Here is a 72,089-nt window from a genome sequence, read left to right on the forward strand (position 1 = left end):
CTCTTGCCCATACCCTCTACTGCCTCCAGCAGTCTCAGACAGCCTTTGGAGTGAGAACATCCTGCATTCCTACAGAATCGGTGGAACAAGGCTGGGGGAGACGTGGGATGAGTTCCTCAATGCGTGGGCCCCCTTCCTTTGGATTTCAAAGACTCACTTCAGTGAAGTTCTGTTAGAGTCAAAAGGTGACATCCTTCCGTGGACAGTTGGCCAAAGCTCAGAGTCCAGCCTTGGCACTGCACGGGCTTGGCCATTTTCTCTGATCTTGTCGTCAAGGCAACCCTAGATCTCTGTGGCTCTGTCGTTATTCTCCCGCCTGCTTCGTCGTCGTCCCACCTTTGCCAGAGAACATTTCAGAGTCGGCAGCTCTGTGTCCTACTTGCCAGTGATTGAAGCCGATGCTGACTTGAAATAAAACCAGTTCCCAGGACCTTCAAGGCCTCAAACAGATAGAGCTTTATTCTCTGGAGCTTTATTCTCTAAATACCTTGAGAGCAGAAGCTGTCTGTCCCACTCATAGCTGTACCCCAGAGCCATATGCGGGTGCCTGGAACAAAGCAGGTACTCAGAAAACATTGAATAAGTGAACGTTGAATAAATGACTAACTATGGAAAGGGAGTCCCTAAAGTAATCATCTGGAAAACGGGTAAAACTAGGGTAGAGTGATGGCTTAAGATTTGTAGTGGCGACCCAGAATAAAAGTATCAGTGTATGCACGTGCCCCTGAGCAAAGGCTCAACAAGCCTTGTGATGTGCTGGCCCATGTCCCTCCACTTCTCCTTTTCACAACGAGTGAGCTGGAGCTGTCGATGCAGATGGTTCCTGCCCACCCGGGGTTCTGGCCTGAAGAATCTCTCTCTCTCTCAATTGTAGCAAAATACATGTGATACAAAACTTACCATCTCAACCATTTTTAAATGTGCAGTTCAGTAGCGTTACATATATTCACATTGTTGTACAACCAATCTCAGAACTCTTTTCATCTCGTAAAACGGTCTCTTTAGCCTTGTGTTGTCCCATTTTCATCTACTATCTTGGATTTTAGCTACGAATACATAGACACTGGGTTTCGAACTCTTTATGGATTCTCAGTGCGGTACAGGACAGTATTGGTGCTCAATAAAGTGTTCACTGGGAGATCTATGTCTCTCTGATTTATTTTCTCTGTGTGCTTCAATCTCTTGGTTGAAGAGCCCCTTTGGCTTTATGAGGCACCTGGCAATGATAAATACTTCTTGACTGCCCTCTAGTGGGAAAGATGAAGAAGTGAAACTCAGAGCAATCTTCATCTTTTCCGCCGGAATAAAGTGGCCCTTTTTTCCCTAACTCACTGGATTCACACCATCTAAAATTGTGATCGATCCAAGGTTGACAGTTTATCCTCACCTTACAGATGACTTTGACCCATAGAACGGTGCTTCTCAAACTGACTGTAGTGAAGGACCAGTTTTAAAAACTTTTTTGAGGTAATACTGGTTTATAACACCGCATAAATTTCAGATGTACATCATTATATTTCACCTTCTGTATAGACTACACGGTGTTCCCTACCAAAAGTCTAATTGTCATCCCTCACCATACACTTGTGCCCCTTTACTCCTTTTGTCCTCCCCCCACCCTCCTTCCCCGCTGGTAACCACCAATCTGTTCTCCTTATCTATGTGTTTATCTTCCACATATGAGTGAAATCATATGGTATTTGTCTTTCTCTATATTACTCATCTCATTTAGCATAATACCCTCAAGGTCCATCCATGTTGTCACAAACGGCAAGATTTCATTTTTATGGCCTAATCGTATTCCATTGTATGCATATATACCACATCTTCTTTATTGATTCATTGGTTGATGGGCATTTAGGTGGTTTCCAAGTCTTGGCTATTGTGTACAATGCTGCAATGAACAGGGGTGCACACATCTTTTTGAATTAGTGTTTTCATGTCTTTGGATAAATACACAGAAGTGGAATAGCTGGATCACATAATAGTTCTATTTTTAATTTCTTGAGGAATCTCCATACTGTTTTCCATAGTGGCTGCACCAGTTTGCATTCCTACCAGCAGTGTATGAGGGTTCCCTTTTCTCCACATCCTTTCCAACACTTGTCATTTCTTATCTTTTAATAATAGCCATTCTGGGGCCGGCCCTGTGGCCCAGTGATTAAGTTCATGCACTCCGCTGCAGCGGCCCAGAGTTTCACCTGTTCAGATCCTGGGCGCGGACATGGTACTGCTGATCAGGCCACAGTGAGGCGGCGTCCCACATGCCACAACTAGAAGGACCTGCAACTAAGATATACAACTGTGTACCAGGGGGGATTTGGGGAGATAAAGCAGGAAAAAAAAAAAAGATTGGCAACAGTTGTTAGTTCAGGTGCCAATCTTTAAAAAGAAAACAGCCATTCTGACCAGCATAAGGTGATATCTCACTGTAGTTTTGATTTGCATTTCCCTAATAATTAGTGATGTTGAACATCTTTTCATGTGCCTGTTGGCCATCTGAATGTTTATTCAGATCCTCTGCCCATTTTTTAATTAGGTTGCTGTTTGTTGTTGTTGAGACGTATGAGTTCTTTATATATTTTGGATATTAACCCCTTATCAGATATATGATTTGCAAATTTGCAAATCTTCTCCCAATTGATAGGTTGTCTTTTCATTTTGTTGACCATTTCCTTTTGTGTGCAGAAGCTTTTTAGTTTGATGTAGTCCCATTGGTTTATTTTTTCTTTTGTTTCCCTTACCTGAGAAGACATATTCAAAAAGATATTGCTAAGACCAATGTCAAAGAGTGTACTGCCTGTTTTCTTCTGGGAATTTTATGGTTTCAGGTCTTACAGCCAAGTCTTTAATCCATTTTGAGTTAATTTTTATGTATGGTGTAAGATAGTGGAAGGACCAGTTTTTTAAATTTTTTAAATCTGTTGTGAACCAAGCTATTTGTAAAATACAATAAAAGTGAATTACTAGATAAATTACATTAAAAAACGAAGACATAAAAAATAAAGATCTAATTTGTATCAGATTCAACAGACAAAATTACATTTCAATAAATATAATCAGAACAAATATAACATAGGAAAAAATAATTGCAAAATCTGTCTGTGTTGTTCATTGAATGTGTGTACTACAGGTGATTAATACAGTGGGTTGCTATTATGCTAATAATTTTTTGTTGTTCTGCAATTGTAACTAAACAAAAAATATGAGTAAAATCTAGGATTTCCCTTCAAACTTCAAATGAACACCCTGTATATCAATATTAAGGGTTTTTTTTTAAATGGACAAATGCACATGCTTAAGGCTTGTTAGCCTATCTAATCCAGGCAGAACGGAACATAATGCTATTCACAAGGTACAAGGCCTGGTGAAACTGTTTCTACGTTTTGTTTTAACATGAGCTCTAGTGGAGAAAGGAGTCTCACAGAGGAGGTTAATGGAATGGAAGAAGAAATTTTAAAGCAATTTCAGGAAGCTCAGGATTTTCATATTTCACTTTTATCCAAAATTAAGCAAATGATTCTGATTTTCAAAATCCATCTTCAATTCTCCATCAATTGCCAGTTCCACCAATTTATCCTGTAAGGTTATATAGTTAAATTAAATTATCTTTCAATGAAAGTAATGGTTTATGGATCTGTGAATTTCCCATGCATGGACCATCTTTTGATGGAAACAAAATGTAAAAATTTTGGGGCTGGCACAGTGGTGTAGTGGTTAAGTTCCCACGCTGCACTTCAGCAGCCTTGGGTTTGCAAGTTTAGATCCGGGGCATGGACCTACACACTGCTCATCAAGCCATGCTGTGGCAGCATCCCACATACAAAATAGAGGAATACTGGCACAGAGGTTAGCTCAGTGACAGTCTTCCTCAAGTAAAAAGAGGAAGATTGGCAACAGATGTTAGTTCAAGCCCAATCTTCCTCACCAAAAAAAAAAAAAAAAAAAGAAGTAAAAATTCTGTCAAATCTGGAGGGCATTCTGCTTTAACATTTCACAGATGTGTGATATCAAGGTCATCAACTGCTTTATTGATAATTGTTCTTAAATTATGGAGCATCTTATAACAGTCTATGGAAAGTCTGTTCTTCCAAGCTTCCAACTTTTGTTTTTGCTCTTTGATCTTATCTGCCATTGAAAATTATATTGCATTCTTTCCTTGAATGCATAATTCACAATTTTTCACTATGTAACTAGACACTGTTTAGTTCAGCTAAAATATTTTCATTGCAACACTTGCTTGATGAAGGAAGCAGTGTGCTCATTGACATTCTCATGTAGGCTCTTTAATTTGGGTAATAACTTCAGAATGTTTTTCTGCCAATGCAGCTGCACCATTGGAGCACATTCCTACACCAAACTTAAACTCAAACCACATTCCTTAACAGTGTGACCCTTCATAGTTTCATATAGTTCAGAGCTCATTGTCTGTCATCAGTGAAGCTGAAAAAAACTTCTTCCTCATATCTCCACCAGGTTCACATTGCGCGTATACCAAATTAATTGTCATGTTAGCAGTATGCGTGCATTCAACAACTTGCAATGAAAAATTCTTTGCTAGCTGTATTTATTTTGTAAGTTAATCTGCCATGTCATTAGCTGGTTGCCGAATTTGTCCAACTATGAAAAATAACACTTGACCTGCCTTCTTTGCCACAGACTCACCCACAATTTCTGAGATTTTTGATACAGTCTTGCACTAATGTCTATTTTTTCTATTTTTGCATCTCAAAGTGCTACTTTATAAGACACAAATTACCAATGTTTATATGTGAAATATTGAACCTCTGCTTCTATCAATTCTTTAAATTCAATAGTCTTTCTTTCAAAGTTTTCTTTAGGATTTGTACTTCTTTTGTTTCTATGTAAATGCTACCTCAGTTTGATGACCTCATTTATTAGCTTTATTAGCTAGTATATCTCTGCAAATCACACACTACAGTTTGAGCACTACAATATCAATTATGGCTACAAGACCGAACTCAATACATGAGGAATCATACTTCCAAGTAAAACTGGTACTAATTCTTTTTGTTTTAATTTCTTCAGAATTATTTTCATAGTCACCATTTGTTTTATTATTGCTGCTGCTGTGTGTCAGGAAAAGTATGTCTTATCTTGATTAAAAGAAGTCAAGTGATGTTTATTTTGACACCTATAAATTACAGTTAAATATTATTATGAAAATTTGCTTCCCTAATTTAGCTAATATTTTTTACTTGTTTTTTTTTTTTTTCTGGGAAAGAGTCGCCCTGCGCTAAAACCTGTTGCCAATCTTCCTTTTCTTTTTCCTCCCCAAAGCCCCAGTACACAGTTGTATATTCTAGTTGTAAGTTCTTCTAGTTCTTCTATGTGAGCTGCCACCACAGCATGGCTACTGACAGACAGGTGGTGTGGTTCTGTGCCCAGGAAGCAAACCCACTCTGCCAAAGCGGAGCACGCCAAACTTTATCCACTAGTCCAACAGGGCTGGCTCTGGCTAATTTTTTTTTTTTTTTTGAGGAAGATTAGCCCTGAGCTAACATCTTCTGCCAATCCTCCTCTTTTTGCTGAGGAAGACTGGCCCTGAGCTAACGTCTGTGCCCATCTTCCTCTACTTCACACGTGGGATGCCTACCACAGCATGGCTTGCCAAGTTGTGCCATCTCCGTACCCATGATCCACACTGGTGAACCCCAGGCCGCCGAAGTGGAACGTGCACACTTAACTGCTGTGCCACCGGGCCAACCCCTCTGGCTAATATTTTTAAACTATAAACTTTAAACATAATTTTTTCAAAAGTGTTATATTTAATAAGTAAAAACAACAAATTATAAAAAGAAATAAATGCTTTTATTTTCTCAGATTTTTATATGCATTTGGTTTACAGCTGACCAACTAACCTTAAAATATCACACATGGCAACATGGCCCTACTATATACACAGCTCTCAATACATGTGACTCATAGACAGCACCTGGTATATCCCTTGATCAACAAGGCAAGTTCCCTGATTGTGGATTTGGATGTCAAATTGCTATAAAAGTTGCTAAACATCTGCTCTCAATTCTGCACTGCTCTCCTTGTGAAATGGAAACAAGCAGTTCGTGTGCTGCAGGGATCCATGGAGCTCACGCTGAGTCACACCCAGAAGAAGACCTAAGCGGCTTGCCCAAGGTCCACCAGTGAGTAAGCAGTAGGGCACCTTTCTCCTAGTCTAACGCCCTCTTCATTTTTTTCTCTAACTCAGTTTCTTCATTTATTAAGCAGGTTGTTGAGAGGAGTAAATGAGATTATCCATGAGTTATTTAGCACAGAGTCTGGCATAGGGCAGATGCTATGACTGTTATTATTAACTCACTGTGTAAGGGAGACTGGTACCTCACCAACTAGACTCCCAGCCTTCAGTATCTTCCTCAGGACAGAGTCATGCGGGGAGAGGTCAGTTAACTGGCACCATTCAATGAGCACAGACACCCACCAATGCTCTTGTCTCTCAGTCTTTTCCTCTTGCAGAAGGAGCTTCTATTTGAGATCTTTATCTACAGATCTCTGTTTACACAACTACGGGAATGGTGCTCCCACGAGCTGTGCAGTGACGTCTACACAGTTGTACGTGGTGACATTGTCTAGACCAGCCAGGGCCAAGCCTTGACACTGGTACACAGTCTCCTTCCAGATAGCAAACTCACCAGCTTTCCTCCTCTGGAAGTTATTATGGCGACTATAAAACCAGCTTAGATAATACAATGTAATCAGGATCCCAGTGACCATCCCTTAGCCCTGTAACAAATGAACTCAGGTGGTAACTGTGACTTCAGACATATCGCAGACAGCAGAGATTTTATGTCACGGCCCCCAACTCTTTAGCACAATACCTCCCTGTAGCTAACGTTCACCTGGATATCTGGGCCAGGGCTGTTGAGACCTGTCTAGTTTCCTTCCCTGGGATGCACAAATGCAGGGACGAAGGCAAATCCAGTGCTCTGGGCAACAAAGGGCAAAGTCAGCTGGGTATAAACTTCAAAGTGCTTGAGCATATCTTCCTTCCTTTTTTGCAGAAACATGATTATCACATTTTGTAGGTAACAATCCACAGATGCATACATAAGTCACTATACAATTCCAAGGGACTGCATAATGCACCTTGGAGTGGCCAACATTCAACCTTTAGGAGGGTGAAATCCAGGTGGTGAGGTAAGACGAAAGCATGTGGAAACATTCAAAGACATAGAAGACTAAAGAATAACAACAGAGGGGCCAACCCAGTGGTGCAGCAGTTAAGTTCGCACATTCTGCTTTGGTGGCCCAGAGTTCGCTGGTTCAGGTCCCAGGCATGGACCTATGCAAGCCATGCTGTGGCTGCTGTGGCAGGCATCCCGCATATAAAATAGAGGCAGATGGGCATGGATGTTAGCTCAGGGCCAGTCTTCCTCAGCAAAAAGAGGAGGATTGGCAGAAGATGTTAGCTGTTAGCTCAGGGCTAATCTTCCTCAAAAAAAAAAAAAAAGGAATAACAAAAGAAAGCCTATACACATGTGCTCAGTGCAGCAGGCTGTTGATGGCTCCGAGCATGTTGACAGACTCTCTCCCCAAGACAGCTGTCTGGTCTTCTGCCTCCATTCTTTCTCTGAGGCTGAGGAAGGCTATGCAGCCAAGTACAGGTCAATTCCCAAGCATGGGGGAGTTAAACCTCCAAGGGCAATTTTCAATGAATGAGACGGGAATTGGCAGATGAATGCCTCAGTCTCTCTGTCCTCTGGTGTGACAATCCTGAGGTATGTTTTACACATCTCCTCAGCAGTTTCCCAGTAGATTGATCCCCAGTGCCCACACAAGTAAAAATTTCAATATTCCAGGTTATTGACTTTTCTTCTCTTCCTATCTCTCTCTTCCCACTCCATCACTTCTGCTCCCTGGGATCGCTTCTTGCCTCCAAATCATTATCTCAGGCTCTGCTTGTGGAGGAAACTAAAATAAGGTCCCTGGGCAGCTGCCAAGTAAGCTAAACATTTCTTCTTCATCTTTTAGCTTAGGGAATGCTCTTTGATTATGAGGACACCTTTCAAACATCAAAAACTTTCATGGAGCCTGTCTTCACCTTCTAGCAGTTATCTTTTTGGTATTATTCTTTTTTTTTCCCTCCCCAAAGCCCCACTGCATAGCTGTATATTCTAGTTGTAAGTCCTTCTAGTTCTTCTTCTTTCTTTCTTTCTTTAAAGATTTTATTTTTCCTTTTTCTCTCCAAAGCCCCCTGGTGCACAGTTGTGTATTTGTAGTTGTGGGTCCTTCTAGTTGTGGCATGCAGGACGCTGCCTCAGCATAGCTTGATGAGCGGTGCCATGTCCGCACCCAGGATTCAAACCGGCGAAACCCTGGGCCACCAAAGAGGAGCACGTGAACTTAACCACTTGGCAACGGGGCCTGCCCCCTTCTAGTTCTTCTGTGTGAGCCGTTGCCATAGCACGGCTACTGACAGACAGGTGGTATGGTTCCACAACCAGGAACTGAACCTGGGCTGCCAAAGCAGTGTGAGCACCAAACTTTAACCACTAGGCCATCAGGGCTGGCTCAAGTATTCATTCTTCATTCATTCAACATGCACTATTCTAAACCCCAATAAAGTACAGAATGGCCAAAGCTACTATGACATCTATAACTCTTTTTGAAGAGATGTATGTACTTGTTTTATTACAATAGCATCTATTGAAAACAATGGTGTTTACAGAGAAAGAAATAAAGATAATTAAAAAAAAATCTTTTCTAAAGATTGGCACCTGAGCTAACATCTGTTGCCAATCTTTCTTTTTTTTCCCAAAGCCCCCCTAGTACATAGTTGTGTATTCTAGCTGTAGGTCCTCCTGGTTGTGCCACGTTGGACGCCACCTCGTATGGCTCAGTGAGTGGTATCATGTCCGTGCCCAGGATCTGAACTGGTGAAACCCTGGGCTGCCCAAGTGGAGCATGTGAACTTAACCACTGGGCCGGCCCCAAAAATAATTTTTAAATATATAAAAAGGTGCTAAACCTCACTCACAGAAATACAAATTAAATTAAAAGACATTAATATACTATCGTCTACATTTCAGATTTGCAAAGATCAAAAACACTGTGTTGGTGAGGATTTGGGGAATCAGTAATTTAAAAAATTACTATTGGTCTCCTATTATGAGTCTGTCCTGGGCACTGAGTAACTAGCAGTTAACAAAGTAAATAAGAGTTCTTTTTTTCCAGGAACATACATTCCATCGTGGGAGCAGGGGTATACAATAAATGAAAAGGAAACAGAGAGGAAAAGAGACAGAGAGAGAGGGAGAGAGAATGTCAGAGAGGGAGTGTGCTTTTAGAAAAACAAAGCAGTGTTATGGTGAGTGACCCGGAGGTAGTGTTCCTTTAGATAGGGGTCGAGAAGACCTTCCTGATAAATGACAATTGAGCAAAAGCCTAAATGAAGTGAGGGGTGAGCCTTGAGGGTATCTGGCAGAAGTGGTCTCCAGGCAGTGTGAAGTGGATCAGGTGAATCCTTTCACAAATATCAGTTATAAGAACTGGACTAAATGTTAGGCAATACTTTCTTAGATATGACACCAAAACCACTAGCAACCAAAGAAAAATAGATAAATCAGACGACATTAAAATTTAAAATTTGTGTACTTCAAAGGACATTATCCAGAAAGTGAAATTGGAATTAGAAAGAATCTTGGCCCTAAGGCTAAGGTCTTCAAATCTTGCCTATAGCAAAAGCTCTGGTTCTAGAAAAGGTGTGTGGGGAGTACATGAACCTCTTTCTTCCTAGCAAATAATTCACTTTTGCACTTTGTTGCTTTTTCCCCAAAAAAACCTCTTATACTAAATTTGGTGATTTTCTATTTAATACCTTTTAAATTGTAAAAGATCATTTTAAAATATCAATTAAATTGGAAAATTTATCATCATACCTTATTGTTAAAGAATATAATTTTGTGTTTAATTCTGCAGTGATACAGTTACTATAGAATGCAAAGTTGGGAATTTGGAACATGGCATATTTGGTTCCATGCCAAAATGTGAATTTCTCCACTAATCTAAATAGCTAAAGCTTTGTGTACAGATAACATAAACATGAGATTTCAGTAGCATATTTGCAATTATAATGTATTTTAATTACACACATCACCAATGTCTTTTATGAAATGGTTCTAGAAAGACCCAGATAATCTGTATACTATATAAATCTGCACATTGTCTAAATCTGGTTATGGATTAAAGATTCATAGTTGAAAATTTTTATTTTTTTTTCAGCTTTACTAAGATATATTTCACAGACAATAAAATTCACTCATTTAAAGTTCAGTGGTTTTTACTATGTTCAAAAAGTTGTACAATTATCATTATAATCTAATTTTAGACATGAGTGATATATATAAGCTGTTTGTTGTCTTTTCCCAGGGACTTGCTGGATGTGAGCTTGGTTATAAACTATGAACAAAAATAGCTAACATTATCTCTTGTATAAGTTGTTTTACATAAATCACCTCAATTTATTTGCACAGAAGTTTTAGTAGGTATCATTATAATCCCCATTTTATAGATGAAGAAATAGAGGTTCCAAGAGGTTCTCCTCCAGGTCATATAATCAGCAAATGATAGAGCTGGAATGTGATATGGGACTCACAAAGTCAAGCCCTCAGCCTACTCACGCATGACTCTTGGTCCAAGCAGAGCTCTGTCTGCATCTCTGCTGCCTGGAAGGGCAGAGAGTGGTCCCATTTTAATCATAGGAAAACTAAGGTCATTCAGTAAGATGGAATTGGCAGAAGATCCTGGGGTTTCCAACCCAATGTGGAATAATAAGCACCCTTGTTCCTTACTACACCATAGTGAGAAAAATGCAAGGGAGACCATACTCATGATAACACTTTGAAGTTGGTAAAGAGCTACACAAATATAAGGGATTATGATTGTTGTGTGTCTATGCTTTCGGAATTTAACAGAGTTCATTCTTCAAGAGATCTACGATTAGTGCCTCTTTTTGTTTTGTTTTCTTTTTTTCCACTTCAGTATGTCTGAGGATCATGTTGAATCAACCTAAGGTGGAGTTGAGGGAGAAAAAGTAAAAACACTGAAGGATGTGATGCTATGTGTTGTTAATGGGATGTTTTGATGTAAAAAAAAAAAAAAGCCTGCAGTTTTCATTTGCTTTCTTGTGAGCAAGTAGGCATTGTGTAGTTCTCTGCTTTACGGTGTTGATTTCATTTGGGAATGTCCCTTGGCCCCCGGATAGTGCAGGGGTTTGATGAACCTTTCCTTCCTGCAAAGGAGATCCACGTCATCTACTGTTAAATGCTTCCCAGATGAGAATGATGCTGCCATGGGGATGGGAGGTGGGTAGAATGGGGTCATGGGGAGCCTTTAAATACCAGTAGCTGGCATCAATGAGCCAGGCATTGTGGTAACTACTTTCCTTTCCTGGATTTTTCATTCATAAGTATTTATTGAGTACTTTCTAGGAACGAGTCACTAAAGAAACAGCAAGAACAAGATAAAGTCCCTTCTCTCTTGGATTTATATTGTAGTAGACAGACAATAAATACATAAATGTAAATAAGACAAGCATGTTAAATTCTCAAAATCACCTTTTTATATTTTAAGTTTTCACTGATCTCTATTTTTTCTGCCTGTGTAAATTATATAAACTAATTGCCTAAGATTCATTTAATATGGAAAAGTCTAAGGAAGTAAAAATCTCATTACTGTGAAGATCATCATAAACGTTTTGATGACCATCGTTTCATCTATATAGCTATGTAATTTAGGTAAATAGGATTATTTTACACATCCTGTTTTTAATTCTAACCATGAAGTAGTTTTATCACTCTCATTTTATAGATAAGGAAATGGACGCGTAAAACTTTAAATATTAATATATGCCCACAATCCCGCAGTTAGACACTATAGCGACACTAAGCCTGGAGAAATGTTTAAACAGATTTTCTTTTTAAGCCAAGGGCTGGACAGGATTTGACTGGGGCTTGATAAAGAACTCTGCCAGCCCCAAGGGGTGCTGACAGGGATGAAGTTAGGTTATTAAAAATAGTTCAATCTAGAAATAATTAGGGCTGGAATTGCCCATGGCAGCGGGAGGGGCAGCGAGGACCCACCGACTTGAGTGGCTATTGAGCAGCAGATAATTTTACAGCAGCCCAGGGATCCAATTTCTAACCAAGTAATTTTCCCCTAAAACTGATACGGATCAGATACATGTAGTGTTGCCACTAGAACCTAACGTCTTTTAGATTGTTTTTTTTTTTTAAAAAAAAAGCTTTTAATTTTAGTTAAATCTCTTTTTGTTGCAATTGTCCAAGTCTGCCTAGATTTATAGCAAATGGCAGAGCAGGAACAGCCCCCGGGGTATTATCCCGTAATTGAAACAAATTTTCGAGCCTTAAGTCCCTTAGGGGCTGTCCTGCGAATGGGCGGTCTGGAGCCAGTGGGGGTACGTTCTAAATTTATAAAAGCCCCTAGAGCGATAGAGAATAATGGAGCAGCAGGGATTCCGCACACTGAACGCCAGCCGTCACTAGCATTCCGCGGGGTCGGGACCAGGCGCCACCCGAGCGTGGGGGGGGGGGGGCAGGGGGGGAGGGCGGCGGCCCGCGTCTTTATATAGCCCGAGACCACGTGGGCAGCGGCCCGCCCCGCTACTGGCTCTCTGACTCTCACTCTCGGCTTTGGCGCCAACCTGTCCCCCCTTCTGGACGCAACCATTGGCTCCGCGCTCGGAGAGAATGCGGGCCAATCTCACAATCGAGGCCTTTCCGAGTGAAGCTTCTGAGGAAATCTCAGGAAAGATTCAACGACAAATTGCAGAATCAAATGAAATTCACCTAAGGACGCCGTAGAAGCTCCTTTTGCCAAAAAGAAAGAGCAGACCTGACCCTGACTCCCCCTACGCTCTGTGGGGGCCGCGAGGGTAGTTCCGTCCGAGCGCGGTCTCCGCCTCCACGGGCGCCGCCATTTTGTTTGGCTGGAGGGGAGCAAGCGGCCCTTGGGGGGAGGGGTCCCGTCGGCGCCTTACCTGGCCCTGCGGCCGCGCCAGTGCTTCTCGAGGGGGAGGCCTCCCCGGCTAGGGGCGCGGAGCCATGTACATAAAGCAGGTGAGGCCCCTGCGTCCCTCTCCCCTCACGGGCCCGTGAGGACCGCTCCTTGTGGCGGGGGGGGGGGGGGGGGCGGCGCGCCCCGCGGCTTCACCCCTCTGCACGCAGGGTGGACCGGGTTGGAGGCAGGGGGTAGGCCCCGCGAGCGCGGGGGCCGCTGAGACTTGGGGTGCTCCTCTGCAGCGCGGGCCTCCCCGCAGGGCGCGCGTCTGAGGGAGGCGGGAGTTCCGAGGGGTGCGGAGCGGCGCGCGGGGCGGGCCTTTCGGAGGGACCAGGCCTTCCCGGCTGGGCTGGGGGCGGGAGAGGCCGGGGGGCGGGCCGGCGAGAAGCTGGGTCCCTGCAGGGGTGGTCCTGCGGGGAGAGCCCCGCGGGGGTCTTTGGCGCGGGGTGTGCGCAGAGGTGGGCGCCCCGGGGGCCACAGGCTGGGGTGTCAGTCTAACCGGGGGCTGGCCGTGCCCTGCATTCCCGGGAGAAGGGCAGGGCATCCTCCTCTGCAGAGCGGGTAGCGCCTCCTGGTTCCGTTGTTGACTTCTGTCAAAATGGGCTTCCCGCGCCGGAGTCCGCGGCCAGGACGAGCTCGTTCCACCCTTTGGGGAAAGTGTCTCTGTTGGAGATGTTGGGCTCTCCTCCTTTCTTGGGACGTGTGCTCTTTGGGGCTGGGGGGTGTCCCCCTGAAAGGAGCACCCACCGCTCCTGGAGGCAGGAAAGCTGAGGCCAGCCTTTTACTCCAGCCCCGGGATGTTTCATGGTCCAGCCAGCCCTTACAGTGGACTGGGTTTTCCTAGTTCCTTAGCGGGTTACTGATTATAACTCGTAAAAAAACAGCACTGGCAGTGGTTACTGATGAAGGGACTGTTTTTAGGAGATTTTTAATCACCACTTTCCAAAATGAGTCTTTCTTATGTGAAATTGAGAAAGTTTTCTACCTTGGATTAACTGAGAAACCAAGAAAGGGAAGACGTGCAAAAGAAAGATGTTGGTTTAGACGTTTCTTTGTGTATGTGTTCTGAAAAATATCTTTTTGTTTATTAGGTTATTATCCAGGGTTTTCGAAGTTATAGAGATCAAACAATTGTAGATCCCTTCAGTTCAAAACATAATGTTATTGGTAAGTGTTCATGGTTTACTAGATCAGATTTATATCTATACAGCCATTTAAATTTTGTCTGTATCTAGGTTGAAGGAGACAAGAATTGTCTTATTGTTACATAAATTTATATGTTTTTTTCTAGATGGAATAACTTAATGTCTTGACTGCACTGAATGAATTGCTTATTTTATACATTCGGAATACTTGGATGAGACAATCATAAGTTACTCGTTTTTATTTGGATAGCCTTGTATGTGTGTGGTGTGTTTTAATAGCTTTAAGTTTATAATGAGTGACACTAAATTTAGCATTTGAGCTCTTCTGTTCTTGATAAGTCATTTCCTAGTTAAAATGCTCGCTCTTGCCTTATTTCAAAGATGACTAATCTTTACTCACAAATTAGATTGCTCTTAGATTTTTTTTTCCTGTCAGAATGTCTAAGGACAGACCTTGCAGCTTGGAGAGAAGAGCATAAACTTCGGAGCCTAATAGAGTAGAGTTCAAATACCAGTTTTGGCATATATTCTATTTTAAACTTTCCTCCCTGAGGGGCTTCAGTTTTCTCAGTTGTAAAGAGGAGATAATGACACCCATCCCATAGGGCTGTTGGGAAGATTAAATGAGAAAGCAAATGTGTGAGGATAAGGGGCTAATGGTTGATTACCCTACAATACAGTGTTTAGTCTGTTGGTTCTTCGGATGATAATCCATTTTGCTCACACAGCCAATGGAAGTGTTTGCTGACATTCTGCTGAATTTTTAGAGGATAGATGAAACCAGTGCTTCTAGACACCAGAAAAACATGGAATATATTATTGACATAGTTAGACTTCTGCTACACAGTGTCCTCCTTAACAGGTATATTGGTATATTAATCTGCTAGGTCTACTGTAACAAAATATCATAGACTGAGTGGCTTAAACAACAGGGTTATTTCTCAGTTCTAAAGCCCACAATCAGGATGTCCACATGGTCAGATTCTAGATTCCATCTCAATCATGCTTACATGGCCTTTGCTTTAGTGTCTCTTTATAGAGCACTAATTGTGAGGACCCCATTTTCTCCCCAAGGCCCCCATTTCCAAAAAGCATCACATTGGGCATTAGGACCTCAATATAAGAATTTGATAGGGACCCGATTTAGTCCATAGTATGGGATGAGGTCGGATTCCTACAGAAATCAGAAAAGGGTGAACACTGAATGCTGATGTTCCCAGACAACCTTGGAGAATCAGCCTGTATTTTGAAATATATAAAATACTGAATAATAAATAATTAATTTAAAAAATAGAGGGCGAGAAAAAAATCTGCCCTCAGGACATCACTTGCAACCTTCTAGTTTGGGAATAAAGAAAACATACTTTTTGCTCCTGCTGTACCGACTGAAGAATTGTTAATTGAATTGGTGTGCCGTAAAGGTTGCTTGATTGTACTGGGATATTACTTATGTTTTGTTTATAAGTGTCTTCTGATTTTCATCAATCAGAAAATCTTTAGAAACGGAGAAAAATGAATAATTACTAGATGTATATTATTTCTTACAAGTTAAAAGTAGATAAATAAGTCAATTGTATAATTTTATAAATGAGCTGTAAAATGATGACCATTATTACCTGGGATGATTGAATTATGTCTGTAGGGCTTCAAGTATTTTTGTTTTGGCTATTATCAGACAACCGTTTTACTATTTCGGTTGCAACATTAGGATTAATAGTCACAGTTACAAAGGAAATGGTGTTAGTGTTGTTTCTTTTGTTTATTTTAACTGAAAAACAAAACATAATATGGCTTTGTTGGTTTAATATATTTTAAAAACAGGTACTTTAATATTGTAAAAAAAGACCAAAAGTAGTATAGACTGCAATTGACCCTAAAAATATCCTGTGAAAGCAGACCACTTGGATTGTGTAATGATTTTTCCCTTAAAAAAACAAGATTTGAAGGCAAATATCTGTTGTGCTGATTGGACATTTGAATGATGTTTGAATGAACCAAGCATATACCTTTTTAAGGTTACCTTTTTTCTAGCTTTGTAACAAAAGAAATATATGTTACTTATAGAACTTTATGGAAAAGCTAAAAACTAATCCTTCTACCCAGAGATCGCTATTCTTAATGGTTTATGCTTGTATTAGCCCTGGTTTCCCAGAAAAACGAGCCTGAGGTCTGCCTAGCTGCTAAGGCTTTAATGGGAAGGTGCAGTCTGAGGATAAGAGTGAAGGGGGAGCTAGTCATAGCTTCATGAAGAAGACACAGCTGGTTTGCGGTCATGTTGGATAATTTCCAGACAGACTTGCGAACCCACCATCCCTTGGAAAGGTCAGGTGGGAGAGGAATGGAGAGGGTTTTGTCTGCTGGCTCCTGTCTCTCATTAGTCAGAATTTACCACATAGGGCATTAATTCCCCCATTCTTTTGGATTGTGTTACTCTGGGGACTAACCCCCCCGAAGAAGTTGGGGAACTATAGCCTCCTTGGTGTTTTCACAGAACTGACCTGAATGCACCCCCAGAGTAGGCTCAAACAACCTGAGATGTAGGGAGACTGAGCCTCTCTTACCAGGCAGTCAAGGCCTGGGTCAGGATAGGTGAATCTGGGGGCGCATATGAACTGTCTACCTCAGTACACCTCCAGTGTTTGTATACATCTATATAAGTATGTCTTTTTAAATAAAAATGGGTTTGTAGTGTAATCTGTTGGTAATTTGCTGGTTTTTTCTCCTTCAGAATAAACTTGAATCTTTATCAGTAAATATTCAACATCTTTAAAATTGCTCTATGCTCCACTTTATGGGTAGGAGTAATTCTTAAAGAGAAATGTAAAATTTTTCAGTTATGAATGGATTATGGTTTGAAGTATTTATGTAATTCTTTTGAGAAATTACCTTTTTAAACTTTTGTTTAGAGATAATTTCAAATTTACAGAAAAGTTGCTTGAATAAGAACAGTGCAGAGAATACTCATATATCCTATACCCGGATCTACCTATTATTAACATTTTCTCCATTTGCTTTATCATTTGCACTCACTCTCACAGGTTTTTTTTCTTGGAGTAAGTTATGTACATCAAGGTTCTTTACCTCTCACTTCAATGTGTACTTTCTAAGAGTAGGGATAGTCTTTTTCATAATCACAATACAGTTATCAACTTAAGTAAATATAATGATAATCTGCTGCTCATTTTCCAGTTATGTTGATTGACCCAGAAATGTTCTTTATAGCATTCTTTCCCCTTCCAGTACAGGATCTAATTTAGGATCAGGTACTGCATTTAGTTGTCATTTCTCTTTAGTCCCCTGAATCTGGATCATTTCCACAGCCTTCATCTTTTATATTGTTGTTTTTGAAAAATATTACATAAATGATGTCTTCTTCTCAGGGTGTTATATCTGGAGACACATGAGGTCCATCTCCCTCTTATTGATGATGTTACTGTTTTTGCTTACCTTGTGTTGATTATTCTGTATAATTATTTTTCTGGGAAATATTGTACAGGTTTAATCAGCAAATTCAATTTTTCACTTATTTTAGGAAAGTTGTCTTTTGTTATAATTTTGAAAATACTCTGTCTCATTTGTTTTTCCTTTTTTCTTCTTCTTCTCCCCAAAGTCCCCCAGTACATAGTTGTGTATTCTAGTTGTGAGTGTCTCTGGTTGTGCTATGTGGGATGCCACCTCAGCGTGGCCTGATGAGCGGTGCCATGTCCACACCCAGGATCAGGACCAGCGAAACCCTGGGCTGCCTAAGCAGAGCGTGAGAACTTAACCACTTGGCCACGGGGCTGGCCCCAGTTTTGTTTTCTTAATTCAGTGATACTAATTATGCATATATTGGAGATAATGATGTTACTTTTGAGCACCCAGTCAAGGTGGTGTCCAATTTTTCCACTGTGTTTAGTGTTTTTTTCTTTGCGACTAATAAATAATACGGGGATGGGGGACACTTCTGGATCATGAAAATATTGTGCTCCTTGTCAGAATTTCCCCCTAGAATTAGCATCCATTGATAATTCTTACCTTTATTCTGATGGTTGCAAAATGACGATTTTCCATTTCCAGCACTCCTTTCACATTAAGCATTTGGTATTCTACTGTAAGCAAGAGCCGTCCCTCCCTAGCTATTTCTTTATCTTCTTATTATCAGTGTGGACTTCTGAATTATTACCCCCCAGCACTCATTTAAGTTCACCTAATTATTTTGGTGCTCAAATTGTCCTAGATTTAGCCAATGGAAGCCTACTTCAAGCTGGCCTCTGTGTCTATTATATTCCATTTTTTAAAGGTACTTCATTACTTTCTGGCATAAGAAACTCTCTCTTTAGGATTTACTTTGCGTTGAAGGTGGTAACTCGGGCTAATATGTTCAGGATATTTTCGTCAAGATTGAGAGAAATTGGCATAGTTATTCATGACTCTGAATGATGAAAATTTTGCTAAATTGCTTATTTCTGAATTTAGTAGTAAAAACAAGTGCCTTATGGTTGTCTATACTTTTGTGATTCTTGAGAATACACATGATATATAGGGCTGATCGTAAGCAGTTTAACATACGAATAGGTTGAGAATTTAAAATGGTTGTTAAGTATTTAAACTTTTAGCAATATGTAAATCTTTAAATTGTTCAAAATACTTTTATATACAATTAAGATAGAATTGTATGTTCATTGTTTTATGATTATAAATTATGAAAGCCAGCTAGTATAATTATTCCTTTTAATTTTAAACTATTGGGAAAGAGCAAAAGAATCATCATGAAATAAATTTCTTTAAGAAAAAAAACTATCTGAAGTCTACCAAAATTGCACTCACTTGGTGATTAAGGCTGTTTATTGCTTTCCTTTGTTCACTGTTCTGTTGTATTTAATTTCAAATATTAAGGTACGTTAGAAAATTGGATTTATGCATTTTCAGATACTTTCAGTAAAGCTTTAATTTTATTGGTTTTTATACAGAATAACATGTACTTTTTGAAATTTTGTAGTGGGCCGAAATGGATCTGGAAAAAGTAACTTTTTTTATGGTAGGTATTGTTTTTTGAATTCTAAATATATTAAGACCCAGGTAGTTCATTTAAAAAGTTGATTTTTGGAGGTTATGTTTGCATGAAATTCAATAAATAATTCTTTATACAGGGGTGCAGTTTAGTGTAGAGGGTTTAGAATATAAGCATCTGAGTTCTGTATACCTAGTGATTAATTAGCTGTATGAGACTGGGCAAAACACTTAACCTCTCAAATTACTCTTTACTTCAAAAATGGAGATGGTTGCCCTGCCTGCCTTAGATGGATTGTGAGAAACAAATGAGACAATTTTATGGCAGTGCTTTTTAGACTTGAGTGAAGTATATAAATGTTGCAAATCCACATATATGTAAGTATATAAATGCAGAACAGTTAACATTGTTTTGGAAAATGGCTTATTCTGTTTCATCTTTAAGAAGATGTTTTCTAAACCAATTATATTTATAAAGGATAGAAGGCTATAAAAACTTTATAGGCTAAGCAAAGACTACTTTCAGCTTGAAGATAGTAAATAGAGCTTCGAAAATTCTCTCTAAAGATAAAATGCATTTTAGTAATACCTCTGTTAACAAATCCTTTGGAGAGAAAAAACTTTTTAACAGAATTGGATTGTACAAGGAGTAAGTTGAAAAAATTTTGAGCCTCTTGGTTAGTAGCACTTGAGGAAATGGAGGTTTTAGTAAGAGCAAAGTTCTCTATCCCTTCTGAGCTCACAAATCTAAAGGGTACTCTATATCCCGTCAGTGGTTGTAGTTTGGTGATGGTGAGAGAATAGGATGGGAGTGGAAGTGAGTATTTAATAATCTCCAGGGTGGTGAAGGCAGTTCGAATTCATCCCCCTGAAGGTGAGTATAAAAGACAACCAATCCCCACCTCCATTCTCAGTATATACATTCTTACATGCACACTCTTTTATTTTATTTATTGATTTTTTTAAAGGTAGAGGAGGGTGAATTGGGGTGGATTGCTCCTCTGTTTTTTTAGGTATGGTTTTGGTGAGTACGATTGGACCTGAACTAACATCTGTTGTCAATCTTCCTCTTTTTTTTTCCTTCCCAAAGCCTCAGTACGTAGTTGTATATCCTAGTTGTAAGTCCTTCCAGTTCTTCTATGTGGGATTCCGCCATACCATGGCTTGATGAGTGGTGTGTAGGTCCATGCCCAGGATCCGAACCGGTGAACCCCAGGCCACTGAAGTGGAGTGCACGAACTTAACCACTGTACCTCTGGGCTGGCCCCACACTCACTCTTTTTAGAATGTCAAAGGTCTCTTGGGTGGACGGGAGCAGGACAGCTGAGTAAAGAGTTCCATTTCTAGGGCAGGGTGGTCCAGTGAGGTGTTCTGTTTGGAAGTAGGAATGGCTTCTTGCAGAAGATAAGGACAGTGCAAGCAATGCAGTAGAAGATGGGAATATGAAACATTTCCTTGTATTTCCCACTTAGCTCTATTTCTTTCGATAAGTACTTTAATTTATGTCATTTATGTCCGGTGGGTAAATGCAAATGTAGTCTTAACCTCACTAGTCAGTGTATACTTTGCTCAAGAGGTAGACCTTAGTTCTGCTTGTCTCTTCCTGTACCTCAGTGTTTTTATTTTCTTACCTTAAGTCTTTCACTGAAAACTTCTTAATATTTTTTATTTTATATTATCATTTTCTAGCTAATTACTCTGATGTACAGGCAAATTTTCTGCATTCCTTTTGTCTATATGAAACAGGTAATCCACTTTATCTGCATTGTTCATTACCTGATACGCTGTATTCTATGAAGATAAAGAAAGTTATGAATAAGGCATAAATCCTTTTTTAGACTGGACTAACAGTTACGTTTTTCTATTTTTAGCAATTCAGTTTGTTCTCAGTGATGAGTTTAGTCATCTTCGTCCAGAACAGCGATTGGCTTTGTTGCATGTGAGTGAGACTGCTTTGAGACAATTTGCTATTATATATTTTTAAAAATACATTGTCAATCCTGGTAAACAGAATCATTTGTTCAAGTTTCAGATCCTTTGTGAACATGACAATCAGTCTCTTAAGCGAGTTTTTCTGCTGTGAAATTTAGCCTACTATATTTAATGCAGAATTAAAGGCCTAATTTTTACATAATGATAAGAAAATTGTAGGATTTGCCTAAAGATGGATATATCTTCCATATAAATTCTTAATTAAGGGTATGGTCTGATAAGGGTCTGGAAGCAAGTTTGTCGAGGAGAAATAAGAGTTTGAGATTGAGGGTTAGGAATTTTGAGACTCAGAACCACAAGTTAATTGGGAGCATTGAAAAGCAACCATTGCAAATTAACGACATACAAGTTGTTATTTTTAGCCATATTTGTACTTAAATGGTAACATTTTCTAATGAGAGGTGGTATATTTATAGTAATGAAAATTGTTAGAATTTTTCATTAGATAATTATGAATAATGAACCAAAGTAATTTTAAGATAAAAATTATAAAAGACAATTATAAAATGGTATAGTTTATCTTTCTGGTTTGAATATGCTTATAATTAATTTTAAGACCAGAAAGCAAGATTTTCAATGTATCTCAACAGTCTCATACTTAGGAAGTTTTTTTTTTAACCATTACCTTTTTTTCCATTCTTAATTTGGAATTTTTAGCCAAGTAATCAAGACTGATTCCCTACAGAAAAATCGCTTTTTAGGTTTCTGAGGTGGGCATTAAAAAAATAACCTCTTTAGGCATCATTTTTTGTTGTATTGAACCATTACATAATAACAGTTTCCAGAATCTGGAAATTATCTGGACTTGGTATGTAATTGGTTAGGTCATAAATTGGTCCACATATGACACATGTTAAATGTGTTTTCATAGCAGATTTAAAACTACACAGAATGTCTCAAATGTTAAAAAGAAAAAACCAGAGTTCCAGTAATTATAAGATGATTTGTTAAGGTTCCTTTCCAGCATTAAGATGAGTTTATAAGAGAAAAGCGTCAAAGTGTTTTAGGTATTAGTAAATAGGTAGAATTAGGTGGCTATGTTTCTTGTGCTCTAGTAAAGTGGTCTTCAGAGCAAGACTTGAGTATGTCTAACTCTGATGTCTCTTGCATAATTCTCATTTTTTAATTCAGAATCAAAAGCTGTTTGGTTAAGAAGTATTATCCTAATCCATGTCTTTGCTGTTTTGGCAAAAAAGATATGTATTAGTCTGATTAAAGTTTTTGTTTATTGAGTCAGGCTTCTTACCATGCCCTAAACTTTAACATTATTTAAAGAATATGAAAATAGCACTTAAATGACATTTATTTTTCTCATGTTTTAGGAGGGTACTGGTCCTCGTGTTATTTCTGCTTTTGTGGAGATTATTTTTGACAATTCGGACAACCGGTTGCCAGTGAGTAACTGCTTTTTCTTTTCCGTAATAATGTGGAGAATTTTATTGATGCAGCTGATTTTTTTCGTGCTTTGAAACATTTATTTATAGCTGTAGTTAAGCTTTTATAATTTAATTTGTGCTTAAAATAACTACAGTTTACATAGTAATTTTGTCTTAAAATTATAATGAACTTTCTGGTAAACAAATGGGGATGTGCAAGCTGTTATAAAAAAATGTCTTTGTCATAAGAATTGAGTATTCATAGCATATCATTCATAGCATAATGAGATAATTGAAATTTCAAAATAGTTGTTATGGTTAAGGACTCTAAAATGACCTCATTAAAAAGTTTTCCACTTTTACTATGAAATTAACTTTGGGCTTTTCCATTTTTTCTTAGATCGATAAAGAGGAAGTTTCACTTCGAAGAGTTATTGGTGCCAAAAAGGATCAGTATTTCTTAGACAAGAAAATGGTCACGTAAGCATTTTTCTTTACGTTTATAACTTCTTTACAAAAGGGTGAAAGTGTTCTTTTACTTGCCTCAAATGTGACGCATATTTGTCTCTTGTTCAACAAACCAGTACTTACATCATAAACATAAGAATCAGAAGATTCTCTGAGGCTGATACAACAGGTGGTTTAATGACTGTTCTGCACTCTCTCATGCTCCTTAACCCAGGAGTTAGTCTCTTCATTTTTTTGCTTATTTGTTGGATTGTTACTTACCTGAAAAAAAATTTTCCGTCTTTATTAACAGGAAAAATGATGTGATGAATCTCCTTGAAAGTGCTGGTTTTTCTCGAAGCAATCCTTATTATATTGTTAAACAAGGAAAGGTAAAAAAATTGTATGTCGCTTTTTTATAGAATTTGTTTTTTGAGTATATTCACTTGAATGATGAGTTTGATTTAATGATTCTAGTAGTTAAGTTGAAGCGAAAATGGACCTTTTTGCCTTGGTTTATTTTTTATGAAAGTTAGTGTTACCTTTTATATGGCCATCAAGTACAAAATAGAGCCGTCACATAATGGGATAGAGGTGTTTCCTCAGAGGTGTTTAAAATGGCTCTTGTTTTGTTGGTGACCTGTATCACTTACTAAGGTGCACTGTGCTGGAAGACATTTTTGGTTTGTGAAAGTTACAATGATCACATTTAAGAATAATAGAAATTCTATAAAAATCACATTTGAAAAAATTGCTTGTGAAAATTAATACTCTATAGTAGTCAGTATATCACAATTAAAATGCTAAAAAGGTTTTATTACCGGAAATCTACTATAATGCTATATGTTATTTTCCTTTTTAGAGATTATATTTTTTATAGTTTTTAGTAGCTTTATACTTTAGCTGATTATTGTACTGTTTCCTTATATACTTTAAACTAGGTCTGATGTAACTTTTTTTCTTACAGTGTACCCTGCAGTGTCCTAATAGTTTTCAGTAGTGTTTTTTTGGCCTGGGGGAAAATTCTTTAAAAATGTCACTTATTTTGTATTGGAGGCTTTTTTTAGATATGTGTTGTAAAGTGAGCACGCAGAAGAAGCCATTAGGAAGAGTATGGCATTTCACTATTAGGAAATGAGGTACCAGAAGAACAGTCTTTTGAAAAGACTGTCTTTATAAGAGGGAAATTACTTTAAAAGGGGACTGATTTGAAAAAGCGGTCATCTGGGTCTTCCCTCCATACATACAGTATAGGCCCCTTCATTTCAGTTTCTGCTCATATGTCATTTCATATAAGCCATTCATGACTGCCTCATCTAAAAGAGCATTGCCTTCACCCCAATCCTATATGCTTTATTTTTGTCTATTTTTAAAGCATGCTATTTTGTTTATACTTTTAACAGTATCATAGATTTTAAAAAAATGTAAGATGATAGTTTCCTTTTGTAAAACTACCTTGTTTTTTTAGAATGTACTTCATCTTTTATACCTTATCATATTACCTAAGAAAAAATGGTGGTGGGATATTCTTTCTTCATTTGTAATTTCGAGAATCTTATTCGTAAATTAGATTTATGAACCTATCAATTCTTTTTGGATTTTCGTTTGGTAAATTTCATTTAAGTAAAGGAGATAGCAGGTATCTAGGTATATATACTAACAAATTACAATAGCGAACTCATACTCTATGTAAAACTTAGCAGGTGAATACTCTTTCAAGGTAAAGTTCTTAAAGAGCAGTCTGTAACTGTGTAATAATTATTTTTCTAAAATTTTTAGATCAACCAGATGGCGACAGCACCAGATTCTCAGAGACTAAAGCTATTAAGAGAAGTGGCTGGTACTAGAGTATATGATGAACGAAAAGAAGAAAGCATCTCTTTAATGAAAGAAACAGGTAAAATAAATGTGAGATTCTACCTTAGTTCTTTTTGTTGTGAACTTTTTATTGTGTTAAGATAGTTGAAAGGAGTTGTATCTGTTCTCAGGTATATATTGTATGATAATTGCCTGTGTACTGAAAAGACAGAAAATTAGTTTGAGGCAGTTTAAGGTTTGAGATTTCCAATAATTTCTCTCTTTGAATAAAGAATTGCTACTGTGAGATAATAGTGCCTTTGTAGGTCGTCTGCTTTGTGCCTCTGACATCCTCATCATTGTTAGTGAGGATAACAAATTTGGATGCATTCCTCAAAAAAAAGGTACAGGAGTGTCAGTTGGCGTTAGATTTTAAGTTGTTCTGGAGCAAGTAAATGTAAAACTTTGAACTTAGAATATTCATTAGTACATTTATTATGGAAACCCTGCTTTGCGTTTCAAGTGCTTTGTCCTGTCATGACTTAGAGTCAGACAGTCCTGTGTTCAAAATCTGACTAATAATTAACTGACATTGTGACTTTAGACTTTTATCTCTCTAGCCCAAAGCTTCCCCATCAGTAAATTCCTATTTCATAGCTTGTGGTGGTGGATAGAGGAGGAGCAAAGTAGCGCCATGATTGGAATATAGTAGGTATTCAATATATGGCAGCTACGGATAATGCTATTATGAAAATTGAGAGTCAGTGACACTAATGATAGTAGGGTTTTTTTTTTTTTAGTTCTTTTTGTTGTTGTTGAGGAAGATTCACCCTGAGCTAACATCTGCTGCCAACCTTCCTCTTTTTGCTGAGGAATATTGGCCCTGAGCTAACATCCATGCACATCTTCCTCTACTTTGTATGTGGGATGCCTGCCACAGCATGGCTTGACAAGCAGTGCGTAGGTCCGCACCTGGAATCCAAACCAGTGAACTCTGGGCCACCAAAGCAGAACGTGCGAACTTAACTGCTGCGCCACTGGGCGGGCCCAATAATGCTATAGTTCTTAAGATTAAGTTTAACTCATGGTATATTTGAGAAATGATATTATTACATAAAAATTTTATTCAACTCCTTCACCCCTCCCATTTTTTTTCAAGAGGGCAAACGGGAAAAGATCAATGAGTTGTTAAAATACATTGAAGAGAGATTACATACCTTGGAGGAAGAAAAGGAAGAACTAGCTCAGTATCAGAAGTGGGATAAAATGAGACGAGCCCTGGAATATACCATTTACAATCAGGAACTTAACGAGACTCGTGCTAAACTTGATGAGGTAAAATATCTACCTTTGCCACTTAAATTCAGATTAATTTTATTTTTATTAATATGTTAAACTCATGTTATGCTTTCACTTTTCAATGACTTTTAAATAGAAACTTAAAAATTTTTAAACGTAATGAGTTTATTAGTCAGCAAATTTGTTCTTTCAGTTTACTCCAAGGAAAATGAGACTGATGTGGTCCTTGCTGTCATCATATCTGAAATATAATCAGGTGGTGGTGTCAGGCAGACCAGGATGAGGGGATGCCACCTTGAAAGCTTTTTTCCTTGGCTTTTTAAAATGTTATTTGTAATTAATATTGCTGATACTTTGTATAAAAATTTGTTTTAGGTATACTTAAAACTAAAGGAGTATTCTGTTTAAAGAAAACCAATAAAATTTTTAAGTGAATGATTACTTTTTATTTTGTCAGATATTAAAAAACTTTACTAATTATGAAATGTTAAACAAATACAGAATGAGTTAGAAATCATAGCTTGGTTTTTTTTCCCCCCAGCTTTCTGCTAAGCGAGAGACTAGTGGAGAAAAATCCAGACAATTAAGAGATGCCCAGCAGGATGCGAGAGATAAAATGGAGGTAAGATTATAAACTAGGCTTAGGATAACTCATATTTTTTGACCACAGTAAACTCTTTTGTACAGAATTACAGAATAGTAACTTCAAGCCAGTGTCACTGGAATTGAGTATTGGAAAGACAGTAGTACTGAAAGTGTAAATGAAAGAAAAGGAAGGGACAGAACTAGTGGTGTCACAATTCTGCTGTTATACTTTTAGTTGCCTGACTCATTTCTGTTGGATATGTTTTGAATAGGATATTGAGCGCCAAGTTAGAGAACTGAAAACAAAAATTTCAGCCATGAAAGAAGAAAAGGAGCAGCTCAGTGCTGAAAGACAAGAACAGATTAAGCAGAGGACTAAGTTGGAGCTTAAAGCCAAGGATTTACAAGATGAACTGGCAGGCAATAGTGAACAGAGGGTAAGTTAAATGTTGAAAATAAAAGACGTAAACATTGAGTTGAGTAGAAACTGCAGAAAATAGGCCTTTCTGTGACAGGGTGCATGCTTGAATTTTTGTAAAAGATTTGGCATGTTAAAATAATTTGTACTTGGGTGGCAACTCAGTAATATCTCTATTTCTTACGTTTAAAAATTAGTTGTGTATTGCAGGATCATTTCTTTCATGAATTTTTTTCATGAGGAAACATTTTATGCTGGACGTATAAATAAAGCAAAAATTTTTAAGTAGATTACATTTTTATTTATCTTGCTTTATTTACAGAAACGCTTATTGAAAGAAAGGCAGAAGCTGCTTGAAAAAATAGAGGAAAAGCAGAAAGAACTGGCAGAAACGGAACCTAAATTCAACAGTGTAAAAGAAAAAGAAGAGCGAGGAATTGCTAGGTCTGGGATTTTTTTCACCAACGCTTTTAACTTTCTATTTAATTCTTCTTTCGAACCTAAATAGTTATGGGTTAAGAAGGCACAGTAATTAAGAACAAAATTTAAATACCTATTTGAAAGTAATAGCCAATGTTAAACAACTACTGTTGGCCACGCATTATTGTCTACATGTTTTCTACTCATCAGCCATAGGATGTGCACGTTATACCCACTTTAAATACAACATACTTGAGGCTCTGAGAGGTTAAATAATTTGTTTGTGATAACATAGCTACATATTATTGGGCTTTTGAAAACCACGTTTGTTCTTTTACCCAAATGACATCTTACTGTATGTATCATTCTGCCACTTTCTTTTTTCTACTCAGTGCTATTTTAATATCTAGACATTTTCGTCTTTATCTGTAGATTGGATTTGCTGTTTGCTGAATTCACCATTTAGTGTGTTAGCATGTTTTTATGCCGCTTATGTTTGTTTTAATGAGTTGCCTGTTTATATACTTTGCCCCCCCCCCCCCCCTTTTTTTTTTTTTGTGGGGAAGATTTGCCATGAGCTAACATTGGTTGCCAATCTTCCTCTTTTTTTTTTTGCTTGAGGAGGATTAGCCCTGAGCTAACATCCATGCCAGTCTTCCTCCACTTTGTATGTGGGATGCCTCTACAGCATGGCTCATGAGTGGAGTAGGCCTGTACCCAGGATCTGAACCAGGCCACTGAAGCAGAATGTGCAGAACTTTAAGCACTCAGCCACGGGGCCAGCCCCTGCCCATTTTTTTTAAAATTTATTTTATTACTGTTTTATAGGGTTGTTTTATGTAACTTGGGCACTTGTATTTGTTCTACATGCTGTAAATGTTTTCTGCCTTTCTCTTTCTTGCCTTTTAACCTTTATAATGTCTTTTATTGTAAGGAGTTGAAAATGTTTATATAGTTAAATAAAGTTGGAACATTTTCGAAAATTTCTGAGATGGGGTACTAGAACTGTCTCTAGATTTACTGGCTAACTCAGACCTGGAGTGAAGACATTGTCTGCCTGAAATCCTTAGGGTATGGACTATTTTACCTGACTTTAACTGTGATTTCTAAGTTAAATTAATATTCTGCAGATCTAGTCCAGGGAGCTCTATATCAGTTGCTTTGTTTATTTAATTCTTTTTTTATGGAATTTAAAAAATAGCTATTGTTGGGCCGACCCAGTGGCTCAGCCATTAAGTGCGCATGTTCCGTTTTGGCAGCCCAGGGTTCGCAGGTTCGGATCCCGCGTGCAGACATGGCACCGCTTGACAAGCCATGCTGTGGCAGGTGTCCCATGTATAAAGTAGAGGAAGATGGGTACAGATGTTAGCTCAGGGCTAATCTTCCTCAAAAGGAAAAAAACATTAAAACAATAGCTATTGTCTCTGTGTACTCTTGACATAGTGATTGCAGTTAAACTTGATTATTTCCTGTTCTTTTCAATCCATTCTCTTCTGTCTTGTGTAGATTGGCTCAAGCTACCCAGGAAAGAACGGATCTTTATGCAAAGCAGGGGCGAGGAAGCCAGTTTACATCAAAAGAAGAAAGGGATAAGTGGATTAAAAAGGAACTCAAGTCTTTAGATCAGGCGATTAATGACAAGAAAAGACAAATTGCTGCTATACATAAAGATTTGGAGGACACTGAGGCAAATAAAGAGAAAAATCTGGAGCAGTATAATGTAAGAACTTTTATAGCTGCTTTCTGGAAATCTTTCAGAAGACATAAACGTACAATTTTTACCTATTTCTTTAAATTTTATTTTAAAAAATTTTACATGCTAATCTTATATACAAGTACTTATTTTGAAAAGACCGGCACAATTTAATATTATATATATGGTAGTTCTCTTTTTTAAAGAATGATTTTTTTCCATATCAGTGAGTGTCTATATAGATTGAGTATATTTTAAAATATATTTTTATGACTTGGTAGAATGTACCTGAACTACCCCTAATTTTAACATGATATATGAGTCTAAAACAACTTTATAGTAACTTATTTAAAAATTTTTCTATTTTATATTCTAGTGTAATTTTCTCAATTTAATAACTTACTGCAGCATTTTTTTTTTTTTTTTAAGATTTTATTATTTCCTTTTTCTCCCCAAAGCCCCCCGGTACGTAGTTGTATATTCTTCATTGTGGGTCCTTCTAGTTGTGGTATGTGGGACGCTGCCTCAGCGTGGTTTGATGAGCAGTGCCATGTCCGCGCCCAGGATTCGAACCAACAAAACACTGGGCCGCCTGCAGCGGAGCGCGCGAACTTAACCACTCAGCCACGGGCCAGCCCCTGCAGCATGTATTTTTTGTTGGTTGAAGTGGTGGTGATTTTATAACATTTTCTAAATGAATTAAACATTATTTACTATGCATGTTTAGCTAGCATTTCCTTAAAAATTGAAGTAGAAGATAAATCATCACTTCCAGAGTAAGAAAGATCTTACGTGTAAAATGAGAAACGGGGAGAAATGCTGTCTTAAGTGGTATGTGTGGCTGTATATAGGTGATTAGGGCATGAAAGAAGTGATGAGAAGGGAGTGTATAGGACAGTTGTAGAGTGAAGAAGGTATATATGTACATACACAGAGGAACCCTCTTACCCCTTGAGATCTGTACCAGTTGGTGGTTGGTTGATCAAAAAAAAATCACTAAAAGCATAAAATTTTTATGTACATATATGTATATATTTATATTTTTTTACATGTAATATTTGTGTTTACACACACGTAAGCATACAGATATTTGTATATATCTTAAATACAGTTACATGCCACATAACGATGTTTTGGTGACGATGGATTGCATATACGACTGTGGTCCCATAAGATGAGTACCGTATAGTGTAGGTGTGTAATAGGCTGTGCCATCTAGGTTTGTGTGAGTATGCACTATGATGTTCGCACAGTGGCAGAAGCACCTAGTGGCACATTTATCAGAACCTATCCCTGTTGTTAAGCAAAGCATGACTATATTGTATTTTAAACAGATAAATGTATATTCATGTGCCAGTCTTTTTTTTAAGACTTTATTTTTTAGATCAGTTTTAGGTCATAGCAAAATTGAGAGGAAGGTACGGAGATTTCCCATATACCCTCTACCCCCACACATGCATAGCTTCCCCCATTAGTAATGTCCCCCACCACAGTGTGTACTAATCTTTTGATGGAGAGCCCAAGATCTTTCTTTTGAATGTAAGTAGTGATTGGAGTTCTCGGGGGACTTTCTCATTAGCCACACATGTAAATACAGTTCTCCTTAAAGTTGGGTGAGAACAGAATTCAGGATTCAATCTAGGATCATGTATTACATTTAGTTGTCATGTTTCTGTTATTCCTTTATTGGACCAGTTCCTCAGTCTTTCCTTGATTTTTTGTGACTTGACATTTTGGATTACTATATTTTGTTATAAAGTACGTATATATTAATATATATATTTACATATTACATACTGTGTAATTATTTCTCCCTAGTCTTTTAGAGTTGATTTGCCCATTTATTTAATTCACTTTTTAGTGACTCACCTTTGAGTGGGTCCAAAACTAAATCATGTTTTTAAAAAAAACTCTTTCCTTTGTACTCATATTCTCAGTTTATTTAATATTTAATGTAAACACACACACACAACCAAAGCAAAAAACAGAAACATAGTGAGGAGCAAACACAACCAACTCTAACCATAAATGCAACTGGTAGGAAAAGTGACCAAGCGTAATAGACAGCAGCCTACTGGCGTTGAGAGTCCAGTGTACTTTGGGCTTTGGTCAGGATATTTTATGGAAGGAGTAGAAAACAGTAGTTGATCCAGTAGTCAGTTATTTGGATATTGGTTATTATAGTTTCAGCTTTGTGATTCTATAAAATTCTAGAGTATGTGTTACAGAAGGAAGGTTTAGATCATTAATGAACAAGTTATTTTCATTTTAGCAATATTTTCTAGAGTATTCATTTTATGGTTTATGTTTCCTGAAGATACGCTCTTTCATCTAAAGACAGTTTTTTAAAAATGAAGTTGAATTTTTTAATAGCTTCATTGAGGTATAATTTACATATAATAAATTGCACAAACTTAAATTGTATCAGTTTGATAACTTTTGACATATGTATACAACTTTGAAATCGTCACCATAATTAAGATAAGGAACCTATTTATCACCTCAAAATGTTTCCTATACTCCCTGGTAATTCCTGCTTCCCTCCCCCCATCCCCCTCTTCATCCCCTGGAAGCAACTGTTCTGTTTTCTGTCACTGAATTAGTTGGCATGAAATCAGTTTTAAATTTGAATTATTTGTATTTCCATAGAAACTGGATCAGGATCTTAATGAAGTCAAAGCTCGAGTAGAAGAACTGGACAGAAAATACTACGAAGTAAAAAATAAGAAAGATGAATTACAAAGTGAAAGAAAGTTAGTACAGACTAAAATATGCCTTAATTTTTTTGAGTAATGCTAGTTATTGGTTGGTAAATGGTCTTTAAGTTATAAATTAACTATTGAAGTTTGATTTCAGTATATTACTCTAAATTGTATACTGTTGTTGCATCTTCTTAATGCTTTAAAATTAAAGACAGTCTAATTTTTATTGATCAGTTACTTGTGGAGAGAGGAGAATGCAGAACAGCAAGCACTTGCTGCTAAAAGAGAAGATCTTGAAAAGAAACAGCAACTTCTTAGAGCAGCAACAGGAAAGGTGGGCAGGTTCTTTTCATTACCTCAGTTTACGTGAGTCAATTATTACACAAGTTTGTTAGTTTTCAAGCTGTAAGGCATTTGGTTCCAGGTTACACATAAGGAAGTAGGGTACAAATCACTTGTCCCATAAGTGTGAAGCAATGGGTATTGTCTGAGCAGCCTTCCTACTATCCATGCTATTAATGATAGCACTATTGAATTTTCTTTTGTGTTTTTTTTTTGGCCGAGGAAGATTAGCCCTGAACTAGCATCTCTGCCAGTCTTCCTCTACTTTATATGTGGGTTGCTGCCATAGCATGGCTGACGAGTGGTGTAGGTCCATGCCCAGGATCTGAACCCATGAACCTGGGCCACCAAAGCAAAGCACACCAAACTTAACCACTAGGCCACAGGGGTAGCCCCATGACTTTTAGATGAAGAGCCTGTTTTTAATGCTAGTGTCATACAATAGAGCCCACGATAGAAAGTGTTGCATGTAGTTGGCATATTTCAAGGGGGTGATGTGTTGTTGGGGAGGATGTTTAATCTCTGGTATATTTTTTAATGTATAGAGTAATGGGTTAATTTCTTACCAGCAGGAGTGCCATTAGCAATGTTATTTTAATACTTTTCACTTCTCACAATTTAACAGGCCATTTTAAATGGAATAGATAGCATAAACAAAGTGCTGGACCACTTTCGTCGTAAAGGAATAAATCAGCATGTTCAAAATGGCTATCATGGCATCGTGATGAATAACTTTGAATGTGAGCCTGCTTTTTACACATGTGTGGAAGTCACTGCTGGAAACAGGTGAGATTTTTTGCTTGATATTTTGAGTTTTTAAAGGAAAGGGAATAAGAATAACCTAAGAAACAGCTTTTTGTAGTTTTAGTACAATGTATTTCCCCTTACTTTCTTTTATCCCAGTTACATATTTCATTTTCTAATTAAAGATATAGATGCTAAGTATTTTTTCCTGATTGTGGAAGCTAAAACTTGACCCATTTGGGGCTTTCCTCTCTCTTCACCCATTGAATTTTCTAAGTAGTCCCCTGCCCCCAATACAGATTGGGTTGCTCAAAAAAAAAGTGAATTGTTTGCTTAGATGTTTAGGGCACTTTTAAGTCTAGTGATAAAAATGTCTTATTCTGTTTACATGTAGGTTATTTTATCATATTGTTGATTCAGATGAAGTCAGCACGAAGATTTTGATGGAGTTTAATAAAATGAATCTTCCTGGAGAGGTCACTTTTCTGCCTCTTAACAAGTTAGATGTCAGGGATACTGCCTATCCTGAAACCAATGTGAGTTGATGTGTGTTAAGGTCCACTTTTCTTTCAATAAGTTCCTTTTTCTCATGATTACCACATGATAGTAGTGCAGAGGCACTGTACTTTGGGATTCACTGGTCTGTGAGATAACGTGCATTTCTTCCTATAGAACTAGTGGTGCTGGGTAGGGATGGGAAGGGAGACGGGTCACAGCCAAGACATGAAACAAATTATTGCAAATGTGAAAAGTGTTCAAATACATAAGTGCAGGATACTTTGAGAGTGTATCCAAGGGTGACAAAATTAAGATTAGGTGGTTGGAGAAGAATTTCCTGAGGAAGTATTATTTGAAGTGAATATTTTTAAGTTTACTGAATATACCTTTTAATGGTTTATAAATTAAATAAAAATGTCTAGCAAGGTGATAGACTCTGAAAGCATAATGTTACCTTTGTTACTAACTGATACACTTTTAAATAGATTAAAAATACTCCTCAGACACCGTTCTTCAAAAAATGTGATTGCTCTTCGGTATTTGGCTTCAGAATGTTGATGGGTGGTAGCAACTATTTTACTATCCTCTGAGGTTAAAGTTGAAACCCCTATGAGAATGATCAACGATTTAAATGGAACAGTGAGAATCTTACAAACTCCTTTAAGGATACAGCTTTTTCTTCTTTTAAATCTATAAATTATCTTTGAAGTTTTGGGGAGGAAAAATTGAGTCACAAATATGGTATGTGAATGAAGCAAGACACAAAAGAATGCCTGAAGTGTGGTTCCCTTTACACTACATAGATAAAACTAAATTTAGGTGATAGAACTAGAGAGACGTGCAAAGAAGTGATTATCATAAAAGTTATAATACTTAGTGATCACCTCCAGCAGGTAACCACTGGAGGTGACCACCATGTGATTAGGGAAGGGGCACACTTACGGCTTCTGGATGTCAGCAGTGTTCCGTTTCTTGTCTTGCGTGGTTGGTTATATTGATGTTCTCTTTGTGATTATTTTAAGCCTAACATATTTATTGCATTTTTCTGTAGGTAGGATATATTTCCTAATTTAAAAATTCTAAAAATCCTGTTCTAACAGTTTAGAAGAGAGAAAAAGGAGAATAATAAATTTTATGTATGTATATAAAATGAAAACATTTATCTAGCCCTTGTATTTGACAGATGCTATCCTAAGTGTTTTGTATATATTAACGCGTCTATTTTTAATAGCTTTCCTGGGAAGATACTGTTGTTATTGCTGTTTTGTAGGTGATGTAACAGTTACGTAGAGAAGTTAAGCACCTTGTCCAGAGCGCACATCTGATGAGTGGCAGAACTAGGATTTGAACTTGAGCCATCTGGCTCTGGAGCCACTAAGCTGTTTATCTCACTGTGCTCTACTATTGAAAACCTACATAAGCACAATTTCCAGGATTTTTCAGTAGAATGTTTCTTCTGACTTAGTATAAAAACCAGTAGTTTTGAAATATAAAGGCTTTTGTGTTTATTCGTTTCATAGATATGTAATTCATAATTCTGCTCACGTTTTAATTAATTGTGTCATCTCTTTGCTTGCTGACAAAATATTCATTTTTAGGATGCTATTCCTATGATAAGTAAATTGAGGTACAATCCCAGATTTGACAAAGCTTTCAAACATGTGTTTGGAAAAACACTTATTTGTCGTAGCATGGAAGTTTCAACCCAGCTGGCCCGTGCTTTCACCATGGACTGCATTACCCTGGAAGGTTTGTAATAGTAATTCTTAGTTTGAACAAATAAGTTCAATTTTAGTTTTAAGAGTATTTGAAAATTAATGTCCAGTTATTTCTCACTTTTTAAATAGTTGATTTGTTCAATCAAAGTCCAAACAGGGTCCACACTATATTTAGTTGATGGCTCTTAAGTATAATCATTTGGTTTGTAGTAGGAGTTGTTAACCTTTTTTGCACTATGGATTCCTTTGGCTCTTACCCTTTTTCAAAATGTTTTAAATGCGTAAAATAGAATACTTTGGATCACAAAATAAACCAATTAGATTGGCATGGTAATCATAATATTTTTTTCAAATGTGACATAGTAATTATGGTATTCAAACACAAGATTTAGCAGTGGGTCTAATAAGTATCATAATTTTGAAGTACTGATGGATTTAAACAGTATTTTGAGATTTACAACAAGTGTAATCTGATAGAAAATAGCTCTTATTTCTCTTGGAAACAGTCACAAGTACTGATAGTACTACTGTGGTTCTTGTCTCATTCATTGTAGAAGAAATTGCTAAATGTCATTTTGAGATTAGTATAAAAACAGAGATGTAAATTTTTTCCCCAGCCAAGTCATGTATCTCCTATCTGTAGAATCCAGGGTAAGAACCTCTGGTGTATAGGTTTACCTTACCTGCCCTTATTTTTTGTTTTTTTCCTCTTATTTGTTGATGAAAGAAGGTAACCCACCCCCTAGCTTTAACTCTATACAGTTTTTTGGTTGTTTTGAACCATTTGAGAATAAGTTGTAAAAATCATGACACTTCATCTCTAAAAGTTAAACATTTCTCTCCTGAGAATAATGATATTCTGCTTTATAACTACAGGTATCATTGTTGTACCGAAGAAATTTAACCTTAACTCAATGATAATATCATCTAAAAAGTATCTACGTTCAAGTTTGTCTCAAAATATTTTTCTATCCTGGATCCAATCAAGGATGCATGCAATACCTTCTCTTTAGATTCTTTTAATATAGGACAGTTCCTTCCTTCCCTCCTACCCCCAGGAAATTGACTTTCTTGTAGAATGTCTCGTTTTCTGGATTTGTCTTATTGCTTCCTATCAGGTTCCCCAACAACTTTTTTTGTGTGTGTGAGGAAGATTGGCCCTGAGCTAACATCTATTGCCAATCTTCCTCTTTTTGCTTGAGAGAGATTGTCACTAAGCTAACATCCATGCCGATCTTCCTCTATTTTATGTGGGATGCTGTCACATTGTGGCTTGAGGAGCGGTGCTAGGTCCACACCCGGGATCCAAACTGGTGAACCCTGGGCTGCCGAAGTGGTGTGTGTGAACTTACCCACTACACCACTGGACCAGCCTGCCCAACAACTTTTTTACCAATGGTTTAGCATCCTTTGCTGACCCTTGCCTGACTCAGTTAATATACCAGCGGTTTCAAAATGGTTATTTTTAAATTCTGTCATTGCTTCTGTGTTTATTAGCTGTCACTCTTCTAGAACGAAGAGTACCCTACTTTATAATTTTTTTTTAAGTATCACTGATTCATGGATTCTTTTTTCTTTTTCAATGTGCTACCACATTGCCATTATTATTATTTTTGATGTTCAAATTTTGCCAAATAGGGCCAGTGGGCACTCCAGGCTAGGTCCTGTGTTCTGTTGACATGTCACCATTAGTCTTTAGCACTTCGTTTCTTTCTGGTAGATGTTCAGGCTCGCCTAGAAGGTACATTTATAAGATGCAGATTTTAATGTTGGAAAGCAGAAATTTTTCAGAGCAGCTTAAATTCTTTTCTTTTTAATTCACATTAAACAGGTAAAGCCTTTAGGTTAGTTGTTTGATTATAAATCAATTTATCATTAAATAAAGAAGTTATATAGAATTACTACCTTTTTTATGTTTTGTTTACAGGTGACCAAGTTAGTCATCGGGGTGCTCTCACTGGAGGTTATTATGACACAAGGAAGTCCAGACTTGAATTACAGAAAGATGTCAGAAAAGCAGAAGAAGAACTAGGTGAACTGGAAGCAAAGCTCAATGAAAACCTTCGCAGAAACATTGAAAATATCTTTATGTCTTATGCCAACGTGCAGAAACTTGGCTGGAATATATAATCATTTGCGTGTTAGGTGTGTTTTCTCATGTATACAATGGGGAAAAAATTCTATGTTTTTCTTTGATTTTTATTTAAACACAGGAACTTGTATTGTTTGTGTATTTAACTTCTGAAGATAGGGAAAAAACTAAGACTACTTTAACATTGATGCTTTGCTTAGCTGTTAAATAGCTAGTAGCCGTGAATCTACTTCTGAGAGAAAAGAACCCAAGGAACATTAAAATTTAAGGTTATGGAGGGAACTGAGGAAGATTGGTCAGAGAATTATAGAAGAAAAACTAGGAGAGTGTTTCAAGGAAGAAGCGTGGGAGGCATCAGTAATGCCACATACTGCATAGAAGTTAAATAGAAGGGCTGAAAAATGTCCATTAGACTTTACTATCTCGAGATCATTCAGTGCAGGTTTAGTATTAGCAGAGGAAGTGGTTCTCGAAATTCAAGTCTTGGTAACCAATGGTTCTCTCAGTTCTTTCACATATAACTGGTGTTCCGTGAAGAGTGGCTCATTCAGCTCACAGCTGAAACAACTGCATGTGCATTTTCTTAAAACAGCCATGGTACTTTGGTATAAGGCAGAAGTACTTTGTAAGTACTCTGCATTAGGCCACACAATATTAAAAATACAGGTACTTTTAGCATTGAGAATAATCATTTTTAATGCTTTATCAGGATTTTCTTAATTGAAACTGGCTTTTCTTTTTTAATGTGAGTTTATAGCTTCTGTGCCATTAGTGCAAGCAATAGCACACAGAAAAAGGCAGATAAACATCTTAGTTTTGACTTTGCAGGGGCCTGCATGGCACATGGAGAACTGCCCAGATTTGGCAAGATGTTAGTGCAAAGAAAGCATAGAGAAATACTAAGAAAAGGGAGGATATTGACAGCATACACCAACTACTTTCCTGTATTTGATAATCCAGCTAGATGGAATTATTCTTCCACATTGAGCAAGGCCTCCTCTTGATAACGTAACTCCTTTATATGGTGCTTTAAGCATAATAGATTACACAGTAAATATTTGTTGAATGAAAAGATTTTTAAAATACATAATACTGTTATATTTCATTTAGCTTTCTTTAGAGTTTCCCAAGAATTTCTTTTTGGTATAGCTATTAGTAAAATAGTATATATGTTATTTTGAGAGAGAGTGGTGGGAGTGAAATGTTTTAAGCTTCTTTCATGATTGAACACACTTAGTGTAGTATTTAATTCAGCATTGTTATGGTTCATAAATATGAGGTAATAACCTTTATTTAGGGGTGAAGAAAAGGAAGGGACTACAAAATGTTGTGTTTATAAGAACTGAAGAGAATTTAGAACATAGGATGTATTCACAACTTGCAGAGAATTTTCCTTAGCTTTGTATATGGATTAATAATGAAATTGATCAGTTGATGAACCAAATGCAGCAGATAGAGACCCAGCAAAGGAAATTTAAAGCGTCTCGAGATAGCATATTATCAGAAATGAAGATGCTAAAAGAGAAGAGACAGCAGTCAGAGAAAACATTCATGCCCAAGGTTCGTATGTATTCTTTTTGTTTTAATTACATAGAATCAGGATGGACCATATGTTTTATAGGTTACCCTTGGATTTCATATGTTCCATTTTTTATTTTATCTTTTTAAATTTTTAATTTTTTTAAGGTTTGCTTTTTGGTCAGGACAGTTGGCCCTGAGCTAACATCTGTTGCCAATCCTCTTTTTTTTCCTTCTCCCCAAAGCCCCGGTACATAGTTATACATCCTAATTGTAAGTCTCTCTAGTTCTTCTATGTGGAGTGCCACCACAGCATGGCTTGATGAGCAGTGCGTAGGTCCGCGCCCAGGATCCGAACCTGAGGCCACTGAAGTGGAGTGCACAAAACTTAACCACTAGGCCATGGGGTCAGCCCCTCCTATGTTCCATTTTTGTTTAGACCCATACTTTTGAATATCTACATCTGTCTATACCATGCTTATACCCATGGGCACCCAAAGACTCCTTTTGTAAGTTGCATTTAGACTTCCCAACTTCATTGAACAAATAGGTATTTTGAGCTGTGGCGTAATAGTACTGATGGCCAGTTATTAATTTGTCAGTAACCATTTTTGTCTGTAAAACACTTCATGGAGTTATTTGAATATTTGATTTAATTTTATCCAGATTGCATTAAAATGAGTAGAGCACAAACTCCTGATATTATAAGTGATAATACATATTGGTCTCATAAACTTGAAGTAGTGTTGACAAAACTGGTAATTTATTATATCAATAATATTAAAAAACAACAAAGTTTAAAAATCATCCACAGGGCTGGTCCCATGGCTAAGTGGCTAAGTTTGCACACTCTGCCTTGGTGGCCCAGGGTTTCGCCAGTTTGGATCCTGCACGCAGACATGGCACCACTCCTCAAGGCATGCTAAGGCAGTGTCCCACCTAGCACAACCAGAAGGACCTACAACTAGAATATACAACTATGTATTGGGGGGCTTTGGGGAGGAGGAGGAGGAGAAGGAAAAAAAAAAAGAAGGTTGGCAACAGATGTTAGCTCAGGTGCCAGTCTAAAAATAAAAATAAAAATCCGCAGTTATACCACTCTAATATTCTGGCAACTTTCTTATGAATGTGTTTGAAGATTTTTATGTAATTTGATCATGGATTATGACCTGTTCCCTACACACCCATAGTATTGCATCGTGAATATTTTTCTTGTTGCTACATAGTTCTAAGTATCAAATTTAATGGATACTTAATAGTTGAGTTGATATGATTAGTTTACTTTAATATCAAATATAGATTGTTTCCAGTCTTTCATTATAAGTAAGACAGTGACTAATACCTTTATTAATAAATGGGTAATTTTATATAGCAACGTAGCTTACAAAGTTTGGAGGCAAGTTTGCATGCTATGGAGTCCACCAGAGAATCATTGAAAGCAGAACTGGGAACTGATTTGCTTTCTCAACTTAGTCTGGAAGATCAGAAGAGAGTAGATGCGCTGAATGATGAAATTCGTCAACTTCAGCAGGCAAGTACAATTGACTGAAAAAAATTTTCGTTGATAATTGGCTATTGTGAAAAATGTCTTTTTTGCTATAAAGGAATGCAAAAGAAAGTATTGAAAAAACATAAAAATGAGACTTGGACTTCTAACATCCATAAGAGTAAATGAGGTTTTAATGTTTTTCTAAACCATTCTGGATATGTTAGTATTATACAAGAAATCTTCCTTTTCTTCCATGTTATTTAATGCATGTTTGTCATTAGTAAGATTGAGTTTGTTAGCTTTGCTGTATTTATTGACCAGACCACCTTTACGTATTTAATAATGCTTTAATTAAACATTTCAATAACATCTGATTTTGAATACAGAGATGTAAACAACCCACACGAAGTCCAAGAAATGAAAAGCAGGTAAAGAAAGATATTTTTGGCAGCATGCCTTATAAAAAGAAACAGGCACAAAAACTTGGCATTCTGAATAGTTAAGAGAGAAAATGAAGAAAATACAGGGCTTTTTGGAAGGATATAAAACTCCATCACTGTTTATTTGAGCACCGTGAAGAGGACAGCAGATTAACAGCATTCCTTTGTGTGAAATGTGCATGCATATGTAGACAAATAATTTCCTTTTCTTCTTCTAGGAAAACAGACAGTTGCTGAATGAAAGAATTAAATTAGAAGGTATTATTACTCGAGTAGAGACTTACCTGAATGAGAATTTGAGAAAACGCTTGGACCAAGTAGAGCAGGTATGTTCTTTTTTGAGGGTTCCTTGATGACCATAACCATTTGAAAGTGTTTATATACGGAGGCTCTGATCAAGAGCATAGACTTTGGGGGACAGAAAGACTTGTACTCTGACCACCTGCCCTGGTTTGGAGTTCTGGACTGCCACCTCATGTACAATCTTGGGCAAGTCATTTAATATTTCTAAGCCTCAGTTTCCTCCTGTATAAAATAAGCATAAAGTAATACCTGTTTTGTATGATTTTCTTGGCACATTCTAGGTACTTAGTAAACGTTAGTTATTAATATTTCCTCAACAGTAGATGCTGAGAAATTTCTGGTAATTGCATGATACTTTAAATATTTGCAATTATATGAAGTATATCTTTTGGTTTTCTTGAATGTTTATTCAGATATAACAGCTACAGAAACTGTTGGCAGTCATAACATTTTGAAACTAACAAAATTCGTATTTGTGGTTTAATGCTCATAAGTTCTTTTGTGTTGCAGGAACTTAATGAACTGAGAGAGACAGAAGGGGGTACTGTTCTCACAGCTACAACCTCAGAACTTGAAGCCATCAATAAAAGAGTAAAAGATACAATGGCACGATCAGAAGGTAAATTTTTGTGTAGTAATAATTTTTTTGGCGTTTTGTTCAATTTAGCTTATTCATTTTATAACATTGTTTACTACAAAATCAATATCCAAAAGCATGTACTAATGATTTTGTGTGTTTTTCATCATCATAAATAATTTATTGTGAATGGAGTTCAGTGGATTGATTATAAATATTAACCTTTGTTTTTTTGAAATGTTTTTGACAATTTTATGAGCGATCATAAATTTTTTTGTCAACAAAAGTATGAAATAGCTGAATCAAGTCTCTTGTCTAGTTGCTGAGAAGATTATTATTTTTTTATAAACATAAATGCTAAATAATAAACTATATACTTGAGTGACTCATGTGTACTCCTAATTTTGTCCTGAATTAAAATGTTTCATGAATTTTCACCATAAATTTAAACATTGGGAAAATCCAAAAATTATTTTGATAGATCTGACCATTAAAAAAAATCTTTGGTTAAATAACACTCTGGCTTTAAAATGGATATTGTGGCCTAATTTAGGTTCCCCCCCCCCCCCCCATTTTAGATTTGGACAATTCCATTGATAAAACAGAAGCTGGAATTAAGGAGCTTCAGAAGAGTATGGAGCGCTGGAAAAATATGGAAAAAGAACACATGGATGCTATAAATCATGATACGAAAGAGCTAGAAAAGATGACAAATCGACAAGGCATGCTACTGAAAAAGAAAGAAGAGTGTATGAAGAAAATTCGAGAACTTGGATCACTTCCCCAGGAAGCATTTGAAAAATACCAGACACTGAGTCTCAAGCAGGTAAATCTTGTTGGTTTTAAATTTGAAATCTCGTTGCAAATTTCCCTGTATGTGAATTTATTTATACATTTTTTTCTCTCTATAGTTGTTTCGAAAACTTGAACAGTGTAACACAGAGTTGAAGAAGTACAGCCATGTTAACAAAAAGGCTTTAGATCAGTTTGTAAATTTCTCTGAGCAGAAAGAGAAGTTAATAAAGCGACAAGAAGAATTGGATAGGGGTTACAAATCAATCATGGAACTGATGAATGTACTTGAACTTCGAAAATATGAAGCTATTCAGTTGACTTTCAAACAGGTATGTTTTATTTGTAGCTAATCCATAACAAGACAAAAGCGTCAACTATTATACAGTTTATTACTCAGTCTGCAAAGATTTTAAAGCTTTTTTTCCACTGATAGTTGGCTCTAATACATGTGAACAAATCCAGTATGTAGTTTGTTAACATAGTAACTAGAATGTTTTGCACAGCTCCTAAAAGTATCCAGTCTGATACTCTTGTTCTTACAAGATTAAAAAATACTTTGGATTGCTTTTAAATGTTTGTCATTGTGTTAAGGAATAATATGTATAATTTTACCTAATCAAAATTTATATTCCAGTTGATACGAACTTATTTATTTATTCATTCATTCATTTATTTCAAGGTATCCAAGAACTTCAGTGAAGTATTCCAGAAGTTGGTACCTGGTGGCAAAGCTACATTGGTGATGAAGAAGGGAGATGTGGAAGGCAGTCAGTCTCAGGATGAAGGAGAAGGGAGTGGTGAAAGTGAGAGGGGTTCTGGGTCACAAAGCAGTGTCCCATCAGTTGACCAGTTCACTGGAGTTGGAATTAGGGTAAAATACCTTTCATTCAATTTTCCCCAGAGTATTACCATAGTAGGATTTATAGAATATTTTGCGAATCTAAATTGGTACACTTTATGCAATTTAATTTTAAGAGGTGATGGTGACTCTACCCCTTTAGGATATAACTCATTAAATGTTTTCGTAGGTGTCATTTACAGGAAAACAAGGTGAAATGAGAGAAATGCAACAGCTTTCAGGTGGACAGAAATCTTTGGTAGCTCTTGCTCTGATTTTTGCCATTCAGAAATGTGACCCAGCTCCTTTTTACTTGTTTGATGAGATTGATCAGGCTCTGGATGCCCAGCACAGAAAGGCTGTGTCAGGTACAGTTTGGTTTCATACTTACCAATGAGAACTTAAAAAGGATAGCTTCCCTCTTTTATAGTGATTTCTTCTTGCCTGAGATACTTGGGGGGGACTAGACAGAATATGTATTCAGTAAATAAAATAATTTTTTAACCAAGTTTTAAAAATTTTAATATTAGACTACTTTTACAAAGTTTAGTTCTGTGAGAAATTAAAAACTCTTTGAATCAATTGAAGAATCCTACTCCAGTTAAACTTTTGTGCAAAGTTTCTCATTTTAAAACTTTTTCTCAGTGTTTGAGTAGCCTCTGTCATAAACAGTATTGATTCTATGTTTCTTTAGAACCTACATCTGATCTTTAGTAAGTTCAAAAGATCTTTGGGAGAGTGAGTAGCAGGGGAAGGTGGTTTTTGTTCTTTGTGAGAAAACTTATTTTGCTCTGACATTATTTCTAAGGCTGTATTAGAAGTTGCTGCTTCTTCATATTCTGTACCTTATGCTATTGGGGTTGCAGATGTATCCTTAATTTAATAAATCAAGTTGGTAATTTTTGCAGATGTATGCGTGAAAAATGAGTCATAGGCAGTTTTGAATTTTAGATAAAAGTTGCTTTTTAAATTTCCTTTTTCTGAGAAAAAGATTTTATTAAATTACTATTTCTTTTTACAGATATGATTATGGAACTTGCTGTACATGCTCAATTTATTACAACTACTTTTAGGCCTGAACTGCTTGAGTCAGCTGACAAATTTTATGGTGTAAAGTTCAGAAATAAGGTAATTTTATTTTTACATGAAATTGAAGTTCATAGAGTATTTCATTCATTGTATTTGTTGGATTATTGTTTTATGTTACGTAAGTCATGAAAGAAAACCTAGAAAGTTGTTGCTTATCTCATGATGATGTCTTTATAAAAGAAAACCTTTTCCTTCAAATGCCTATGAAGTTTAGCAGTTCTTTCCTAGAATTCATTGCATTGATTTTATTTAATTAATTAATTAATTTTTTTGAGGAAGATTAGCCCTGAGCTAACATCTGCTGCCAATCCTCCTCTTTTTGGCTGAGGAGGCTTGGCCCTGAGCTAACATCCGTGCCCATCTTCCTCTACTTTCTGTGTGGGATGCCTACCACAGCATGGCGTGCCAAGTGGTGCCATGTCTGCACCCGGGATCTGAACTGGCGAAGCCCGAGCTGCCAAAGCAGAACGTGCGCACTTAACTGCTGTGCTACTGGGTCGGCCCCACGTTGGTTTTATTTTCACTGCCATTGAGAGACAGTAACTTCCTAGCTAGGTTTTTCAGTATGTAGTCCAAACAGTTACATACATTTATTTATATTTGGCTGGACCACACAGCTCTTCCTAGTATTTTCAGCCTTAAGATTCTTTGAAATAGCAAAATAATAAAAACTGAACAAAAATATGGTTCAAATATTTAGACATAAGTACTTATCTGTATCTTCAGAGCTTTAAAATGCAGAATATTTTTATATTTTCTAAACTCACGCATTGAACAAGCACCATTAATAAGTGAAGGTTTTATCAGTGTTTTAGAATCATTTGATTTGGTATGTAAAATTTATAGGTGATAGGCAGTATATTGTAAATATTACCCTAGAGAGTGGGAACACTGATACATTTCTTTAAGATTTAACAAACTTTGTTTTTAACATTTATTCTTTAGGTTAGTCATATTGATGTGATCACAGCAGAGATGGCCAAAGACTTTGTAGAAGATGATACCACTCATGGTTAATCGGAAAATATTGCCCACTGGTTTGGAAGATGTGTATAGTAATATGATTCTCATACCCAGGAACTGTAAATTTAAACCTAAATACCTGTTCATTATTAATAGTTTTCAGACGTAGAGCATACGTAGTCCTTTTATATTTCTGTCATTGTATTTTATAAGGTACTCAGTAATGTTACATTTCTACTTATAGTTTAAGAATTTTATTTTCCACACAACTTTTTGTAAAGTGTCCTGCTCCTATTTTAAATCTTTTGAAACATGCTAAATATTCTTTCCTAATTATTTTATCAATTATATTGCCTCTTTTTTTATAGCCTCAATTAAATAATTGGTTTTATGACTAATTTAGTGTTTTATGTGGCTTTTCATTTATAGTTATATGATTAGAAACAAATTTTTATTAAATATCTACTTTTTATTTTGCCTAAGCAAAGGTCTGCCTACACCTTAAAGATTTTTAAAATGTGGTTTCATATTTTGTTGAATTATGTCAGTGGTTCCCAGTCCTGGCTCTATACTTAAATCCATGGGGGAGCTTTGAAAAATGTAACACTGCTGGAGTCTTTCCCTAGACCAACTGAATCAAAATCTTTAGGGGTGGGGTCCTTGTCATTGCTAGTTCTAAAGTTCCTCCAGGTGATTCTGACCCTTAGTGAGGATTAGACCCCCTGCTTTAAGCTCAATATAACGAGTCTTTCAAAGTTATTTTTAATTAAAATGGAAGTCTATTTAATGAATTTGGGAAGGTAGCTTGAAGAGTAACTGAGAACACTAAAGCCAAAAAATTGAGCCATAAAATTTCCTTGTTTTTCTGGATAAGTAAATAGGTTTGGAAAACTTTGTTACTGAAACATCATTTTTTTACCCTCAGATGAGTTCTTTGTTTTTTATTTGTTTATTAGGTTTTTTAAATTGCTTGAAGATATAATTCACATACCATAAAGTCCACCTGTTAAAATTTTGCAATTCAGTCCTTTTTAGTATATTCACAGAATCGTGCAGCTATCTCTATAATCTAATTTTAGAACATTTTCATTACCCAAAAAAGAAACCCTGTACCTATTAGCAGTCATTCTACATCTCCCATTTCCCTTATCCCTTGACAACCACAAATCTACTTTCTATCTCATACCATGGATTTACAGGTTCTGGACATTTCATATAAATGCACTCATGCGATAAGGAGCCTTTTGTGACTGGCTTCTTTCACTTAGCATGTTTTCAAAGTTAATTCATATTGTGGCACGAATTGGTACTTCATTTTTACTGCTGAATAATATCCCATTGTATGAATATACACCATGGTTTGTTTATCCATTCATTATTTGGACACTTGACTTGTACCCACCTTTTGGCTATTACAAATAATGCTGCTATGAACATTCATGAACAAGTTTTTATATGGATATATATGTTTTCATTTTTCTTGAGGATACACCTAGGATTGGAATTGTTGGGTCATGTGGTAGTTCTTTGTTTAACATTTTAAGGAACTGCCGACTTTAAAGGAGCAGCGTCATTTTACATTTCCATCAGTAATTTATGAGGTTTATGATTTTTCCGCATCCTCCCTAACACTTGTTATCTGTCGTTTTTAAAGTTATAGCCATTCTTGTGAGTGTGGAATGGTGTATCATGGTTTTAATTTGCATTTTCCTGATGACTAACAGTGTTTAAGCATCTTTTTGTGTTCTTATTGGTCATTTGTATATCTTCTTTGGTGAGATGTCTATTCATATCTTTTGCCCACTTTTAAATTCTGTTATTTGTATTCTCATTATAGAATATAAATAACAGAAGTTATAAGCATTCTTTATATATTCTGGGTATAAGTTCCTTCTCAGGTATATGACTTGCAAATACTTCATCCCAGCCTGTGAATTGTCCTTTTGCTTTCTTAATGATGTCTTTTGAAGGATAACGTTTTTAAAAAATAAAGTTGTATGTTCAGATTTCCTCTTCTAATAAGAACATCAGTCAGATTGGATTAGGGCCCACTGTAAGGCCTCATTTTAACTTAATCACCTCTTTAAAGGCCCTGTCTCCAAATGCAGTCACATTTGGAGGTACTGGGGGTTCAGGCTTAAACATGTGAATTTGGGGAGTGAGGTAAAATTCAGCCCATAACAATTACCGTAGTACATTTGTCACCCAACATGAGGACATTTAGTTTATCAACTAAGCTCTAGATTTTACTCATTTCATCAGTTTTTTCACTAATGCCCTTTTTTATTCAGTCCCACAGAGGATGCTACATTACATTTAGTTGTCATGTCTCCTCTGGTCTGTGACAATTTCTCAGTTTATGTTTTTCGTACCTTGAAAGTTCTGAGGAGTACTTTTCAGATGTTTTGTAGAATGTCCCTCAATTTGGATTTGTCCAATATTTTTCTCATAGTTAGACTGAAGTTAAATACCACAGGGGTGAACTCTCTGTCTAACATCAGCAGTACCTGTTATTAATATGCATTATTGCAGGTGATATTTACTTGATCACCTTCCCCAGATTGTTTGCCAGTTTCTTCACTGTAAAGTTACATTTTTCCCCCTTTGACTCTGTTGTTTGGAAGGAAGTCACTAAGTGCAGCCCACATTGGGATACTCCTGTGACTTTGGAAAACTCCCTTATTCTAGGAGGGGTTTTTTGTTAGATTCTTTGGGATTTTCTGTATAGACAAATTATGTCGTCTGCAAATAGAGACAGTTTTATTTCTTCCTTTCCAATATTTGTACCATTTTTTCCTTGCTGATTTTTTTTCCCCTGAGTTTATAGCTGTTATCTACAGGAAGATTGGTTTGTTAGGAGCCACTCCTCCAATCGTGGAAGCCAGAAACCCCTAAAGGGGCATTTTTAAAATGAGAACATAGTAATATGACTTTGAATTAAAAATGTACATTCACTGTGAGTTTTCATTTTGACTAGCTGAATCTCTATAGAGTAGATGTTCGGTATATATATATATTTTTTTTTTTTCTTCTTCTTCTTCTGAGGAAGATTCGCCCTGAGCTAACATCTGTGCCAGTCTTCCTCTATTTTGTATGTGGGTCACCACCATAGCATGGCTGCTGACGAGTGGTATAGATCCATGCCTGGGAACCAAACCTGGGATGGCGAAGTAGAGTGCAGGGCATTTAACCACTAGGCCACAGGACTGGCCTCCAGTATATTGTTTATACTCTATAATTTTCCTATAGTATAACTGACCTTCCCTAACAGAGAATTTGGTGTAAGAAAAATCCTATCTAGGACCCCATTCAAAGTGTTATGTAAGCAAAGTATCTTGCTGATATTCAAAGTATCTTTCTAATATTCCTAAAATGTTTCTTAAGATCTCCCCAAGAATATTCATTATGAGTCACTACTTATGGAGGTTGAAATGGTTGGTGTATAGTTTATGATCTATATCTTTGATATGACCAACCATAATACAGAATTTTGCAAGGGATGTTATATAAATAACAGCATTCTGGAACTTAATATTCTTAAACATCTCCCCAAGAATATTAGTATAATGAAACTCCAGTGAATTTTTAACAATAAGCTAAATAATGAAATACAGAACATGAATATTTTTTTAAATCCATATTTTTTGCTATATCTTAGTCACAAGTTATTAATTCTAATGAAACTGAATAGAAAAATGTGAAAATCTTGGGCATACTTGGTCAACCCAGAAACTTAGAGGAAGGACAGAAATTTACTCAAGGAATTAGCCAGTGGTTAATAAGAAAATCTAAGTAAGTGCTTCTCTGGCTGTGTAGTCCTGTCCTGATTATCCTACTTTGAGGTTTTTTTTAATACTGCTATAAAGTATTAATAGATTTGAAGAATATGCTTTAGTAGATTTGAAGAATGTATATTTTTAAATCCCCTTACCAGCCAGACTACCAATATTAACATTTTGGGGCATTTACTTCAAATCTTCATACAAAGTTTTATGGTTATTTTTATGTCCTGAACTTTTCACTTAGTAATAAAATATAAAATATTCTTCTGTTTAATCTCTTCAGAAACAAAATTTTAATAGCCACAGAATTCTGTCACATAGAAGTAGCCTAATTAAATATTTCCTGTTGGATGCTTAGACTGTTTGCTTTTGGCTGTAGTACCAAAAACAAACCCAGAAACTGATGAACATTTTTACACATAAAACTCTAGAAATTTAGGATTACTTTCCCAAGATAGATTCCCCGAAATCAGAGTATGAATATTCATAAAGCTTTTTTTATGATTTTTGTACCTTTTAAAAATATGGAATTATTAGTGTGAGTTAAACATTTGTCTACTCAAAATAAGTGGAAAAAGTACTAACTTTTAAAGAAAATTATGCAATTTATAGAAACTGAGTTTATTATGAATAGTGTATCAGTCATAATAGAAGTATAGAAAAAGTGAAAGATGAGTTTTGGAGGATTTCTTTTTTTCATTCTTTTTAAAAGTATTTAAGCATTAACAACCCTGTTTTTGAAAACATTTGGTTAATTCTTAAAAGGAGCTTTTCTCCTAACAACTCTCTGGATAGTGGACTAGCACTTTCATTCAACTTCCCACAAAGGGAGAACACCAGTGTTGAGGAAAAGAACAGTATTAAGATTTCACTGTCACCCAGCAATAGTCTCCTTACATCTCATTGCTGGAATGCTTGCCACAGAGGTGTAGAAAGATATATTCTGTCTTAAGAATTTCTTATAGTAGAAATAGTATTTCATTCTTTATCTTTCTTCACCTTTTACTCAGGCGTATCTCCTTATCCTAGAGCAGTAATAAGTAATCCAAGTTTGCATATTTATTCTGAGTCTGATGTGTTAAGCGGGAAAAGAGTAAATGGAAAACAGATGTGTACATTAATGCAGTTAAAATTGGTGACAGCAAAGTGTTAGCCCGCTGCCTAGAAACTAAGAGGGTCTTTCCTTCCCTACTTGAGGATTTTCCTTTTTTATCTTTAAATTTTCTATAGTTAGGTAGAAATTGTCCTCTACTTCTGTGTGAAGATTAAGCAGTAGTGATAGCCTTGTTTCCTAGGTGTCATTCTTTTGGGAGAAACAAGTAGCTGTTCCTTTTCCTCTGAGAAGAATAATGACAGAATCTATTTAAATTGTCCGTTGCCTAGAAGCATGTTATTGCTTTTATTTTGGTCACGTTAAGTAATTCTTGATAAAGTGGGTTTTTTCAGTTACATGTCTAGAAGGAACATTTGGCAGGAGCTCAGATTTTGTAAAGCAGTTCCTCTTAAATACAGCTTTTTTTTGTCAACACTTTCTCTAAGCTAAAAATAGGACCTTGCACATAGGATATATTTAGATCCAGAGTACAAGATTTTTTAGTTTAATACTTTAATTTTATAGATGAGGAAATCTGAAGCCCAGGCAGACAACCCAGATGACTAAGTGAGCACACACAGCTTAGTAGCTGACAGAGCCAGAACAGAGCAGAAAGCCTGGCTATCCTGCCCAAGTAGAGCAGACTTTCCAATACTTTAGCCCTTTGTTGTCCCTGGTTAACTGTGAAAATGGGGGAGATGTATCATATTTGTACAGAGTTGATTGATCCTGTGTGTTACGCAGAATAACATTTTAAAGCGAGTCACCACCATCTTTAGTTTTCTTTATCTTTTTTCCCTCTCAACCCTCCTCCCTTTTTCTTTAGAGCTCACCTATTTAGGTACACTCTGATCACTTGTCTTACTTAATGTCCTGGGGGACTGGATTACTCTTGGCTGCCTGTCTTCTTCATGGAAGATGCCGGTGTTGCTCCATAAATCTGCCACCATGTGGCACTCAGTCTCCCCTTCCTAGAGACAGAGAGTCTCCTGGGTGTAAGAGCCCTTGTGGCAGCCAGTAACTACACAGGGATATGAGGCAGCGTAGAGATTAGGTTTGCAAGGAGAACATGGATATATTTACTCTCCCGAGTCATCGCATTGGTTGGTATAAGTCTGTTGTAAAGAGAACATTAGTATTTGAATGTTATCTTTTATGGGTTCTGTGTAGTTCAGACCAGTTCCTGGCACGTTAATTACATAATATACGAAATCAAGTGTGCAGTGGTATGAAGTCCAGCTTTATAGTCTCATAAACTAAGTCTGAAGTTATTCAGCCATTAAAAATGATGGTTATAAAGACTGGTAACGTGGTAGTACATATAGGGGAGAGAGAGAGAAAAATAGGAAATTGAACTTGAGGGACGTGGGTTTAAGGCCAAATCATTTAGGACTAAGGTCTCAGGGTCAGTTAATCTGTAACATAGAAAAGGAGCGTGCCACTTCTAAGGCAGAAGTCTTTGCTAGGAGTGTTTTACAAAGAGGAATCTATCATACCACCTTAGAATTAGAAATGATGACTGCAAAAAGGTTGGTAAGATTGAGACTTCCTTCAGCTTTGCCTGCTATTTTTTCTCCCAATATCCTAAATCCCAAACTACTTCATTTATTTCCAGAACCGCTAGAGGGGTTCCTTGACACATGCCAACCTTTCATTTTTTCTGTCTAGTTTTCAAACTAGTTTCCTCTCTGATTCCTTACTAGTAAAGTTCCCGGAGCAATGAGAAGGTCAAGATGTGATAACTTGAGATTTTTCTGTTAGAGGAGTTTATGAACTAAGTGTTAACTGCTTGCAGCTCAGTCACAAATTGGATGCTTTCAGGCAAGGTAGCTAGTGCTTGCAACACGTATTGCTATTTAGAAAGCTCTGCAGCAGCTGTTTAATGGGATCTTGTTAACAAAATGACAACCGTTTCATGCCCCAGCGCTATTTGTTTCTCCTCAGAGCACTAGTCTTTTCTGCCTGTGCCTTCTGAATCCTCTTAGAGACCCAGAGAGATTGTCTTAGTTTTCCTCATTGACTGTTTGACTCTCACCTGGCATCCCTTAATCAAAACAGCTTCACCTATCACGTTGCTTTTCAGTTTACCATTTCTAAGTAATCTCCCTAGGACTCTGAGTCTAAATTAGGGTCTCTTACATTCTCTCAGAGGGATAAGAATACTTGCTGATTTGTTTTTTTGTTAGAAACCTTATTAGAACCCCTATAGCTTGGAGAAAGCATTATTGTCCTCTTTAGGATTGTTCCAGAAATCCAGTTTCTATACTGCTTAAGAATAAAGAGTTCATCCTCTTAGTGAGCAGGTGCTAGGAGCATGTGTGCAGGCCTGTGCACACATAGCCCGACATTCTGTTCCTCAGCTGGGGTGACAGAGTGGCCTGAATCTTGTCTTCCATAGTGCTATATCTATGACACTGATGTGCATACTGACATTGAGTGTGGCCTTAATGGTGAACTGGAGTTTAAGGTACAAGTAGATACACAGGCAACAAGGTGTTTCAGTTCTGAGGCGAGCGTGTCTTTCATCTCACTTGTGAGGTTAAAGCTCTGAGGAACCTCCAAAAAAGGGAAACTCCTGAAGCTGGCTGCTCAAGAGGTCTTTCCAGGGACACCGGGTTTTCTTTTTCTTGTGGACATGCTCCTAGGTTGGCTAGCTGGCTGCCTGTCTAACCTCTGCCCATGGCCGGGTAGAAGAAAGAGACAGGATTTCAGGTAGTTGTCTTGATCTCCTGGGGCAGAAGCATGAGGATTACCCTCTTTGTCTTTGCTGTGTATTGATTTATGCAGGTTAAGCTGTGTAAGTGACTTAATAGTTATCAATTACCTCCCCCATACCAGACAGGCCCTTTACTCTCCCTCGAGGGCAACAACTTTGAGGTGGGTGTTGTTAACCCCAGTCTGCAGAAGAGGAAATTGAGCTTCCGTTGAGGGTGAGGTAACTTACCTGAAAATGCCTGTTAGGAAGCGGTGGGGCTAGGAGTAAAACCCTGGTCTACCCTGCTTCGCCAGGCCTCTCCAGCTTCCTTCTTTAAACTCAAAACAAAGATGGTGCCGACACTGCCGATCAACCAACCATGATGAGGCTGAAAGTCACCCCTGAGCCAGTTGCTTTCAGAGCTCTCTGCAAACCTGAGGTGTATTTGTGGAGCTTTGTTCTTTCCTGCAGGCTTGTTTCCCCCACCCACCCACCCCCAGGGAGGCCAGGCCACAGGAGCGAAAAGCTCTGTTGTGACAAGATCCTAGGTTGTGCAGCCTCTTTCAGATGGTACCCAGGAAGGAGCTGCAAATCCAAAACCAGCAGCCCCTTTCCCCTTACTCTGTATGACCCACATGCATCTTTGCAGAGTAGGATGCTGGCTGTGTGCTTTTGATTCTGGAATTCTCTAACAGTTAACCTTCAACTCTGCTCACCTCCCCCAAGCCTATTCTCTGCTCCCAATTTTAAAAAGGCACAGGTTGCTCACTGAGCACGGCCGCTACCCCACCCCTCTTCCCTGGCGGTGCTTCTCAGAGCTCAGCTTTCCTGAGGAGGGCCTGGGCTCAGTCCTCACACATCTCCAGCACTGAAGAGCAGGGCTGTGATTCTGTACGCCCCACCCGCACCCCCACCATCGCTTTCTCTTGGTCCTCAAATCCATTTAATTATTCTTCACTTTGTAGTTTGCAGGTATAGGAGAGTCACTTGAGGTAGAGAAAGATGTGGAAGTTGATAGAACTGAGAGTAGTTCCAGGTCACTAGGCTGTTAGACGCGTTAGTGCAGGGGGAGGGGTGTAATTTTATTTGTCTACAAGGCTGAAGGCTCCGTGGTCTCTGTGAGTCACACCCCTTTCTGGGACGTCTGCAATCTATTCTTGCCCCAACAGACTGAATCTAAAGCAGGGGCAGGGGCAGAACTTCCATCTTCTAAATCACATCTCTGCTTTTTCCCATGGTTTGTTTCCTCTGTCACCTTAAAAACAGAAACCTTTGTTTCTTTTATTTATCTTAGAGAAAAATCCCTTTAAGACCCTCTACCCTGTAAGCACTGTGAGCACTGGGACCATGTCTGTTTGTCTATTTTCGTTGTTTGTTTTTGTCATTTTTAGCCAATGAGTGTTTGTTGAATGAATGATAATAGCAGCTGGCACTTACTGAGCACTTACTGGCTGCTAGGCTCTGTGCTGAGTGATTTATATTCCTTGTGGCAGACAGACCTCACAACAACCCTGAGAGAGGAACTGTTCTCCTTCTTTTCCAAAGAAATGGGCTGAACCTCAAAGAGGCTCTTTACCCACCCCTGACTGTACAGCTCTAAATGGTGGCAGCCAGACCCCAGCGCAGGCCTGTCTTCCTCCGGAGTGACGACGTGCCTCCTCATCGATGAGCCTTCCACCTGCCAGTGGGCCGTCTCCTGTGACACCCCAGGCTGCTCATCCCCTCAGTGACTTCTCCCACAGACTCTCTGTCTTTGACAATGTTCTCCCCATAGAGAGGGGGAGCGAATGCTAGAGGGAAGCTGCGCTCTATGGGGCCCCCGTTACCCCACCCTGGGGATGAAGCTGGTGGTAGGTAAGAATCTTGAATGATTTAGCCAGCACTTTGATGAGAAATGTATACAGTACCCCGCATACTATGTCATTAGCAAACCGGAGGGGTTCTAATCTAAACCTGTTACCCAGGCCTCCCTCGTTGTCAAATTCCCTGGGAGTGGCTGTTGAAGGTGCGGTTTCTGTAGCCTTTCCCTCTGGAGACTCTAAATCAGCAGGTCTGAGCCGCAGGTAAGGCCTATTCACCAGGGAAATCTATTGGCCTCAAAGAGTGCGGTCAAGCCTGATGAAACCTTGGACCTTTGGAACAAAGGATGGTCTGCCAACCTGGGAGAAATCCTTACTGAGGCATCTGTGCAAAGGAAACCACCAGACTTTTGGTTTTGTTTTTATCTGAAGAGGAAAGTAGAACTTTCATCTGAACTAAGGTAAACAGTGGGGCAGCAGCTGGACGTGTTTGGGGGCGGGTCCCCGCAACTGGCAGAACTTTAGACAGAAAGGCCTCCCAGCTAGAGGGCTGGGGTTACAGAGATGAGTAAACCAGAGTCGCCTCCCTCCTGGCCGGCCAGGGAAGTGTGCCACCTCACTCCTTTTACATGAAGGCTTTAGGCGAATTCCTATCTTGAGGAGAGAGTAGTTTGAAACTTACAGGCTCGACCCACAGGCCTTCTCCAGGACAAGGACCTGGAGGCTCCCAGCTGAGGGTCGGGTCCCCATGGCAGTTCTGAGGGTGGAATCGGAGGAGAGTTGCAGCCCTGGTGTTACAGCGTATGCAGTTGGAGGAGCGTACAGCTGCTCCCTGCCACCCTGATACCTTCCTTGTACACCTGTGGTCTCTAGGGAACTTTTTGTTGAAAGCCAACAGCCAGGACCCAAGATGAGCATGACCAACTCAGTGGTCATCTCCTCTAGCCCAGCCATTGTGAGTCCAGTCGCCAAGAAAACCCCCAATGGCTCTTGCCCAGCAGGGAGAATCCAGACCTGCAGTATCCCTGACCTCTAAAGCCACACCAGGCCCCACCCTGGGAGGGAGCCCCAGGCCTGCCTAGTCTGTCACAGGCCTCATTATGCCTCTGCTTCCCTTCCAGATGGCTTCCCGCCTCTGGCTGCTCTCATTCCTGGACCTGAGCAAGTCCTTGCAGTCTGCCGTCTTCCAGATTTGCCCCACCTCCTCCAAACCTCTTACATCATTAAGGCTTCTGGAGTCTTCAGCCTCAATCTCAACACCTGAAACCTTCCTTTTACCCCCTCAGATTTCCTGAGGTCTCTCATCCTCCAAACCCTTCTGATGGAGACCACATTTTCTCGTCTACCTCCTCCCTCAGGTTTAGGAGAGGGACCAGCGAGCTCTGGGCTCTCCAGTGCTGCTTTGCTTCTCGACTCTTCAGCAGTCAGTCCTCTAATTCTGTCTGACCCCATCCTTCCCCCTACCCCCACCCCCACACCTGTGCGTTACCACCAGCATCCTAAGCATCACCATCTACTCAGGACACAGGGATACTTCCCTGCCTTGAGCTCAGCTTTCCTCTCCATCCTACAGCCTGTCATCATTCACAGTGGTTTCAACCTTCTTCTTCCCAATTTCCACCCTCAAGGGTCCTCCCACCCCAACTATGGCCTCATCCCAAAATACAAGATCTGCGTTGAAGCATATTTTGTGAAAAGTTGAAAGCACGATTCTCATACACAATATTGTGAACATGTATTGGAGATTTATTTATCTCATTAATGAGGGTACCAGCAGGATGACAGAAGTTCTATAGGTAAATAAAACTGTAACCTTTGGGGTTATATTTCTAGCCTACAGGAGTCATTTCCAACTTCCCAAACCTCTATTTCTTTGTAAGTTAACATCTAATTTTACAAAGTCTGGGCCCTAATCAGTAGAAAATAGTGGGTCAAACAAAATGACCTTCCCTTAGAAAGTCAGATGACCTGTAGGGGGCGCATTGGACAGTGTTCTAGTGTGGCTTTGGAAGAGCATCCAGCAGGCTTGTCACCTTATTTCCAAGTATTGGATACCTTTTCTAAACATCTGAGGCTTCTCTGACCACCTACTTCAACCCTCAGAAGCGTGACCATGAGGACCCACGGGTTTGGAAGGGGGCGGGCCTGATAATGAGCAGCTCAGGTTAAGCCCAGCTGAGTACGTGTGGGGAGGAAGGGAAGTGTGGAGAAGAGTGGTCAGGGACCTGCACCACAGGGAACAAACGGGTAGGTTTGGGATGACTGGTTTTATTCAATAATCATTTGCTAAGAACCTGGGATATAAAACCTACAAGTTAGGTGCTATGATGAACCTGTTTTACAGATGAGGAAACGGAAGCTTAGATTAGGATCAGGCCCAGAGTCACCAAATGAACAAATAAATTCAGGCCTGGGTCTCCTGAGCCAATAGTGTGTGGAGGCCACTGGGTGGGAGGAAGAGATGACTTCCTCTGTGTGTGTGTCTGTGTGTGCATGTGCATGTGGCCACAGAGGCCACTGGGTGGGAGGTAGGAGGTGACTTCTTCCAGCGGCAGGTGCAGAGCCCGGCCTGGCGCGGTGTTACACATCTAAACAAAGCCAACTGCAGGATTCCACATGTCCGCACGGCAGGGCCCTCATTCCTGTCCCTCTGCAGCACCAGCCGCCTAAGACCCCAGGGAATGAGCTCAGAGGGCGGGGGCCACAGCGAAGACGGCAGCTGGCAGTGCCTTTGACAGATTCGTCCTCCGGCTTCAGCATTGTTCCCAGGCAGGATGGGTCTCTGCCCTCCTGCACACTGGAGGGAGGAGGAGGCAGCCCAGCGCTCTGGGGTCTGTAATCGGATCGGGGCTGTGATGGTGACAGCTGTGGCAGGGGCCTGAGGAGGGGGCTTGGGCAGGTGGAGAAAGGCCGGGCCTGGAGCTTGTACTCATTTATCACCCTGGAGGCAGCTCTCCTGGGGCACTGGGACCCTAACTCCAGGGTCTACTCCAGAGTCCCTAGTGCCACCAACTCAGCCTGAGTGTGTTGTCTCATATGTGGGGAGCGCCCCAGGAAAGCTCCAGCCATCCGGAAGGCAGTACATGTAGGCTCTGGAAAAAAGCAGGGGTTCGAATCCTGCCCTGCCATTTGCTAGGTGTGTGGTCTTGGGCAAGTTTGTGGACCTCTGCCTCCATTTCCTCTCCAGCAAATTGGAGACACCACATGAAACTATCTTAAAAGGTGGTTCTAGAATTAAATGAGAACAGAGTGCCTTGCATTCACTGGTTGCTCCATAAGAATTAAGTGTAATTTTTTGTGACAGTTGGCATCCAAGTTACATTTGTAATATTTGGGGCCAAGAGTAGCTTTAAGAAGATCTTGAAAGATATCCATGCTTACAAGGTGTATAAAATTCAAAGGTGTGTGTCCTCACTTTAGAAAAGACTCAACTGTCAGCTGCTCTATTCTCTGATATGTTCAAGATGGAAAATTATCTATAGTTATCTGTTACTGTGTAACAAACAATACCAAAACTCAATAGATTAAGACACACACCATTTTATCATATCTCATGATTTTGTGGGTCAAGAATTTGGGCAGGGCTCAGCTCAGTGATTCGTTGCTCCATGCGGCATCAATGGTGGTCACCTGAGTGAGATTCAGCTTGCAGATGCGCTGACCTGGAGGGTTCTAGGTGGCTTCACTGCTGTATCTGGTATGATGGTAGAAGAAACCAGCTGTGGAAATCCCAGAACATCAACTCCACATCATTCAATTTGTCAAGCAAGTCACGAAGCCCAGCTCAGTTCCAAAGCGAGGGGAATTGGGCCCCATGTCTCCATGGGATGAAAAGCCAAGAATATGCACCATCTTCAATCCACCAGTTACCCTCAAATAGGATCTTACAAAGTATTTCTTGGTGCAGAACTTTTCCAGTGGCATCTTGAGGGAGTAGAAAGACTTTCCTGGTCAGTAGGATGAGAAGGTTGGAGTTGCTGCTCAATGAATCTTTTCCCAGGATCCACCACCCATGGGGCTCCGGGGGAAACTGAGACACCTGCCTGGCTTCATGTTGACTTTCCAGAGGTGTCTATGTGCCTTTCATCTTTAGCAAAGTCACAGAAGACAGCTTTCAGAGCTCAACAGGGAGGAGGTGGCTGGTCTGTTTAGAAACAGTCACAGCAGGAGTCCTTTAAATTGCCAGCTCTCCCAAGCTCGAGAACAGCAACGGGTGTACAAAAACAGGAATCCCTTGCTCCTTCTCAGAAAAGCTTAGGCCTGAAGTCACCCACCTGCTCTGTGAGCTCCAGGGTGGGAGGCTCTTGGGATCTGCACCCCTGGCTGAGCCCAGGTGTAAGGGGGAGAGACCCAGGCAGTGCATCCTTGTGCTCACTGGTTCTAGACGGATATCCTTACCTGGCGAGGTCCCCAGAGCAGGCAAGCAGTCAGAGATGGATTTCCAAAAAGCCCAGCAGACCACCATGATTCTCTATCCCGAATGCTTCAGGACCACCCTGGAGCCCCTGATAGTCTGTGGCCTCCTCGGGCCTGGGCCTCCATGGGCCAGGCCATCTGGGGAGAACGCCAGGCAGCAGGGCTCTGGACACAAGCAGACGAGGCGGGGGAGGGGATAGGAGTGTTCTGGCATGGGGCCAGCATTGTGGGATTTACAATCATCTTGGGACCTGTAAATGCTTGGAGCAGCTTTTTTATTTTGAGGCCATGAGTAATTGAGCCAACTGTGTGCTCTATCCTATAGCTGATCCTGCCTCCTCCCACTCACAAATACACACGTATTATTTACACCTGTTACACACACACACACACACACACACACACACACATCCCTGCACAGACATCATTTGGAGCGACAGGAGAAGTAGTTTGTATGGAGGGTTTGTACTCTGTGCCAGGCAGGTGCCGGGTGCTTTTCACACGCTACCTCACTGAATTCTGACGACTCTTTAACCAGGCCTCATTTAGCCCCATTGTGCAGATGAGGGAACTGACTGAGCCAAGGCAGGGTGAGCTCACATGTCCAAAGATCCATAGCCAGTAAGGAGCAGACAAAGGACTTGAGCCCTATCGCCTCCCCATAAGCTCAGGCCCTTCCCAGGCTCAGTCCAACGCTGATATACCTGGCCTGAAATCATCTCTTTCTGGTGTGTAATGGGGAAATTGGACTTAAAAATGACCATCCAAAGATAAACAAACAAACATATAGATACAGAGAACGGATTGGCGCTTACCAGAGGGGAAGCAGGGGGAGGGTGAAGGGTAAAGGGCATGTGTCCAGTGACGGATGGAAACTAGACTTTTGGTGGTGATGATGTAGTCTGTACAGAAGTTGAAATATAACAATGTACATCTGAAATTTATATAATGTTATAAATCGATACTACCTCATAAAATTTTTTTAAATGACCATACATCATAAAAGAAAATATTGATAAATTCAATTGCATTAAAGAAAAAAACCCTGCATGGCCAAAAAATATGCCATAAGAAAGGCCAAAGACAAATGAGAAGCTAGCGGAAAAATTACTACTAATATTGATGCAAAAGACAAATCTCCATAATATATAAAGAGTTCCTAGTCCTATATAAGAAAAAGGCCAAATCCCAACTTAAAAATGGGCAAAAGATAAAGACTATTCTTAGAAAAAGGAAGTACAAGTGGGTCTTAGACACATGGAAAGATGCTCAACCTCACTTATAAAAGGAATAATAAAAATTTAAGGTATACTGGCATTTATGTCCAACAAATGACTCAATTCCCATATGCAAATAAATCTAACAATATAATCAGAAAAAGGCAACCCAATTTTAATTTTTAAAATGGGCACAGACTTCAACAGGCACTTCCTAAAAGCCGACGCACCTTGAAAAGTCCTCAGAGGGCGCACCTTAAAGTCATTTGAGTTACCACCACAGACCCGCTGGTGTGGCCAAAATGAAAAAGACTGTCAGTACCAAGTGTCGGTGAGTACAGAAAGCAGCTGAGATTCTCAGATATTGCTGGTGGCAGTGTAGTTGGGATAAACACTCTGGAAAAAGGCCTGATGGTTTTATAAAACTAAAACATAAACCATCCTCTGATCAGCAATTCTACTCGTAGTTATTTACCTCGGAGAAGTTAATACATTTTTATCATTCTCAAAGAGTTCTCTCATGCCCCTTCTAGTCAGTCCTCCAAACCCTGGTCCCAGGAAACCACTGATCTGCTTTCCATCACTATAAATTAGATTTGCCTTTTCTAGGATTTCAAATAAACAGACTCATACTTTATGTATTCTTCTGTGTCTGGCTTCTTTGGCTCAACATAATGTTTCTGAGATTCATTTAAGCCATTGTAATAAAATCCTTTTTATCGCCAAGTAATATTCCATTGTATAGACATACCACAATTTTATTTATTCACTTACTATTAATCTTTACTTGGATTGTTTCCACTTTTTGACTATCATGAATAAAGCTGCTATGAGCATTTGTGTACTTTGATCTCTGTGTGGACATATTTTGAATTCTTCTGGAGAAATTTAATTCTCTAGGTGGGCAAGTGCTGTGTTGTAGGAGTTGTAAAGTTAGTATGTTTTAATTTTATAAGAAACTGCTAGGGGCCAGCCCAGCGGCATGATGGTTGAGTTCACATGCTCTGCTTTGGCAGCCTGGGCTTCATGGGTTCAGATCCCAGGTGTGGACCTACACACCACTTGTCAAGCCATGCTGTGGCAGCATCCCACATATGAAGTGGAGGAAGATTGGCACAGGTGTTAGCTCAGGGACAATCTTCTTCACCCAGCCCCCTCAAAAGATCAATTGACCATATATGAATGGGCCTATTTCTGACTCTATTCTCATCCATTGACCTGTATGTCTATCCTTACAATACCACACTGTCATGATTATTGTAACTTAACAGTAATCCTTGAAATCCAGTAGTGTTAGTCCTCCAAATTTGTTCCTTTGTCAAAGTTGTTTTTGTCTATTCTAAGTTCTTTTAATTTGCATATATGTTATACAATCAGAATGTCAATTTCTATGAAAAAAGTCTTCTTTGATTGGAATTGCTTTGAATCTATAGATCAATTTGGGGGTAATTGACATCTTAAGAATATCGACTCTTTTGATCCAAAGAATGTTATATATCTCTCCATTTATTTGAGTCTTCTTTAATTTCTCTTGGCAATGTTTATGAGTTTTCCGTGTACTAGTCTCACACATATTTTGTTTAATTTATCACTAAGTATTTTATATTTTCAATGCTATTGAAATGCTATTTTTAGAATTTCATTTTTCCTTTTTTTTGCTGGTATATAAAAAGACAATTGACTTTTATATGTTGACCTGTATCCTGTGACCATTAGTTCTAGAAGTTTTTGTGTGGATTCTTTACAATTTTCTAAACACATAATCATGTTCTCCTTGAATAATTTTACTTTCTTATTTTCAATTTGTATGCTTTTTTTTTTTTTTTTTTTTTTTGGTTATTGAATTTACTAGAACCTCCAGGACATCGTTAAGGATTTTTGCATCTATGTTCACGAGGGATGTTTGTCTGTAGTTTTCTTTTCTTGTAATGTTTTTGTGTGGTTTTGGCATCAGGGTAATGTCAGCTTCATAAGATGAACTGTGAAGTGTTTCTTCATTCTCTATTTTCTGAAAGAGTTTGTGTAGGGTTGGTATTATTTCTTTCTCAAACGTTTGTTAGAATTAACCAGTGAAACCATCTAAACTTGGAGTTTCTTTTGTGGGAAGATGTCTAATTATGAATTCAAATTCTTTAATAGATATAGGGTTATTTAGATATTTTATTTATTCTTGAGTCAATTTGTGTCTTTAATGGAATTTATTTCATCTATGTTGTCAATTTATTGTCATAAACTGTCGTATTGTTTATGATGTTTATTATCCTTCATAGTATCTGTAGCGTCTGTAGTGATGGCATTATTAACACTGATAATTTGTTTTCTCTCTCTTTCTTTATTATTCCAGCTAGATTTTTATCAATTTTATTGATCCTCTCAAAGTAGTAGCTTTTGGTTTAATTGATTTTTATGCATTTGACTATTTCTTTGATTTCTGCTCTTATCTTTATTATTTCCTTCCATCTATTTATTTACCTTGAATTTAACTTGCTCTTCTTTCAGTAGGTTCTTAAGATGAAAGCTTAGATAATTGACTTGAGATCTTTCTTTTTTCTAATATGAGCATTTAAAGCTAGAAATACCCCTCTAAGCACCACTTTAACTGCATCCCACACATTTTGATATGTGGTGCTTTTTTGTTCAGTTTCAAATATACTCCAATTTTCCTTGATTTCCACTTTGACCCATGGATTATTTAGAAGCGTGTTGTTTAATTTCCAAATAAAATGTTCCATATATTTTTAATATTTTCATACCATGTGAATATATTACCTATCCAAAAATTAAATTAAAAATAAATTTGAAATGAGAATAATGACTTTCAAGTTGGGAGTGAGAATGTACCCACAGACAGAACTTCCCATCTTCCCCTGACTGCTCTCTCTCATATGCCATTGCTCACCTCCATCCACCCAGCTGCCCAGAAGAGAACACTTAACATCATCATTAGCTTCTCCCTCTCTCTCATTCCTCATATCAAACAACTGCCATGGCTTGCGGCTTTTATTTCCTGAGTTTTATGAAATATGCCCCCCTCCTTTGCCATTTTGCCATTATTTCAGTTGAAGCCACCCTCGACTCTAGTTTGCACAAATTCAGTAGTTATATCCACACAAAATTCTTATTAGTTATAAAGGGAAAAAAAGTGACTGTACACTAGAAAGGCCTGGCATATGCCATCTTAATCAAGTCATCAAAATGAACGTCGTTGTTAATGAGGTCAATTGAAACCATTCACTACTTGATAAGACACAATGAGAAAAATGCAATCTAAACATATTATTTAAAAATTTTGGTCAAACAATCCTATTATTTTAATGTAATCTGTATCAAATTGCCCTTCCTATTGTTTGATTTCATTAGCTTTCTTTCTTAGGGTTAGATTTCTTCATGTGCTTAAAACTTTTGGTTTTTAGGCTCATTTTGAATGATCCATGGAGATGTTCACTGTGCTTTGGAGCAAAGCTTAATTTTTTTCATATTTTATCCATTATTCTAACAGGCTTGGAGCAGTAGTAGTGCCTTAAAATATGGACTTACAATCTCTAAAGTCCAATGTTCTATGTCTTTGCTCAGCTGTAGCGAAAGAGCCAGGCTCTCAGCAGGCCAGAGCTCTCATTTTGAATCCTGGTTATGTTGTGTGATCTTGGGCAGGTTTCTGAACTTCTTTGAGACCCAGTTCTCTTGTCCAAAAAACGGGCATCGTAACACCTACCTTGCACAGCTGAGAATTAAGCGGAGGTGCCTGGCAGGGCTCCCCAAATGCTGTTCACTTTGTAATTGAAGCTACGATTGACTCTCCCCTGCAGCATGAACGAAACAGAAAGTTGACATTCTGCCAACAGGTGTGAAGGAGGCTGCTGGACTTTTAAAACGAGAGGACTCCGAGTACCTGTGCCTGTTTACATTAAGTACGAGTGGTCCCTTACTCCAATTCCTGTCTGCATGTTCCCAGAGGGAATAAGCTGAACACACAGAGGCTGAAATAAGTGCTATTTCTGGAGCCAGAAAGTGACAACTACAGTAGCAGGAATAACCTTCCTGGTGCTGATCAGCTGCTGGGGCTCTGGTAACTTGCAGAAATTAACTCAGCAAAACCTCTGTCTTCCTCAGCCTGGGAAGATAGAGTCAAAGTCTCCTATTGTTCAGATCCAAAGAGCCCGTAATAGTAATAGGTGGGGCCACTGGAGCTTAGGTGTGGGAGGCGGGAAACCAGAGCTCGTTTTGAGTGAAGAAATGCCGCAGAGGAGTCCTGGTGAGGATCTGAGGCTGCCCTATTCTGGCACATTTTGTTTACACTCCTGGCTCTTGATGTCATCTTCTTGAGTCTTTCCAAACCCAGGCCCCAGCACCATGGATTTGTCTCCATTCCCCTCTCATTCTAGGGTTCTTTTCGTGGGTACCCTCTCCCCTGGAGTTGCTCACCAGCTCCCCTCCAGCCCTGGCGCCCTGCCTTTCTGAAGTCATGGCCGGCCCTGCACGGATTTTCATTTGAATTACTGACTCTCCCTTCTTGTTCCGGTCTCCCTTGTGGCCACTACACCATTTACAAGGACACCAGAGGCAGAAATTAAGGTAAAAGAGAAAGAACTGAAAAAGGTAGGTGACTACAGTCAAGGCACTTTCATGTTTGGGAATTCGTTTAGTTCACTGAAACCATATAAAGCAAGTAGGGCATAATGCTTATTTTTACTTTATTAATGAGGCTCAGAGAGGTGGTAATAAACCGAGGTCACTTTTACTTTAATCACAAATAATTTGAAATTATAGAAAAAATATTATTTAGCTATATTAAAAGAAATGGTTAAAATCTATTGCTTTATTAGTTATAATCAGTTAAAAGAATTATTTGCATTCTGTTTTTTTCTTTCGCTTACTGTTACTGTAAGTGATAACGACAACAACAAACCATTTATGAAGCACACGTTCATAGTAGGCCCTATGCTAAGCATTTTACCTATTTTGTCTCATGTAAGCATCACAACAAACCAGTATAGTAGACGTTAATAGCCTTGTTTTCCAGGTGAGACTAAAGGAATTTAACTTGTCCATCACTTAGCATTCTCACGTAATTATTTTCCCAAGTTCCCATGCAATGTTCAGGATTGTTGTTTTTAATTGATACATGCTAATAATGTTTCCTTATTCCCTCAATACCTTTTCCCTTGTTAGATATGATGATTAAAATAGTTGGGGGCGGGGAACATTACTCATTCACTTATTGAACTTATTTAATTAGCACCTCCTGTGTTGTCGGATGCTGTGTTGGATCCAGGGGACACAGTGGTGAGTAAGACATTTGCTTCAAGAGCAGCTCACAGTCTCATAGGAGATGTAGCCAACAAGAGTGATTACAGACGATCTGTCAACTTTATGATGGTGCGAAGGGATGTGCATTCAGTAGAAACTGTACTTTGAATTTTGAATTTTGATCTTTTCCCAGGCTAGCGATATGCAGTAGGATACTCTCTTGTGATGTTGGGCAGTGGCAGCGAGCCACAGCTCTGAGTCAGCCACGTGACCATGAGGGTAGACAACCGACACACTTACAACCATTCTGTACCTATACAACCATTCCGTTCCCATACAACCATTCTGTTTTTCAGTTCAGTACAGTATTCAATAAATTACATGAGATATTCCACACTTTATTATAAAACAGGCTTTATGTTAGATGATTTTGCCCAACTGTAGGCTAATTGTGTTTTGAGCACCTTAAAGGAAGCCTAAGCTAAGTTATGATGTTCGGTAGGTTAGATGTATTAAATACATTTTCGACTTATGATATTTTCAACTAAGGATGGATTTATTGGGATGTAACCTCATCCTGAGTGAGGAAGACCTACACCAGGCAGGGTAGTGGTGGGAGAAGTTCTGGATGCTGAGAGCACAGAGCAGGGAGCCTAACCCACCCAATGTCAGAAAAACAGCTGCTAATTAAGGCCAAGGACAGTCACTCCAGAGAGACTAGAATAAGTTGAATGGCCACCAAGTTACCATCTGCAAAACCAATGATGGCCACCAAACATGAGCCACCCATGGCCCTTTGATGGAATATGGGAATTCAGGGTCTGGATACGTTAGGGTTTGGATCCCCAAACTGTTTTCATTCCATGGTAACTTTATCAAAGTCTTATTTGCCATACCCTTGGCCAAAGGCGCCTAAAACAGCAATGTTCATGCTCTATTCGATGTCCGTGCCTCTATCATCCTTGTGGTAGTAATGTTGATGATGACAATTATGGTCGTGCTGCTGCTGGTTTTGACAGGATTCATGAACTGAGCACCTCCATGCTCATTTTATAAATGTTATTTCAATGATCTTCACAACAGCCTTATAAGGTGGTATCATCACCTTTGTTGTTTTTAGGCTGGAAACTAAATCACCAAGGTTAGGTAACTTGCTCAAACTCAGCCTGCTAATAAACAAAAGGGGCCAATTCTCTAACCAGAGGAGTTATACCATTTAGACTGTTAAGAGCAGCGAGAGTGAGCTGGTTTTACCCTAAAGGTACTTTTGATAGGTTATCATGTTTAATTTATATACACCCAGTCCCGTTATAAAAACACTCTAATATGACTTACAAATAGGTAGTACTGAGTGGAAATTAAAGCCAATATGCTGACAATAAAAACATTCCAATTTGGCTTAAAAATAGGTACTATTGAATGAGAGTTAAAACCAATGTAAAGTAGTTGCTGTGATTGCTCAGATAGGGCTCTGAGCTTCCTTGCAGCCATGGTAAAAATAGAGGTATTGTAAGTCATAAAGCTATTATTATGGAGATACAGTGTGTGTTCTTCCTGGCACCAGTTTAGAAATTCTATATACCTTCTATAAAAACCAAAGGCAGGTGTTAGGTTAGGTTTCTCCAAAAGCAGACTCTAAGTCTGAGATTTGTGTGCAGAAGGTTTACTGGGGAGTATTACCAGGAGCAACATCTCTAAGGAGGGTGGGAAGCAGTGTTGTGCAGGGGGGAAGTTGAATTGCAGTGAGGTTGCCACAGAGGCCTTATGCTTCTGATGCTATAGGAAGCCCTGGAGCTTGGATGGTCCTTCTGAGATGTCTCACCCTAAGTCAAGACAGCCAGGACTTTATACTCCTGCATCAATCATTTATTGGATGTGGACTTCCCCTGGGGGAACACTCCCTTCAGTTTAAGGCAGTTCCCAGAAAGGGACTCAGTTGTGATCCATCAGAAGCCAACACCTCTGGCACCAGACGGAATGCATGCTTTGGTCCTGAAAGGGAGACCTGGCTGGTGTACCACAGCCACCATTACAGTCTACCCCTTGCATCTCTCAGTTCCGCTTGCTTTGTATAATAAACTTATCCCATTTTAGAACAGCTCCTTTAGGATTCTGGTAGTTTCTTTTTGGAAAAATCTACAAGAGAAAGGTTAGTGAGACAAACTAGGGACCCCAATCCTAGAACCGGTCTTAAAGCTGCAACCGACACTCATCATCTGCGGTAGGCAGAATAAGGGCCACACAAAGATAATTTGCCCACAAGTGATTGTTCTCCTTGGGAGATGGTGCTCGATCAAAGGCTCAGCCTTGGTCTCTCTTGTTGGCACATTGGATGTTCAGCAATGCAATAGCTAGATGATTGGGAGCCTGTGCTACTGGGTTCATAAATGACTTCTGTCCCTGGTACTCTGGATGTTTCATTGATACACTTATTGTGACAGTACTGGAGGTGGCTGATGTCAGAGACTGACTGATAACAACTGGCCAAGTTATTCTGGGTACCTGGTTGTTTGGTGCCTCTGCCATGGTTCATGCTTTCTGGTGGGTGCTTACATATGATACAGTGATCTTCATGCTTTATACCCACTTCCATAGGGCCACCCACTTGCCTCTATCCTAGATTTCCTTGTGCCTGATATTGCAATCTTACTCTTCCCAGGACGCTGACAAATCAGCCAAGTCATTCACCGCTGCCCATGAATCTATGCATATTCTTATCTTGGGCTACTTCTGTTTCCACACAAAGTGGATGACCAAGTATACCACTCGAAGCTGTCCCTATTGGGAGGACTTCCTCTCACTACTTGTTTCTGTGCTACCCCTTAGTAGAGGCTGCATGAAGCAGCAGTTCATTTTTGGCTCCATGTACCAAATGACCCATCTATGAGGGCTTTTCTTCCACTGTCACCTGATCATAAAGGATCTTCCCATGTGACCATAGATATGACAGCTGGGGCAGAGGCACTCCCCCTCAGAGGAAAGTGCAACAGTGATGGATGACAAGGGGTCTCAGCCACCTGCTAATGCAGCTTACTTGTGTCTTCTGGTCTTATTTGCACCAAAATTTGATCTATTATTTCCATCTTGCAATGGATTGCTGCTGGATCTACCTGAGCTTATGACTTATGGATCTAGGATAACCCAGCTCATGATATGCAGCTGTGGTAGGGACCATTTATAAAATGGCCCCCAAAATGTCCTATCCTAATCCCCAGACCTTGTGAACATGATGAGCTATCCCTCCTGGGATTCTGTTATGTTATGTGGCATATTTGACCTTAAGATAAGGAGATTACCCAGGTGGGCCTGATCTAATCACACGAGCCTTTCAAAGTGGAGAGCGTTCTCTGCCTGGTAGCAAAAGAGGAAGTTGGAGAGATTTGAAGTATGAGGGTAATTTGATGCACTGTGGCTTCCTTGAGGATGATAGGGGCCATCTGAGAAGGAATACAGTTGCTTTAAGGAGCTGAGAAAGGCCCTCAGTTGGCAGCCAACAGGAAGATGGAAACTTCAGTCCTCCAACCACAAGGAACTGAATTTGGCCAACAATCTGAATGAGGCTGGAAACAGATTTCTACCTAGAGCATTCAGATAAGAGCTCAGCCTGGCCAACACCTTGATTTTGGCCTTGTGATACCCTAAGCAGAGAACCCATTGGAACCTATGGACTTCTGACCTGTGTAACTGTGAACTAATACATTTGTATTCCTTTAAGCTGTTACATTTGTGGTAATTTGTTATACATCAATAGAAATATAAAACAGCATCTCTGGCTGCATAGTCTCTTGATATTCCACGGTCAGCAACATCAGAGGTTCTGTCTCTACCAGGGCCTAGCTAGTTTTCATATGGTGTAAAATTCTTTGCTGTAGATGTCATGGTTTGCTTCAGAACTTAGGTGTGTACGTTGTAACTCTCCTGTTGGGGCTTGTAATAAGTTCCATGTAGCATCCTTTCCTTCCATAAACCCCTCTAGCACCATAGGGTCCTCTGTATCATGTGGCCCAAGCAACAGAGCAACTTGCACCACAACCTGGACCCATAGCAGAATCCATTCATCGGCAGTGCCTCGTTCAAAGCTGCCAGCCCTATGTATCCCTTGATAGATGGGTCAGAGCAGTATCCGAAATGTGAGATAAATATTCTGCCTCCAGAACCAAAAGAGAGCAAGTGTTTTGTTTCCTTTTTGGTGGTAGATGATGCAAGATGCAATAATTTGTCTTTTACTTTGGAGGGGACGTCCTGGTAGGCCCTAGACAACTGGATCCTTATCAATTCACTAAAGTGGCAGCCCCCTGAATCTTTATAAGGTTTAATCTCTCACTATCTAGAGTACAAGACCTTCAACATATTTCTTGCTTGTCCAGTATTTTAACAGGATCTTATCAAACTAGAGGACATATCCTGAAGGATGCCCAGCTTGTCCAGGTCCCTTTGGACTATTTTATAACAGATGATGGGAGAGTTAACACGGCTCTGAGCCCAGACCATAGATGTGCACTTCTCACTGCCCCATGTGAATGAAAACTACTTTTAATCATCCAAATAGGCCCTAGTGGGTTTAGCCCATCATGCTGAAAGCGAAACTATTAAAGTAGAAATTAATGAGTTAAAAAAGTAGAAAAGCAGCAGAAATAGTAAACATATCCAAAAGCTGGTTCTTTGAAAAATCAACAAAATATATAAACCACTAATTAACACTATGAAGAAAAAGGAGGAAGGCAAAAATACACAAAATAAATAACAGGAGCAAAATAACCATTGGAAAAGAGAAGATTTTAAAAGCAGGACTATTTTGCACAGCTCTTTGTGAATAGACTGGAAGATGTAGATGAAATCCATAATTTTCTAGAAAATACAGCTTACCAAAATTATCCACTGTAAAGACAGAAGAGCTAAACAAAACAATTTCCATAAAAAAGTCTTCTTTTAAACACATTCTCTTATTTTTCTACTTGGTTTTGTTGTTAATCATAGAAGGAGAGGAAAACTAGTCTCTGAATAGCTTTTTCCGTCTGATGTAATGAAAGCCAAAGTATTCAGATTTCTTAAAATAGCCCTAAACGTACTCTTGAACTTCTTCCTGGAACTACGTTTGATGCTCTAGCATATAGGCTGTTTGCATAATGTTTAGAATGACATATTAATAAGTAATCTGTTAAAACAGGGGGGAAAAACCCCAGCAGTTCTCAATGTTTTGTGTCTCAGGACAATTTCATGCTTTAAACGTTTTTTGAAGACACCCAAAGAGCTCTTCTTTATGTGAGTTATATCAATTGATATTTACCATATTAGACATTAAAAGCGAGACCACTAAAATAATATGTTTATTAAAAAAACAAATAAGTCCATTATGTGTTAACACAAATAACACCATTTTAAGAAAAATAACTAAATTTTCCAAAAAACAATTTGGTGGGAAGAATGGTATTGTTTTACATTTTGCAAAACTTTTTAATGTTTAGCTTAATGGAAGACCGTTGGATTCTCATGTCTGCTTCTGCATTCAGTGTCTTGCTATATGTTGTTCGGTTTGGAGAAGATAAAGAAAATTTGATGTCATGCAGATACTTAGTTGTAAAGGAGGACTTTGCAGTCACCCTAAAGGAATTATAGAGACCCCTGGGGGTCCTTAGGCTACTTATTTGAGAACCAATTCCATAGAAGAAACAGAAAAAGCTATCAAAGACCTATCTCACACATACATACACAAAACATTAGGATCACATGATTTCACAGGGGAATTCTTCCAATCTTTTAGAGACCAGATAATCCTAGCGTTAGAGCATAGAAAAAGAAAGAAAAGTTCCAAACTCTTTTTCTTTTGGTGAGGAAGATTGTCCCTGAGCTAACATGTTACCAATCCTCGTCTTTTTGCTTGAGGAAGATTGTCCCTGAGCTTACACCTGTGCCAATCTTCCTCTATTTTGTTTGTGGGACACCACCACAGCATGGCTTGATGAGTGGTGTGTAGGTCTGTGCCTGGGATCTGAACCCACAAACCCTGGGCCGCTGAAGTGAAGTGAGCAAACTTAACCACTGTGCCACCAGGCCAGGCCAGGCCACCAAACATTTTTTATGAAATAAGTATAATATTGATACCTAAATGCGAAAGCACAAAAAAGGAAGATATATAGATAATTTTTACTTATAAATATTTATTTAAAAACTGAAAGTATTAGCTAATAGTTTTCTAAGAGGACATTAAAAACAATACACTATGATCAAGTGGGATTTATTTCAGGAACACAAGGATGGTTTGATATTATTCGTTAATATACTTCACTGTAATAATAAGTTTATGAAAAAGATGATATGAGTATATCTATAGATACTGCAAACCTTTTGACAAAACTACCCATTCCTGATCAAAACATTAAATAAAAACAGAAATTAATGAATTCAGTTTAATAGAATAAATGTGTATATATATATATATACACACACACATTTAAATTAAATTAAATTAAATGTATATATTAGGAATATATACTTCATTCCTAAAGCCAGCA

At 38.5% G+C, this 72,089-nt stretch overlaps 1 protein-coding gene across 1 annotated transcript; it reads left to right on the forward strand.

The window, feature by feature from the left end:
* Positions 1-12,966: 12,966 nt before the first annotated feature.
* SMC3 (structural maintenance of chromosomes 3) lies at positions 12,967-45,726 on the forward strand. The gene is made up of 29 exons (XM_046654072.1): positions 12,967-13,115; positions 14,148-14,223; positions 19,183-19,221; positions 21,065-21,132; positions 22,508-22,579; positions 22,962-23,041; positions 23,322-23,400; positions 24,788-24,905; positions 25,965-26,140; positions 26,646-26,726; positions 26,962-27,126; positions 27,430-27,551; positions 29,034-29,247; positions 31,870-31,973; positions 32,157-32,256; positions 32,890-33,050; positions 33,403-33,544; positions 35,105-35,255; positions 37,152-37,304; positions 38,725-38,876; positions 40,207-40,365; positions 40,982-41,089; positions 41,577-41,685; positions 42,222-42,469; positions 42,555-42,767; positions 43,118-43,309; positions 43,467-43,644; positions 44,298-44,404; positions 45,311-45,726. The coding sequence occupies exons 1-29, from the start codon at positions 13,101-13,103 to the stop codon at positions 45,380-45,382; spliced, it is 3,654 nt and encodes a 1,217-aa protein (XP_046510028.1). The 5' UTR covers positions 12,967-13,100; the 3' UTR covers positions 45,383-45,726.
* The last annotated feature ends 26,363 nt before the right edge of the window (positions 45,727-72,089 follow it).

Source organism: Equus quagga, chromosome 2 (genome assembly GCF_021613505.1).
Source record: "Equus quagga isolate Etosha38 chromosome 2, UCLA_HA_Equagga_1.0, whole genome shotgun sequence".
In the NCBI taxonomy this organism is placed as follows: Eukaryota; Metazoa; Chordata; class Mammalia; order Perissodactyla; family Equidae; genus Equus; species Equus quagga.

Excerpts from the sequence above, each read along its gene's own strand:
- SMC3 (XM_046654072.1), top strand. Across the intron at positions 23,042-23,321 it reads TTAGACAAGAAAATGGTCAC|GAAAAATGATGTGATGAATC; the intron begins GTAAGCATTTTT and ends CTTTATTAACAG. Across the intron at positions 27,127-27,429 it reads CAGGCAATAGTGAACAGAGG|AAACGCTTATTGAAAGAAAG; the intron begins GTAAGTTAAATG and ends CTTTATTTACAG.